Source organism: Somniosus microcephalus, chromosome 32, assembly GCF_052327205.1.
Source record: "Somniosus microcephalus isolate GS21.2 chromosome 32, FLI_Smic_1.0, whole genome shotgun sequence".
Lineage (NCBI taxonomy): Eukaryota > Metazoa > Chordata > Chondrichthyes > Squaliformes > Somniosidae > Somniosus > Somniosus microcephalus.
Window position 1 is genome coordinate 27836773 of NC_141018.1, and position 72089 is coordinate 27908861.

Consider the following 72089-nt stretch of genomic DNA (forward strand, 5'->3'; position numbering starts at 1 on the left):
GTCTACGATTTAACGGTGAAGGGATGGCCAGCACATGGCGAACCACTGTTGCCAGCATTTTCGCAAAGAAGAGAACAGCTGTCAGTGTGCCGAGGAACTTTGATGTGTGGATCCAGAGTGGTGATTCCACCCAAACTCCAGCATAAAGTGCTAAAGGAGCTTCACGAGGGGCATCTGGGTGGAGTGAAAATGAAGAACCTAGCCAGAGCGTTCGTGTGGTGGCCAGGTATCGATGGAGACATCGAAGAAATGACCAAGAGCTGTCTAGGATGCCAGAAGGTCCAAAACGCCCCACCACAAGCTCCTCTGCATCCATGGGAGTGGCCCTCATCTCCATGGCAAAGGGTACATATCGACTTTGCTGGTCCATTTATGGACTCAATGTTCTTAATCGCAGTTGATGCACACTCCAAGTGGCCGGAGGTAATAAAGATGTCCTCCACCACCACGGAAAAAACCATCACAGTATTAAGGACCATATTTGCCAGGAATGGGCTGCCGGAACAGATCTGTTCTGATAATGGACCGCAATTTGTATCCGAAGAATTCAGGAAGTTCTTAAAAAACAATGGGGTTAAGCACTACATGTCCGCCCCATACCATCCCGCCACCAATGGATTAGCTGAAAGGTTTGTCCAGACCTTCAAGAAGGCCATAAAGGCCATGGGTAATGAAGACATAAATCTACAACATAAGGTAGATAACTTCTTGTTGGCGTACAGGAATGCAACACATGCGGTCACAAACCAAACTCCCGCCATGATGTTTTTCAACAGAAGACTAAGATGCCGGCTGGATTTGATCAAGCCAAACATCAGAAGGGACGTAGAGAACCAGCAATTTCAAGGCATGAATGAAAGGCCAACTAGAACCTTCCAGATAGGTCAACAAGTTTTGGCCCGGGACTACCGTACCGAGAAATGGCAGCCTGGAACTATTTGCACACGACTAGGACCGCTGATGTATACCGTGGACATTGGTGAAAGCATAATAAGGCGCCATGCTGACCAGATCATAGCGTCATCCGAAAAGGGACAACCTACACCACAACTCTATACGCCTAATGATGAAGCAGAGATACCCATAGTATCTACCTCCGATCCGGTGATACTGGAACCAGATGAACCCGACACTGACATTCAAGCCAAATCGACCTTGCCAAAAGAACCTACTACACCACCGAAAACTACTACACCACCGAGGCGTTATCCGGACCGAGTCAGGAAGCCTCCAGAGAGACTGAATCTGTGAACTGTTTTTACATGAAGTTGTGTATATATGTTATGATGTTATGTTTAATGGGAATATATACTGTTAACCTAAAAAGGGAGGATTGTAGTGTATGTAACCGTTCCACCTTTAAGAGAACTATTTTAAGGGTTGCACTACTTTATCTTGGCTGCTGTATACTGTAATACCGGTGGTGACCACACCGGTATATAAGTGCTGTGTAATGAGTTATTGGGCAGTTCCGCCCTGACCTTCAACTAGTAAAGACCTGTTAAAGTTTACTCTTGTGGTCTGTGTAGTAATTCTCAATATAACACACAGACTTAACACAGATGAGAGAACTTTAAGAAGCAGTGATGAGGTCCTACCAAACTTGGGCTTTGAAAGCCAGCAGGAGAAAGGGAGGACCGAGGGGGGTGAGGATGCGTTTCCAAGGGAAAGTGGCAAGTTGTATCCAAAATTGGTTCAGTGGCAGGATGGTTTTGTGTCTGGAAAGCTGTTTCCAGTGGGTGTTCCGTAGGGCTCAGTACTCGGTCCCTTGCTTTTTGTGGTATATATCAATGATCTAGACTTCAATGTAAGGGGGCATGATTAAGAAGTTTGCAGATGATACAAAAATTGGCCGTGTGGTTGATGAAGATGGCTGTAGACGGCAGGAAGATATCAATGGACTGGTCAGGTAGGCAGAAAAGTGGCAAATGGAATTCAATCCAGAGAAGTGTGAAGTAATGCATTTGGGGAGGGCGAACAAGGCAAGGAAATTCACAATAAGTGGTAGGATACTGAGAAGCGTAGAGAGACCTTAGAGTGCAAGTCCACAGATCCCTGAAGGTAGCAGGACAGGTTGATAAGGTGGTTAAGAAGGCATACGGGTTACTTTCCTTTATTGGCTGAGGCATAGAATATAAGAGCAGGGAGGTTATGCTTGAACTGTATAAAACACTAGTTAGACCACAGCTAGAATACTGCGTGCGGTTCTGGTCACCACATTACAGGAAAGATGTGATTGCACTGGATTGGGTGCAGAGGAGATTTATGAGGATGTTACCAGGACTGGAGAATTTTAGCTATGAGGAAAGATTAGATAGCGAGGAGTTGTTTTCTTTGGAACAGAGGAGGCTGAGGGGAGACTTGATTGAAGTGTATAACATTATGAGGGACCTAGATAGCGTGGATAGGAAGGACCTATTTCCTTTAGCAGAGGGGTCGATAACCAGGGGGCATAGATTTAAAGTAATTGGTAGAAGGATTAGAGGGGAGTTGAGGAGAACTTTTTTCATCCGGAGGGTGGTGGGGGTCTGGAACTCACTGCCTGAAAGGGTGGGAGAGGCAGAAACCTTCATTACATTTAAAAAGTACTTGGATATGCGCTTGAAGTGCCGTAACCTGCAGGGCTACGGACCAAGAGCTGGAAAGTGGGATCAGGCTGGAGAGCTCTTTTTCAGCCGACACAGACACGATGGGCCGAATGGCCTCCTTCTGTGCCGTAAATTTCTAATGATTCTATGAGTTATGGAGAAGAATGCATCAGAGTAGAATCTAGAGGTCTGAATAGTGGGACTTATTGGGCTATTCCTCCTCCTTCTACCTACACATAGTGCGAGGTTAGCTGCAAGATACACCTGCAAAAAATAAGATAGTGTGTGTCTCAGAATTTTTAATGGTATTACCCTTAGGGCATATATTGTTATTAAAAATCCTTCAATAAATGGAAGGCTTGAAAAATATAAAAAGAAGCACACAGCTATCTTAAAAAAAAAACCTTTGACTTCAGGGAGCTTCAGCAATTATTTTAGCAGTTAAGATATTTTCGAATTGCTTTGTATTCCCACTGATAACTTATTATACATTGACTTACGGGATGGCTGGCTGCCAGAATTGTGCAGGCACTCCTGATCCTATTTTGCTGTCGTCCCGTGCGGCTAACATTTTGTGCTGAACTCCCCTCGCCAGCCCAACTTAGAAAAGCTAAGGGGGTGAATTTCTGTCGGGGTTCTCCTGCTCGTCCATTTAACATCGATGGAAGAGCCCCGGGAAACCCAGGAAGAACGACATCAACGCCATTGACGGCATTGTTTCTCCCCCCCCCACTGTGATGTCCATGGCTTTTCCACCGAAGTTACAGCGGACAAGCGGGAGAACCTTCTCTGAAGATTCGCTCTCAATAATCCTCATTTTGGGAAGGCATTGGCAGTTTGCCACTTGCTAACTTTGGGACTGCCCAGATGGACTGCAATGGGCTCTTCCAGTCCTGTACATCCCCGTTTACCAACTTTTGTTAAATGAATAAACGTAGGACGCCCACTTGCTGTCTTTTTCCCCAAAGAAGAAAACGTATTTTGCTTGTTCAAGTAGCCAATTGTCCCTCTTTAGTTTGCACCTTAGCTGCCACATCTCTTTTGTACAGAATATTCTTCAACAACAAAGCATCTCTTTACTCGTATAGTCAACGTCTTCTGATACATTGTTGGCCTTTTCCCTTCTGCCTTTAATGGAAGTAGGCAACTCAGGACTGTACTGGGGTGAAATTGGACAAGGACAGGGCTGTTCGCCCATCCATCGCCCATTATATGCCCCGCCCAATACTTTTTTTATTCTTTCAAGGGATGTGGGCGTCACTGGCAAGGCCAGCATTTATTGCCCATCCTTAATTGCCCTTGAGAAGGTGGTGGTGAGCCGCCTTCTTGAACCGCTGCAGTGAGTGTGGTGAAGGTGCTCCCACAGTGCTGTTAGGAAGGGTGTGCCAGGATTTTGACCCAGTGACGATGAAGGGTCGATGATATATTTCCAAGTCAGGATGGTGTGTCACTTGGAGGGGAACTTGCAGGTGGTGGTGTTCCCATGAACTTGCTACCCTTGTCTTTCGAGGCGTAAGAGGTTGCGGGTTTGGGAAGCACTGCCGAAGAAGCCTTGGCGAGTTGCTGCAGTGCATCTTGTAGATGGTACACACTGCAGCCACGGTGCACCGGTAGTGGAGGGAGTGAATGTTTAAGGTGGTGGATGGGGTGCCAATCAAGCAGGCTGCTTTGTCCTGGATGGTGTTGAGCTTCTTGAGTGTTGTTGGAGCTGCACTCATCCAGGCAAGTGGAGAGTATTCCATCACACTCCTGACTTGTGCCTTGTAGATGGTGGAAAGGCTTTGGGGAGTCAGGAGGTGAGACACTCGCTGCAAAATACCCAGCCTCTGACCTGTTCTTGTTGCCACAGTATTTATGTGACTGGTCCAGTTAAGTTTCTGGTCAATGGTGACCCCCAGCATGTTGACGGTGGGGGATTCGGCGATGGTAATGCCATTGAATGTCAAGGGGCGGTGGTTAGAATTTCTCTAGTTGGAGATAGTCATTGCCTGGCACTTGTGTGGTGTGAACGTTACTTGCCACTTTTCAGCCCAAGCCTGAATGTCGTCCAGGCCTTGCTGCAGGTGGGCACGGACTGCTTCACTATCTGATTCCAATTGTCAGTTCAGCTGACTTCAATACAAATGAAAATCAGGTGTGACGTATCATGGACGGCAGATGCAATTCCACCTGCTTTGTGTCCCCGCCCCATGTCCAATTTCATCCTGAATATCTCTTTTTTCTAAAAAAAATCAGATAAAAATACGACGGGTGCTAAATAGGTTTCGAGGCCAATATATGCAGGGCCGTAAGGGAGCATTCAAGCAGAAGCCAAACACTGCGGTTGCTGGAAATCTGAAATAAAAACAGAAACTGCTGGAAACTCTCAGTAGGTCAGGCAGCGTCTGTGGAGAGAGAAACAGAGTTAACGTTTCAGGTCGATGACCCTTCGTCAGAACTGGAAAATTTGGAGATGGAACAGGTTTTTAAGCAAGTGTAGGGGCCAGGAGAGGCGGGAGGGAGGGGAGGAAAGAACAAAAGGGAAGGTCTGTGATAGGATGGAAGGCGGGAGAGATTAAGAGACAAAAGGGATGATGGTGCGAGGCATTCAAGCCCTGGCCAGAGTGTTAAATGTTTGTTCACTTATAGCTGCACCACTCATACTGACCAAATGCAGCGAAGGGCTGCAGCTAGCTTTGCATTTTAGCCAATGCCCCCTTTCTCATGTATTACCTTCCCTTGAACTAGTGCTCTGAATTTACCTCAACTACATCATGCAAGCTCTTCTTCCCCACATATACGCATTAAGTAGCAGGTACGTTACATCTGGCATATGTGCCATTCTTTTTCTCTGACCAGTCGAATCCAATCTGATAAAAATGACATCCTCCGCTCGCACTCATGTTAAAGTAGCCTAATGACTTGAGAAATTGTGGGTAGTTTCCTTGAAGCAATAATTTGAGTGCTGCAGTGTAATATTAAGCTGCTTCAGACGGATTTAGTTCTGCATTACTGCACCATCATCTTTGATTTAGTTCACACTATCATGGCACTATAGAATAATTGCTTTCCAAAGTTCTACGCTGTGAAGATCTTTTCCATGCTTGCATACTTTGTTCGCTGAAGCGTGTTCCTCACAATTGTTGTGTATGTAACCGGTTCCACCTTAAGAGAGCTTAAGCCTGTTCCACCTTAAGAGATGTACTACTTTCTCAGGCTGCTGTAGACGTAATACCGGGGGTGAACACACCGGTATATAAGCACTGTGCAGTAATCTTGTATTCAGTATAGTCCCTACCTCCAACCAGTAAAGACCTGTTTTTATTGTTACTCATTAGTCTGTGTCTTAATTAACTAAATAATTCACAGACTTAACACTGGCGACGAGTCAGGTTCTTACCCTGCGGCAGTTATTCCACGGCGGTTGAAGAGAGGTTTCAAACCACACCACCCCACTGGAAGCGACAGGCATTAGGACCCTGAAGCCTCCATCAGCTTGTGAACCGGAGTAGAAGACAGGGCTGGGGAAGACAGAGGTACAGGGCGATAGCGATCGGCAGATAAGGGCCGGGCCGCTTTGAAGTGAGGGGCGCAGCCGGGCCATCGATCGCAACCACCGATAAGGGCCGCACTCGGGCTGAAAGGGCAGCGGCTGCAGAAATTGAAGGCGCGAGAGCCGCGGTGCACAGCGCGGGCCATCGATCGCGATCGGGAGATAAGGGCTTTGGAGTGCGAGGCGCAGCCGGGCCATCGATCGCAAGCACTGATAAGGGCCGGGCCGCTTTCAAGTGCGAGGCGCAGCCGGGCCATCGATCGCATCCGCTGATAAGGGCCGCACTCGGGCGATCACGGCGAAGATAAGGGCCGCACTCGGGGGCTGAAGGGAGACGGCGTCGGGGGACGGGTGAAGACCGCCAAGCGCGGGAAAACCGCCATTTTGTGGGCGGAGGACGACAGCAAGAGCGGGAAGCCGCCATCTTTGATAACAAGTAAAGAAAATAAAATCTGAGAAATTGCAAATCTACAATGCCTAAACACGGGAATATTAGCACCTTTGATAGTGACCTCGAAGATTGGGCCACATATGTTGAAAGAGTAAAAAATTATTGTAAGGCCAATAAAATTCGTGACCAAGATAAAGCTCTAACATTATTAAATTTAATGGGTGCGAAGACATACGGGCAATTGAAACACCTGTTATCACCAGATGAACCGGCGGATAAGACGTTCGATGAGATTGTTACTGTCCTGAAAGATCATCTAAACCCCACGCCGCTGATGCTAGCGGAACGATTTAAATTTTACGACAGAAGGCAGCTACAGCATGAAAGCAATGCTGAATATTTGCTGGAATTGCGTAAATTAGCGAAATATTGCCAGTTTGGAACGGGACTGACAGATGCACTACGAGACAAATTTGTGTGTGGTTTATTTAAACAGGATACACAAAAGCGACTGCTCGAGGAGAATGAGCTGACGCTTGAGAAGGCGGTCACTATGGCAGCAGCACACGAAGCCGCAGCGAGAGGCACGGCAGTAATGCAGCTACGGTCACCGGAGCTCAGTGCACACAAATTGGGTGTGAGTTCTGGCAAATGTTATCGTTGTGGAAAGACAACGCATGATCAGAACCAGTGTTGGTTTAAAAACCAAGAATGTAGAACTTGTGGTAGGCTTGGACACATAGCTAGAGTATGCAGGTCAGGGAAGAAGACCAGCAACAAGAAGTCACCGCAAGGAAAATACGCAAAAGTACACAAGGTGGCCGAACAGGAGTCCAATTCAGACGCTAGCAGTAATGAACTGGCTGGCTTAAGCAGTATTGAACTGGCTAGCTTAAGGGTACTCAACGTTGGTAAGGGTGCAGACCTCCAGACAATTTGGGTTACTCTTCAGATAGAAGGAGTCCAAGTAAAAATGGAATTGGACACTGGATCGGCATTGTCGGTCATGAATAAGAAAGATTACAGAAGGTTATTCCAACATATTCCCCTACAGGATACGGAGATTATATTGACAACCTACACGGGGCAGAGAGTGTACCCCATCGGGACAATAAAGGTTGCAGTGGCCAACAAGGGCGAAGGAAGTCAAATAATGGACTTATATGTGCTGCCGGAGGGAGGTCCACCACTACTAGGCCGGGAGTGGTTTAGAAACATAAATATGGACTGGCATTCGCTAAAAGCCATAAAGAGTGAGAACTCGGTGCAGATAATCAGCCCAGACTCTAGAACTGATGATGGTAAGACCAACCCATGTGCAAAAGACAAAGTTTCAGCACAGAATTCCACTGAGCAACAACAACATAGTTTAACAGAGAATTCTGAGTCTGTCAAGTCTACTGATATGCACATTTTTGAGGGACACTGGGCTCGAACTCAACTCCATTTCAAACTACAACAGCAATTAGAACAAATGATTCGCCGTTTTGAGCAAGAGATGAATGAAATAAAAAAGTTCTTTGTTACAGAGTGGGAGAATCTGGAAAGTCAACAGAAGCAACTGATGGAGAAAATGGAGCAGGAGCACACCAACCATCTGCGCGAGGAGGCCGAACGAATCAAAGCTGATTCAGGTTCTGAAGGTGCGTGCCATAATCTGGTGTCAGAAGAGTTAACGGTCAGCCAACTCCTTCATATGCTGAGGGACAAGACTCTGAAATGGGAAAAACTTGAACACGAGCTGCGATCTTCAAAGGAAAAGGGTTCGGAGCTCTCAAAAGTCATTGAGATGGCTGATGTGACGACACAGACTGAAACGACTGCAACAGAGCAGCCATTGGATGCCAAAAGTACGCTGACTCACGTCAATGTAGAACAACAGACCGCTGAAACAGCTGCTCCGGTAGAGGGATTGCATAGTCCGATCAATCAATCTCCAAAGGAAGTTGAAGTATTAAAATCACAAATGAGGTCACTAGTAAACGACTTGCTGAAAGCCCAGAAAAAGCTGGATGCAGAGGTACACATGAAGAAGTCTCTTCAGGAAAGATGTCTGGATTTGGAACAAGAGCTGGCTAACGTCCAGCTGGGTATGGAGGAAATAGACAACCCTCTCACTGGTCTAGCTCAGGACGACACCGAATATTACCATGACCTGGTGGACGACACCGAATATTACGATGTCCTGTCCTGCCCAGCTTGTAACTTCGACTCCCAAAGTGCAGAAATCATGGAGGAGCACCAAAAGTCTACGGAACATCGGGAGAAGCTGGCTCTACGACGGAAACAGGAGGAAGAGAAGGAGGAACTGCGCATGCAGCTGGCAGCTGTGGCAGCTGACAATGGAGCCCAGAGAGTCTCCAAGAAGCAGAAAAGGAAAAGTAAAAACAGAAGATGACCCATCTGAACCATTATCACCTCTACCAGATCACACACATGGTCCCTCCGAACGGAGCCAAATCAGTTCGGAAGTTCAAGCTGTTAAATCCATGAAAGGACTATTGAATGAGTAACGTGAACCGACTACACCACAGAGATTGAATCTGTGAACTGTTTTCCGCAGAGACTGAATCTGTGATATGTTACGTTAAACATGAAGTTATATATGTATATATGTTATTACGTTATGTTAAATGGGGGGATGACTATAAAGCTAAGAAGGGAGGAGTGTTGTGTATGTAACCTGTTCCACCTTAAGAGAGCTTAAGCCTGTTCCACCTTAAGAGATGTACTACTTTCTCAGGCTGCTGTAGACGTAATACCGGGGGTGAACACACCGGTATATAAGCACTGTGCAGTAATCTTGTATTCAGTATAGTCCCTACCTCCAACCAGTAAAGACCTGTTTTTATTGTTACTCATTAGTCTGTGTCTTAATTAACTAAATAATTCACAAACTTAACAACAATGGTGGATCCTAGCAGTATGGCTAAAATGGTGGCTCAGTGAACAATAACTAAAGAATGACAGAACATCAAGGCTGAGAAGGAAGGATGTCTTTAATATGGACATGTTGGAGCACTGGTGTCAAATGCTAGAGGTCAGAGGTTGCCGCAGCTATCACTGTCCCAGGGAAAGGAGGACTTGCAAGTGCCATCCCTTTGCTGACATCGATGGAATGCAGAATCACCCCTAAAGAGAAAGAAAATCAGACTTTTTACCTTGAGTCAGAAACCTAGAACAACCTGGCAATCTGCAAAACGTTATAAAGCAGGCAGCAATTAGAGAAAGAAAGAACTTCCATTTATATAGCGCCTTTTATGACCTCAGGATGCCCAAAGTGCTCTACAGCCAATGAAGTACTTTTAGAAGTGTAGTCCCTGTTGTAATGTGGGAAACGCAGCAGCTAATTTCTGCACAGCAAGCTCCCATAAACAGCAATGAGATAATGACCAGATCATCTGTTTTAGTGATGGAGGTTGAGGGCGGACGGGCCGTCATCCAAAAGACGGCACCTGCGACAGTGCAGCACTCCCTCGGTACTGCACTGGAGCGCCAGCCTAGCTTTTGTGCTCAGTGTCTAGAGTGGAACTTGAACCCACAACCTTCTGACTCATAGGCTTAGTGGAACACGATAAACTGACCCGGCTCTCCCCTCACCTCCCCTTTCAGCATTCCGTAGGGACCGCTCCCTCTGCGACACCCTAGTCCACTCCTCTACCACCCCCAGCACCCCTTTCCCTTTGCCCGGCACCTTCCCATGCAAGCGCAGGAGATGCAACACATGCCCTTATACCTCCCCGATTCCCACTGTCCAGGGCCCCAAACACCCCTTCCAGGTGAAACAGCGATTTACTTGTACTTCTTGCAATTTAGTATACTATATTCGCTGCTCACGATGCGGTCTCCTCTACATTGGGGAGACCAAACACAGATTGGGTGACCGCTTTGTGGAACACCTCCGTTCAGTCCGTAAGGGGGACCCCGAGCTTCCGGTCGCCTGTCACTTTAATTCTCCGCTCCATTCCCACTCAGACCTCACCGTCCTCGGCCTCGTGCATTGTTCCACGGAAGCTCAGCGTAAGCTCGAGGAACAGCACCTCATCTTTCGATTAGGCACTTTACAGCCTTCTGGACTCAGCATAGAGTTCAACAATTTCAGATCATAACCTCGGCCCCTATCACATATATATATATATATATATTTTTTTTATCCACACTTTTTGTTTGGCCTTTTTTTCTTCCCTCCCATGTGGCAGCTGTCCTTCATTCTGCCAGCGCAATTCACACCCCATTTAGAGCCATCCTTTGTTCCTTAACCTGTCCCATTACCACCTCCTCTCGCCTTGAATATCTCTTAATGTCTCTCAATGCCTCTTAATCTCTCCTGCTTTCTATCCTATCACTGACCTTCCCTTTTGTTCTTTCATCCCCTCCCCCTTTTCCCAGCCCCTAAACTTGCTTTAAAATCTGTTCCATTTGCTGCTTTTTTCCAGTTCTGACGAAAGGTCTTCGACCTGAAACGTTGGCTCTGTTTCTCTCTCCACCGATGTTGCCTGGCCTGCTGAGTTTTTCCAGCGTTTTCTGTTGTTAAACTGACCTGATCTGCTTGCCAGAGACTTCCAGCTGGATGCACTGGGTATGGTTGCTGAGACCTCGCAAAGCACTGTTGGAGATGCCCCAGCTGCGATCAGGGATTGATTCTGAAACTTGGAGACAGTAACATACCACGTAGTGCCTTTACTCAATGGGGGGACCATTTATCACCACGGGCGTGGGCTGGAAACTGGCAGCACCTTTGGAGAGGACAATCTGGCAGGGTCTATAAACATAGAAACATAGAAACATAGAAGATAGGAGCAGGAGTAGGCCATTCGGCCCCTCGAGCCTGCTCCGCCATTCAATGCGATCATGGCTGATCATCCAAATTCAGTACCCTGTCCCTGCTTTCTCCCCATACCCCTTGATCCCTTTAGCCTTAAGAAATATATCCAACTCCTTCTTAAATATATTTAATGTATTGGCCTCTACTGCCTTCTGTGGTAGAGAATTCCACAGGTTCACCACTTTCTGGGTGAAGAAATTTCTCCTCATTTCTGTCCTAAATGGCCTACCCCTTATCCTTAGACTGTGACCCCTGGTTCTGGACTCCCCGACCATCGGGAACATCCTTCCTGCATCTAGTCTGTCCAGTCCTGTCAGAATTTTATAAGTTTCAATGAGGTCCCCTCTCATTCTTCTAAACTCCAGCGAGTACAAGCCCAATCGACCCAATCTCTCCTCATACGTCATTCCTGCCATCCCAGGTATCAGCCTGGTGAATCTTCGCTGAACTCCTTCCATGGCAAGAACATCCTTCCTCAGGTAAGGCGACCAAAACTGCACACAGTACTCAAGATGTGGTCTCACCAAGGCCCTGTACAACTGCAGCAAGACATCCTCGTTCCTGTACTCAAACCCTCTCGCTACGAAGGCCAACATGGCATTTGCCTTCCGCAACCGCCAGTTTGCTGCCCGCACCTAAAGTGAAAATGACCCCTCACCCCACCCCGCCGTCATCAGAGTGGGCTGGCTAATGCGTTTTTAATGAGCCAGAGTGTCTGTGTGACATTGCGGATGTAAGTTCTTAAGAAGAAGGACTCCATGAATAGGCTAAGCGCCAAAGGAGGGACGTTTGAAGTCTTCCTACCTCCTTAAGGAAAAGGTCTGAGATATGGATGTGACAGAGCCAAGCCTAAGGAACAGTTTGAGGCCTGTGCACCGATGGAAATCTTTCTATCAAAGGGTGGGGGGTCTTGCTACAGTTTAATTTATGTCTTCACTTTTCACGAAGTTGATTCCTTAATTAAAACATCTATCTTCCTGTTATAAAAATATAAAGAGGCACTAATATAAGCACCTGGGATTTAATTGAACAGCAACAATTGTACAAGGCTGCTTGATTCAAGTATCTGGTGGTGCACATTAGGGTGATTGACTGGTGGATCCAGATAGTTATCAGATGTGGACCATCTTATCTAAATGTGGAGGGATTAGGCGAGGAGATGGAGGCTCGAGGTGGGAAACCTGGTTGGGCAGATAAGTTGAGCGTCAACTTCAAATTGCTTCTTCTTAAATTGGTGCCTTCCATAACTTTACACTGAGCAATTATTTTGAGGTTTTAAATAAATACATAAGATTGTGTCACGGTGCCAAATTTGAGCACAAAATATAGCTACTGGGATCAGTAAAACCTTCTTAATTATGAATAAGCCTCTCAATGTTCTCCCTGTGTTGAGAAAGTTGCGTGGTAAGATTAATAAATCACGAGCACTGGGGCTGAAAACTGCAAGATATGCAAACATCGCAGTGTCTTATGTTGACTTGTTTAGGGATTAGTGATGTCATCTTTTTGAAATTATACAACCCAAAGCTTTCTTAAGTTTTGTTTCTGTAGCTGATTGACTAATTGATGGTATATTGCAGAATGCCCAGGGGAAGTGAAAGACCCCTATATTTCTTTCACACTGGGGTATATGGTTTAACTTTGCAATCTGTGGTGTGGTGTTCATTAATTGCCGTTGGCTTCATGAGGTTTGACAATTGCCGGGTTGTTGTAAGTTCCTGGTTCGAGGTAAAAGAAAAGCCTAGCGTGACTTTCTCTCTCTTCAGTGGTGACTGTGCAATCAGTCCATCATGGCCAGCAGCGAGGTGGCACTTGTAGGCACTGCGTCTCGGGAAATTGTGGGCACTCAGCCCTTGGCTCAGTTGGCAGCACCCTCGCCTGGGAGTCAGATGGGTTCACTCCCCACTCAAGTGACTTGAGCGCATCATCCAGTGCGGGCACTCCTGTGCTGTGCAGAGAGTGTGCTGCGCGGTCGGAGGTGTTGCCTTTTGGATGCGACGTTAAACTGGGGCCCCTTCTGCCCTCTCAGCTGGAGGGAAAGGATTCTGTTGTGCTATCTGAATAAGAGCGGCGGTGTTCTCGGAAATGTTTATCTGCCAGTAAAACAGGCTTATGTGGGCATAGAAACAGAGAAGATAGGAGCAGGAGTAGGCCATTCGGCCCCTCGAGCCTGCTCCGCCATTCAATGAGATCATGGCTGATCATCCAAATTCAGTACCCTGTCCCTGCCTTCTCCCCATGTCCCTTGATCCCTTTAGCCTTAAGAAATCTATCTAACTCCTTCTTGAATATATTTAATGAATTGGCCTCAACGGCCTTCTGTGGTAGGAAATTCCACAGGTTCACCACTCTCTGGGTGAAGAAATTCCTCCTCATCTCTGTCCTAAATGGCTTACCCCTTATCTTTAGACTGTGACCCCTGGTTCTGGACTCCCCCGCCGTCAGGAACATCCTTCCTGCATCTAGTCTGTCTAGTCCTGTTAGAATTTTATAAGTTTCAATGAGATCCCCTCTCATTCTTCTAAACTCCAGCGAATATAAGCCCAATCGACCCAATCTCTCCTCATACGTCATTCCTGCCATCCCAGGTATCAGTCTGGTGAATCTTCGCTGCACTCCCTCCATGGCAAGAACATCCTTCCTCAGATAAGGCGACCAAAACTGCACACAATACTCAAGGTGTGGTCTCACCAAGGCCCTGTACAACTGCAGCTTATCGCATTGTTGTTTGTGGGAGCTTGCTGTGCGCAAAATGGCTGCCACGTTTTCCTACATTACGACAGCGACTACACTTCCCAAATACTCCATTAGCTGTAAAGCGAAAGGGTTGTGAATCTTTGGAATTCTCCACCCCCAGACAGCTGCGGATGCTCAGTTGTTGAGTAAAAAAAGAGAAGACCTGCATTTATATAGCGCCTTTCACAACCACCTCAAAGCACGTTACAGGCAATGAAATGCTTTTTGGAGTGTAGTCACTGTTGTAATGTGGGAAACACGGCAGCCAATTAGCGCACAGCAAGCTCCCACAAACAGCAATGTGATAACGACCAGATAATCTGTTTTAGTGATGTTGGTTGAGGGATAAATATTGGCCCAGGACACGGGGGAGAACTCCCCCTGCTCTTCTTCAAAATAGTGCCGTGGGCTCTTTTACGTCCACCTGAGAGAGCAAACGGGGCCTCAGTTTAACGTCTCATCTGAAAGGCGGCACCTCCGACAGTGCAGCACTCCCTCGGTACTGCACTGTGAGTGTCAGCCTAACTTTAATGTGCTCAAGTCCCTGGAGTGGGACTTGAGCCCACAACCTTCTGACTGAGAGGCGAGTGTGCTACCCACTGAGCCACAGCTGACACTTTATTCAAGACAGAAATCGATAGATTTTTGTACACTAAGGGAACCAAGGGACAGTGCAGGAAAGTGGAGTTGAGGTAGAAGATTAGCCATGATCTTATTGAATGGCGGAGTAGGCTCGAGGGGCCGAATGTCCTACACCTGCTCCTATCTCTTATGTTCTTAAGTTCTTAAAACACATTGGGAAGTTGTGAGGACGTGCAAGGCGCTATATAAATGTAAGTTCTTTCTTTCTGTCCGTGCAACAATGCTGGAAACTGAGAACTGAAAAACCACCCCTTTTGCTTTATGCTTTGCCATGTTGGAGTGTGAAGCCTTGAATGTGATGAGTGCTCCTGAAACATTTATTCAAATAGCTAATTCTGTGCCAACATGAGTGACATAAATCAGTCATTCATGAAAGAAAGACTTATGAAATAATACTGAGCGGCCTGCAGGTGGCGCTGTCCAGGGAGAGTATAAATACTCGGGCACGGGCCCAGCTTGCGCAGGACATTCTTAACAGGAACTAGTGAAGGACACAACTAGACCTCCATGTTGTAAAACAGTTGATTAAAGCTTTGTTTAATGCTTACACCAAGTGCCTAGTAGTTTTCTTACGTCAATGAATATTTTTAATAATATTTGTCTGGGTTTTTAAACTCCAGCTGCATTCACCATTATCAGTGATGTCAAAAGACTTGTCTGAAATTTATGCGGCGCAGACATAAAATAACCACTCAAATCGCAAATGTTAGCTTGGTTCGGTTGGTAACCCTCTGACCTCCAACTCAGAGGGTTGTGGGTTCAAAGTCCCACTCCAGGGGCCCGAGTACATAATCAGGGTGCTGAGGGAGCATGCGCTGCATTTCAGAGGTGCCACCTCCTGCAGGGCATGTTAAACTAAAGGTCCTGTCCACCTGCTCCCGTGATTCATGGGAATCAAGGGATATGGGGAAAGTGCGGGAAGGTGGAGTTGAGGTAGAAGATCAGCCATGGTCCTCTTGAATGGTGCAGCAGGCTCGAAGGGCTGAATGGGCTGCTCCTGTTTTTTATGTTCTTACGAAAGGCCCTGTTGCAGCACTTGAAGAAGAGCAGGGAGTTCCTCCAGAGTCCTGGGCAGCGTTCCTCCCTCAACCAAAAACACATTAACCGGTCATTTATCTAATAAGCCTTGGCCCAGAAATTCGGGTCGGGGGCTTCCCGCGGGTGCAAGCCTCCGACCTGCACTTACCTAGCGCGCCGGCCGTTGTGCTGTGGGCCCCTTTGGAATTCCGATCCTGGGCCTCCTCCAACTGCCGGCGCGCAGTGCTTGCGTATCCCAGGGGCGCAGTTAGTTCGAAGCGTCCCCTGGGATCATGTGGGCCATGGAGAGCCAATCGGAGCAGGGAATCTCCATCCATAAATTTGACAGGAAGAGCTGTCAAAACTATAAATACAAATCAGCCCCAAAACATAACTAAAACTTCAAATAATTTTTTTTTTAAATCACATTTTTTTAAAAACTATAAATTACATAAAATAACTATTTTAAACAATAATTTAAATTTTTGAAAAAATGAATTACAGTTTCTAACGGGGCTAAAAATAAACTTACCTTTCTTTAAAGTATTTAAAAATAATAAACCTGTGAAAAAAATGTTTTAATTTTACTTAATTCACCACTTACCTTGTTAAAAACAGGCCTTGCGACTGCTTTTTAAAAGTGTAACTGCTGGAGACTTACCCTCCTGGAGAAAACTGCAAAAAAAATGTAAGTTCCAGGCGTACGCGCTGCCTCTCCGGCGCACGCGTTCGACCTCTGAACCCCTTCCTTTAAGGGAACAGAAGTTCCGGTTTCCCGCGCATGCGCAGTGCATGCACGAAACCGGCACTTTCGTTGGGCCTACGGGTGAGTACCCTGCGTGTACTCACCCATGGAGACCCGAATTTCCGTTTGTGGAATATGGCAGTGCATAAATTGGCTGCCAGTTTTGCCTCATAACAACAATGATTGCATCGAGACATTTCTGAGATGTGATACAGTCCTATATCAATGCAAGTTCCGCCTTCTGCAGCTCTCTGGTAACAAAGCTTACATGGTCAAAATTGTGTTTTATCAAATCCTTGAGGGTTACAGTTGCTAACGCTCATGATTTTGTTAATTATTTATTTGTTATTGTTTTAATGAGTGCAAGTTTCCGAATATTTGTTCTCCCTTTTTCCCTTCTATCCCATTAAATCTCATAAAAATAGTGCAAAATTGCCAAAAAGCATAATTAAATGGGAGGATTGTGGTGATTCTCAAAGATGTGAGATGTGAAACTTGATTAACAAAAAAAGACACATAATCATTCCAAACGAGCAAGATTCACTATTTATGCCCACTTAGGGTTATAACTTGAAGAATGATGGGGAAAGTGGAATACTTTTATTAGAACATGGAATGTTTTACCACAATTGGCTGTTGAGGGAGAGACTGTAACATAAAGAAAAACTCGCATTTATATAGCGCCTTTCACAACCAGCGGACGTCCCAAAGCGCTTTACAACAACAACAACAACTTGTATTTATATAGCGCCTTTAATGTAGTAAAACGTCCCAAGGCGCTGCACAGGAGCGTCTTAAAGGAGGAAAGAGAGGTAGCGATTTACAGCCAATGAAGTACTCTTTGGAGTGTAGTCACTGTTGTAATGTAGGAAATGCTGCAGCCAATTTGCGCACAGCAAGCTCCTACAAACAGCAATGTGATAATGACCAGATGATCTGTTTTTTAGTGATGCTGATTGAGGGATAATTATTGGCCCAGGACACCAGGGTTAACTCCCCTGATCTTCTTCGATATAGTGCCACAGGATCTTTTATGTCCAGCTGAGAGATCAGACGGGGCCTCGGTTTAACGTCTCATCTGAATGACGGCACCACCGACAGTGCGGCACTCCCTCAGCACTGCACTGGGAGTGTCAGCCTAGATTTTTGTGCTCAAGTCTCTGGAGTGGGACTTGAACCCACAACCTTCTGACTCAGAGGTGAGGGTGCTGCCAACTGAGCTGACACGTTTACCAGGGAATGGGATTAGTATTTGGGGAAAAAATGAATATAAAAGATTGGAGAAAAGTGCAGGGGAATGAGATTGGAGAAGGGTAGCTCAATTTGAAGAGTTGTCACTGGGGCAGACTTGATAAGCCAAATGCCCCTTTTCCCACACTATAATTTCTGTGACACCTTCAACAGGAAATCTGTCTGTTTGGTTTTGCTTATAGCTTTGCCAACAGCCAGAGCAAGAATGCTTAAAAGGTGTCATCACCGATTGGGAGAGTTTTCAGAAAGAATCGTCTCACATGCCACTGCGGCTTTGAAGTTACTTACGAACTCTTAGCTCGTCGGTCCAACATTTCACTCTCCGCCATTTTACTGGAGGCAGTAACCCACTTATTTTAAACCGTGTGTACTTGGAGCTCAGGAAGGGCAAGAGAGGATAGGCCAGAAGAGCAATCACCATATTAGTATCGAGAGTAAACGAGGTTGTGACGAAAAGAGATCACTGGGCAAGGAACTTTTTCTCCTATCTTGTCCTCTCCGCCTGCTCTCAAAGGTTAGTTTTAATGGCTGTAATATCTCAGTGGTGCTTACATGAGCAACTAAAGATACAGTCACAAAGGCCACAGCTCTGAGCAATAGCAACACATTATTGTTTCCCCAACACTTCAATGGCACTTCATTGGCTGTAAAGACGTTTGGGACTTAAGTTCATGTAAGGTGCTATATAATAAGTGCAAGTTAGTTCTTTCTTTCCTTCCTTTCGTCTTTTTTCCTTCTTTCCTTCCTTCTTTCTTTCTTTCTTTCTTTCCTTCCTTCCTTCCTTCCTTCATTCCTTCTTTCCTTCCTTCTGTCTTTTTTTCCTTCTTTCTTTCCTTCTGTCTTTCCTTCCTTCATTCCTTCTTTCCTTCCTTCTGTCTTTTTTCCTTCTTTCCTTCCTTCCTTCTTTCTTTCTTTCTTTCTTTCTTTGTTTCTTTCTTTCCTTCTTTCCTTCATTCCTTCCTTCTTTCTTTCCTTCCTTCTGTCTTTTTTCCTTCTTTCTTTTCTTCTGTCTTTCCTTCCTTCTTTTTTTGTTTTTTTCTTCTTTCCTTCTTTCTTTCTTACAAGTTTTTTCTACCATACCCGCCACAGAAAATTTTCTCATATGGCTGCACCCTTTTGCTCACACGCCCATTTATTTTATTTTGAGTTGGCTGGGAGCCTGCCAAGCATATAGTCCAATAGGGAACACAGGAGTGGTGAGAATGTGGAACTCGCTACCACATAGAGTGGTTGAGGCGAAGAGCATAGATGCATTTAAGGGGCAGCTAGATAAACACATGAGAGAGAAAGGAATAGAAGGATATGCTGATAGGGTGAGATGGAGAGGGGTGGGAGGAGGCTCGTGCGGAGCATGGACCAGTTGGGCCAAGTGGCCTGTTTCTGTACTGTACATTCTATGTAGTTCTGTGAAATGTGGTCCTCGTGATTTTTCCATAAAATGCCCTTTGTGTGCTAACAGGACAGATACAGAGACAAAAGCAAATGAAAACATGGCCTGGAGCAGAGATGGTTGACATTAATATTAGGTGGCATGCGAGCATCTTAACTATTATAAAGTAGGACAACAAGCTTCAATAATTTGATGAGAATATATTGCACGAAAATGAGCCAGCAAAGAGTAAGGAACATAACTTGAGCCCAGCAGTCATAACAGGCCAATTATGTATCTTTGATTACTGTAAAACCTCTGGATGAAAATGTGTCACATTAGTGAAAGATTCATTTCTTGGAGGGGATCACTGGATGGCAGACAAAATGCCTTTCAGGCAGACGTGTTTCAGTCATAGATGCATTTAATTCACGAATTGACAAACTGTGATTAGCCTGAACCTTTGAATTAAATCCAGGCTTCAGACTTCCACTGAATGATCTCCAACTTTTATCAGAAGGCTTTAAGAACATAGGAACATAGGAACAGGAATTGGCCATTCAGCCCCTCGAGTCTGTTCCACCATTCAATGAGATCATGAGATCATCTGTGACCTAACTCCATATACCTGCCTTTGGCCCATATCCCTTAATACCTTTGGTTAACAGAAATCTATCAATCTCTGATTTAAAATTAACAATTGATCTAGCATCAATTGCCGTTTGTGGAAGAGAGTTCCAAACTTCTACCACCCTTTGGGGGAAAAATTGGGTGAATAGCGCCACCTGTTAGCGCCTAAAGAGGCAGTCAGTGGCTGTAGCGCCACTGGCTGCGCCTCCCGCGATATTCAGCAGGGGCGCTAATGGTGGTATTAGCCATTTGCGCTGCGCTGCCAGCGATGACGTCATCGGTGTGTGCAGCGCCCCATTCACGCCCCGAACGCAATATTTGGTAGCGAACGGCGCTGTAGCGCCGTTCGCTACCCGCGCCCGGTTCACGGGGCCTTGCTGCGCCGGCAGAGGCGCAAGTTAAGGTGGAGGTGCGGGGCGGCCGCTTTTTCGTCGGCCGCCTGCCAGCACCTCCGTCTCCGGCCTCCTGGTCCCCCCCCCGTGGCATTGCCAGCTGTTTCCCGAGAGCCCGGCACTTCTCCTTGGTGCCGGGCTCTTTTGCCGGCACTCGCGATCGGGGTTCACGCTGTTGCAGGCCCCTCCCCCTTAACAGTTGGAGGAAGGCCTGCAGTACCGCAGCGTGCCGTGCCGCAGCGTGTGGCGCTGCGGCACGTTGCGCTGCGATATTCAGTTTCAGCGCCCTAAGAAGGACGCGGAGCGCCTCGAGCCTCGCCCCGTCTCCCTCTAGGGGCACTTCAACTGAATTTCTGACGATCGCTACAGTTTCGAACGCTGCGCAAAAACCAGCGCCCAGGCGAACTTGGCGCCAGTTTGCCGCCTCAACCCAATTTTTAGGCCTTTGTGTTTTGAAGTATTTCCTAATTTCATTCCTGAAAGGTCTGGCTCTAATTTTTAGACTATGCCCCCTAGACTCCCCAACCAGCAGAAATAGATTCTCTCTATCTACTGTATCTGTTCCCCTTAATATCGTGAAAACTTCGATCAGATCACCCCTTAATCTCCTAAATTCTAGGGAATACAACCCTAATTTGTGTACTCTCTCCACGTAACTTAATCCTTGAAGTCTGAGCATCATTTACAAATGTATATTTGGCAGGATTCCATTTATTGCAGTTTCACTTCCAATGGTAAAGACAAAAAAGCAACTATATTTAATAGAGAATATCTAATAATAGAATCTAACTTTAAAAAATAATAATTGCCTCACATCAAACTACACAAGACCTCTTGTCCATCACATAACTTGAGTGCAACTTGAACATAAATCTTTCGGCCAGTTGTACAACCGTTTAAGAATCAATCCAAAGTGATTTTGGACGCGCATGGAAGCATTGCTGTTGGTCTAACTGAGAAGTGAAGTTGGCGATCTGACCTTGCTGAAGGCAAGAGGTGTAAGACCACCTGGGAAGAAGACTCAGCAGGTCAGGCAGCATCTGTGGGGAGAGAGAAACCGAGTTAACATATTCAGGTCGATAGCCTTGCATCAGAATTGAGAGAAGTTAGAGATTAACCATTTTTAAGCGAGTACAGAACCAGGGAAAAGGGGATGGGGATGTGGGGGGGGGGGGAGGGGGAAAGAACAAAGAGAAATTGGGTGGAGGGAAGGAGTGATTAAATGACAAAAGGGATGATGCAGCAAGGCAAAAGCGGGGTGGTATTGGGACGAGTAAAGAAACGTTCACCTTGGGATGGCAGGAATGACGTATGAGGAGAGATTGGGTCGATTGGGCTTATACTCGCTGGAGTTTAGAAGAATGAGAGGGGATCTCATTGAAACTTATAAAATTCTGACAGAACTGGACAGACTAGATGCAGGAAGGATGTTCCCGATGGTCGGGGAGTCCAGAACCAGGGGTCACAGTCTAAGGATAAGGGGTAGGCCATTTAGGACAGAAATGAGGAGGAATTTCTTCACCCAGAGAGTGGTGAACCTGTGGAATTCTCTACCACAAAAGGCAGTTGAGGCCAATTCATTAAATATATTCAAGAAGGAGTTAGATATATTTCTTGAGGCTAAAGGGATCAAGGGATATGGGGAAAAAGCAGGGACAGGGTACGCAATTTGGATGATCAGCCATGATCTCATTAAATGACGGAGCGGGCTCGAGGGGCTGAATGGCCTACTCCTGCTCCTATCTTCTATGTTTCTATGTTTCTATGTTTATAGACCCTGCCAGATTGTCCTCTCCAAAGGTGCTGCCAGTTTCCAGCCCACGCCCGTGGTGATAAATTAAATCAGAATTACTTCTTGTTTGACACACCAGTTGACATGAATCAGTCATTCATGGAAGAAAGACTTATGAAATAATACTGAGCGGCCTGCGTGTGGCGCTGTCCAGGGAGAGTATAAATACTCGGGCACGGGCCCAGCTTGCGCAGGACATTCTTAACAGGAACTAGTGAAGGACACAACTAGACCTCCATGTTGTAAAACAGTTGATTAAAGCTTTGTTTAACGCTTAGACCTAGGGCCTAGTAGTTTTCTTATGTCACCAGGTATAGTATAGCTGCTGCCCAATGCAAAGCAGAGTGTAACAAATATTGCAGTAAAGTCCACAGGATTGCCTTGGGATTTTTTAAACTTAATTTTGAGTATTTTTTGATTTTCACTACAACAACAACAACAACTTACATTTACATAGCACCTTTAACATAGTAAAACACCCAGAGGCACTGCACAGGAGCGTTATCAAACAAAATTTGACACTGAGCCACATAAGGAGAAATTAGGGCAGATGACCAAAAGCTTGGTCAAAGAAGTTGGTTTTAAGGAGCGTCTTAAAGGATGAGAGAGAGGTCGCGAGGCGGAGAGGTTTAGGCAGGGAATTCCAGATCTTAGGGCCTAGGTAGCTAAAAGCGCAACAGCCAATGGTGGAGCGATTAAAATCGGAGATGCTCAAGATGCCAGAATTGGCGGAGTGCTGAGATCCCGGGGGTTTGCTGGGCTTGAGGAGATTTCAGTGATAGGGAGGGGCGAGGCCATGGAGGGATTTGTAAACAAGGATGAGAATTTAAAAATTGAGGCGTTGCTTAACCAGGAGCCAATGTAGGTCAGCGAGCACAGGGGTGATGGGTGAACGGGACTTGGTGCGAGTTAGGACATGGGCAGCCGAGTTTCGGATGACCTCAAGTTTACGGAGGGTAGAACGTGGGAGGCCGGCCAGGAGTGCGTTGGAATAGTCAAGTCTAGAGGTAACAAAGGCATGGATGAGGGTTTCAGCAGCGGATGAGCTGAGGCAGGGGCGGAGTCGGGTGATGTTACTGAAGCGGAAATAGGCGGTCTTAGTGATGGCGCGGATATGTGGTTGGAAGCTCATATCTGAGGGTGCTGGGGAGAAAGCTGGAGACTATTAGAGTTCTTGACACCAAGACTTACCACATGGTATCACAGCATCCTCTGGCTGTTTGGCCGTGAATGAGAGATCAGCGCCACATTCCTATTGGAGACCAACCTCTACAAGGATTTTTCTCCCATTAATCACCCAACAAAGTATCGGTAATTGGAAACAATATTGTTCTGTTAGAGGGGGAATAGGATGCAAGTGAATCGCCACATAATGCTAAGTGTTAAAAAGGAGGTAACTGTACACGGACCAGTGGAATCCTCCGTTATTTTATATTCTCAAACTGCTGGTCCTTGACATATCTTCTCTGATCTTTGTTAACTTTAATATCTCTTCAATAAAAGGAGAAACATTTCATCAAACTCAAATTAAAAATGGTTGTGCAATAGCCAGTAAATTTTAAATATGATCGAACACCCAAAAGCATGATTTCAACGGTCAAAGGCAAATTTAATTAAATGTGTAATATTTAAGTTGAATAATAAAGTGCAGAGATTTTAATTATAACTTGAATTTCTTATGACCTAGATTCTGCAATGAATCCAGGAATCATATCCACCTCTTGTGTGGAGAACTCCAACAGTCAGACGTAGAGCCAATCAAAAGCCAGAGAGAGGGCAAAAATTACCTATCAAGGTCGGCCCCCTCTTGGTGTACAAATGCATATTGGGTGCGTCACTGTTCCCCGTTCCTCTTGCTGAACAGCCAGCTCTTATCGCAACAAGATGGCAGCCACTGCGCGGTCCTTGCAGCCTCCAACTTATGTCCCACATCTTGAAACATGATACCAATTTTACCCAGCTGAGCATTAACCCCGCCAAGATTATAGCTCAGGGCCCACTGCCCCCGACTGCTGTGCTCAAAGCCAACAGCCTGAACAGTGACGATAACAGATTCGGTGAACACATCTGTACCAACAGCAACATGCATTTATATAGCACCTTTAACGTAGTAAAACGTCCCAAGGCGCTTCACAGGAGCGATTATCAAATGAAATTTGACACCGAGCCACATAAGGATAAATTAGGACAGGTGACCAAAAGCTTGGTCAAAGAGGTAGGTTTTAAGGAGTGTCTTAAAGGAGGAGAGACAGAGAGGTTTAGGGAGGAATAATACCATGATAAAGGGTTAAATAAAAGCGAGGCTATAACAGTGCCACCATATGTAATCCTATTGCTCTTTTATTGGGAAAGGCTGAACAGGCTGGGATTCTTTTCTCTGGAAAAATGAAGGATGAGGGGTGACCTGATAGAGGTCTTTAAAATTCTGAAGGGGTTTGATAGGGTAGGCGTAGATAAAATGTAGCTGTTTGTGGGGGAATCCAAAACTAGGAGTTATCAATATAAGATAGTCACTAATAAATCCAATAAGGAGTTCAGGAGAAACTTCTCACTCAGAGAGTGGTTAGAACGTGGAACTCGCTACCACAGGGAGTGGTTGAAGCGAATAGTATAGATGCATTTAATGGGCAGCTAGATAAGCACGTGAGGGAGAAAGGAATAGAAAATTAGATAAAGAAGGGTGGGAGGAGGCTCGTGTGGAGCTTAAACATCAGCATGGGCCAGTTGGGCCGAATGGCCTGTTTGTGTGCTGTAAGTTCTATGTAGTCGCCTATTACATCTGATCAGGCAAAGCGTCAGAGTCCCAGCTATGGTGTGTGGTAGAGCGATACGATGCCCACTCACACTCTCCATCTCCCAGCTTCGTATCGCAGCTGTGCCGCCATGAAGAGATTCCGAGCAGCATTGACCACAACCACTAAAGGAAGGCAAATTCAGAGGGTCGTTCACCCAGGGCTGCTGTGGGTTAAACTACAATGGCCCGAACTGGCGGTCCCGATGACGGCAAACTGAGCAGCGTTGGGAACTGACCGCAAATTCAGGTCTGTGAGAATTCTGCGTCGTGATTGGCTGCTTAGACAGCCCCGTTGACGTCACAGCAGCTAGGGGATTCCCACTAAACTACGTTGATTTCAGCCGCACGTCGGAAAAGCCGAACATCTCGCCACAGAGATCGCGAGCTCTTTGTGGGAAGCTTTCTTCAAGGCCAAGGGCAAAAGTCTTTGCTTCGCCGCTGACCGCAAATTACGGGCCATTGACTGGCATTAGCAAAGGCTTTGGAGCTGGTCAGTGACGTAAGAAAACTACTAGGCACTTGGTCTAAGCGTTAAACAAGGCTTTAATCAACTGTTTTACAACATGGAGGTCTAGTTGTGTCCTTCACTAGTTCCTGTTAAAGAATGTCCTGAGCAAGCTGGGCCCATCTCCCTGGACAGCGCCACCAGCAGGCCGCCCAGTATTATTTCATAAGTCATTTCCACATGAATGACAAGATTCATGTCAGTCATCTTCCCAGCCTCTCCACCAAGACACAGTGTCTGGCACGTGGAGGATAATAAATGAAAATATCACTTTAATGGGAGGGAAGAGGAAAGAGGAAGAAAGTTGGATAAAAGTACTTTCCACTAAGAGCTCCGTGTGCTGTTTTCAAAGCCTTCCGTTCTATTGTATCAAATATATGACTTCAGACTGATTTCAAAGAGTGTGCAGTGGCCTCTACCAGTGCCCTATAATAGCCCACCCTCCACTCTCCCTGCTTTCAAAATTGCAACATCCCAGATTTGCAAATTTGAAATCTGTTCAACTTAGATAAGGGCGAGCTGTCTTGTTTAGATACCAGATTACGCTGCAGCTTTTGTCCCTCTCGACAGAGAAAGATTTATCTCAGTGCGATTACAGGTGAAGCAAACCCAGCTCCTGCCTCCGATCCCAAGGAAAGCGCCACGAAGATGCTTTGTGCAAAGGCGGCTGGAAGGTTTTTGCAATGAAATCGCATGAATTTTAGATACCAAAAGTACAGAACATGCTGACTTGAGACAGGAGTCTCCAGGTGAAAAAGTTCCATTTGCCGTGGATTTCTCTCTCTTAGGCAGTCCCTCGGAACCGAGGATGACTTGCTTCCACACTAAAATTGAGTTCACAGGTGACTGATGAGTCCAATGCGGGACCTACAGCCTCTATCACAGGTGGGGCAGACGGTGGTTGAGGGGGTGGGTGGGGTGCTTGGGTTAACGTGCACTCCTTGCGCTGCCTGCGTTTGGCTTCCGCTTGCTCCCGGCAAAGAGAGACTCGAGGTGTTCGGTGCCTTCCCGGATGCTTCTCCTCCACTTTGTGCGGTCTTGGGCCAGGGATTCCCAGGTGTCAGTGGGGGATGTTGCATTTTTTCAAGGAGGCTTTCATGGGTGTCCTTGAAGCGTTTCCTCTGCCCACCTGGGGCTCTCTTGCCGTGTCGGAGCTCTGAGTAGAGCGCTTGTTTTGGGAGTCTCGTATCGGGCATGCGGACAATGTGACCCGTCCATCGGAGCTGATCGAGCGTGGTCAGAGCTTCGATGCTGGGGATGTTGGCCTGAGCGAGAACACTGACGTTGGTGCGCCTATCCTGCCAATGGATTTGCAGGATCTTGCGGAGGCAGCGTTGGTGGTACCTCTCCAGTGCTTTGAGGTGCCTGCTGTACATGGTTCATGTTTCTGAGGCATACAGCAGGGTGGGCATCACTACTGCTCTGTAGACCATGAGCTTGGTGCTGGTGCCGTGGATTTAAAGGGGTCCTGTCACCTTGGTCAATTGTTGCAGGAAATTTTTGTGTCGACCAAAAAATAATGTCGTGGCGCGCTGGACGGTGTGATTGCATTGTGACTTGCCAAATTATAGAAAGTTTTAAAAACTTAACTGAAAGGAGAGATGTTGACTTTGTGCGACAGTGCCAAATGGGTGCTGGCGAGACGGCAACCCGTTTTACGTCTCTCCTGATTGGCTTCAATGGAAATAAAAATCATGAGCAATGTGAAACGGGCTGCCAACTTGCAATCACCCTTTTACATTACAAAGTATTACAAAGTTACAAAATATTTACAGCACAGAAACAGGCCATTTGGCACAACAGGTGTTTATGCTCCACACGAGCCTCCTCCAACTCTTCTTCATCTAACCCCATCAACATATCCTTCTATTCCTTTATCCCTCATGTGTTTTTCTAGCTTCCCCTTAAATGCATCTATGCTATTTGCCTCAACCACTCCTTGAGGTAGCGAGTTCCACATTCTCCCCACTCTCTGGGTAAAGAAGTTTCTCCTGAATTCCCGATTGGATTTATTAGTGACTATCTTATATTGATGGCTCCTAGTTCTGGTCTCGCCCCACAAGTGGAAACATCTTCTCTACGTCTACCCTGTCAAACCCTTTCTTCACCTTGAAGACGCCCTCAACCTTCTCTTTTCTCGAGAAAAGAGCCCCAGCTTGTTCAATCCATACCATCACCCAGAGTCAAGTTCTGCCCCAATGTAAATTAATTAATGTCGAGCACAAACCTTCAAGCACAAGTATCCCACTGAGCAATTTCAGGGACAAGATGTTCTGAAAAATTAATAAGTCTCTCCACTTTTCTACTTTGAATTACTCTTTACATAATTGGCATCGAGTGGAAATGCTTTGAGATAGACCAATATTGTCACAGCCCACTGAACACATTGGTCACATCAGACTCAACGGAGGCGGTGCAAAGAATGGACATGAGGCTGATTATCCAGTGTCAGAGTGCTGGGTTAATAAGATAGGCTAGAAAATCTTGGACTCTTCAGCCTTCAAAGAAGGCAAATCAGAAATGTCAAAAATTTGCATTTATATAGCGCCATTCACAACCTCAGGATGCCCAAAAGCATTTTACAGCCAATGAAGTACTTTTTTGAAGTGTAGTCACTGTTGTAATGTAGGAAATGTTGCATCCAATTTGCGCACAGCAAGCTCCCACAAACAGCAATGTGATAATGACCAGATAATCTGTTTTAGTGATGTTAGATGAGGAATAAAAATTGGCCAGCTGACCAGGGATAACTCCTCTGCTCGTCTTCGAAATAGGGCCGCGGGATCTTTTACGTCCATCTGACAGGACAGGCGGGTCCTCGGTTTAACATCTCATCTGAAAGATGGGACCTCCGACAATGCAGCACTCTTCCAGGACAGGGGCATGTCGGTACAAGCTGGTAAATGTCAAATCCAGGACTGATGCCAGGAAGCACTTCTTCACACAAAGAGTGAATAATATTTGAATGGGTTTCTGGGTAGAGAAGTGGAGGTAAAGCTCTGGACCCATTTAAGAAGCACTTAGCTGCTGTGATGGGGAAATCATAGCTTCCTATGGAAGGATGAGATAGATCGGCTGAACAGCTTCCCTCAGCTATACTTGTCTTTGTGACGAGTGGTGGCGCTGTAACTTTAACTAATGCTCCCTCTCCAGTTTCTGTTCCATACCCAATATATTCAAGCTCTTTGGAGCCATAGGCCCGATTTTCTCATTGGATGCGGCTTGGGAGCGGGTCAGCTGGTTTCCAGGTTCCAGTCCCGCCCCCACCTGCAGCCGGCCCACAGACGTGATTTTACGTCAGTTGGCCTTGTTGAGCCCACCCTGCGGGCTTGCCGGCCAATTAAGAGGAAGCCGGTCAGATGACGTCATTTGATGATGTGTCATCTGCCGGTTTTCTTAAAGGGACCACGCACAATTTTTTTTGACAGCTCATTTCTCAGTATTTGACAGCATTGAGGTGCTGCAAACAGTGACAATCACTGTACAAAGGTGAGCTCTTGCACCCAGGCTCTCCAGTGACTCCCTCCTTAGGCTAGAACAGATGGCAGCTGCAGGTGAGGTTACAGAAGTGTTCTGTCACTGGTGAGAGAGGTTCTCCCAATGAGGTGGGACTAGACATACAGTTCAAAACTTGTTACCTACAGAAAAGTGTAAATGCATTAAAAATGATTTTCCCAACATTTTCTTACCACTGAAACTCACCAGTGCACCATTGGATCCTTCACATCACTTTAGCAGCTGTCATCAATGCACAAACATTACAACAGACTCACAGCACGCCACACTTACCTGGTTAACAGGCAGGTAAGTGGCTTTAATCCTCTTCCCGCCGCTAGGTGTTGGGTCATAGGAACATAGAAACATAGAAGATAGGAGCAGGAATAGGCCATTCTGCCCCTCGAGCCCGCTCCGCCATTCAATGAGATCATGGCTGATCATCCAAACACAGTACCCTGTCCCTGCCTTCTCCCCATATCCCTTGATCCCTTTAGCCTTAAGAAATATATCTAACTCCTTCTTGAATATATTTAATGAATTGGCCTCAACTGTCTTCAGTGGTAGAGAATTCCACAGGTTCACCACTCTCTGGGTGAAGAAATTCCTCCTCATCTCAGTCCTAAATGGCTTACCCCTTATCCTTAGACTGTGACCCCTGGTTCTGGACTCCCCCGCCGTCAGGAACAGCCTTCCTGCATCTAGTCTGTTTAGTTCTGTTAGAATTTTATAAGTTTCAATGAGATCCCCTCTCATTCTTCTAAACTCCAGTGAGTATAAGCCCAATCGACCCAATGTCTCCTCATACGTCATTCCTGCCATCCCAGGTATCAGTCTGGTGAATCTTCGCTGCACTCCCTCCATGGCAAGAACATCCTTCCTCAGATAAGGCGACCAAAACTGCACACAATACTCAAGATGTGGTCTCACCAAGGCCCTGTACAACTGCAGCAAGACATCCTTGTTCTTGTACTCGACCCCTCTCGCAACGAAGGCCAACATACCATTTGCCTTCTTAACCGTCTGCTGCACCTGCATGCTTACCTTCAGCGACTGGTGCACAAGGACACCCAGGTCTCGTTGCACTTCCCCTTTTCCCAATCTATTGCCGTTCAGATAATAATCTGCCTTCCTGTTTTTGCCACCAAAGTGGATAACCTCGCATTTATCCACATTATACTGCATCTGCCATGCATCTGCCCAATCACCAGTCGGGTCCATGTGCAAATCGGGGACCTGACACTTGGGAAGATTGATTGGAGGTGGATTGACAGCGGGTTTCCTACCCACTGTCAATCTTTGCAATTTTGACAGCGGTCCCGCCTCCAAACCCGCCCCCTGAGCGCCGGCAAAATTCTGGCCCAAGTACCACATTTTAGAACTAACTAGGAAGAGTGGCTTTCTGTGTATTATTTTTCTCAAGATACTCAAATTTCCCAATGGTTAAGCAGAAGATTCAGGTCTATTTTAAGGTATAATTTGAGGGCTCCGAAGTATGGTTTTGCCATTTAGTACAGCACCAAGTGTGTGAGATCTACAGCCATTTTTCCGCCAGAATGACCTATAAGTGAAGATGGCAGTCATTTTGGCCCTAACCCATGGTCTGCAAAAAGTCCCACACTGTACGGTGGATTCTTAATATCCTCTTGGTAACCAGGGATGGGTAATAAATACTGCCTTGTCAACGTTGCCCGCATCACAATACTTTTTTCCATACTCTTCTCTCTGGCACTGAGGCCAACTGTAGGATCCATACAACCACTTCATCTGTCATTGGCTGAGTGAGACCTTCCCAGTCTCTTTTAGTCAGTTTCACACTGAGCATTGTATTCATCGGGCCAGCCTGAAGTCCTGTGCCTTGAATTCTTTTTGAACCAGTGGCAAACCCGCCCGATTATCTGAGCTCAGCGCCAGTCCGTTTAGTTGCCATGGTTTTTTGCGCTCCTCTAATTCTGCCCTCTGGAGTATCCCTGATTATAATCGCTCAACCATTGCCGGCCGTGCCTTCAGCTGCCTGGGCCCTAAGCTCTGGAATTCCCTGCCTAAACCTCTCCTCTTCTCTACCTCTCTCTCCCCCTTTAAGATGCTCCTTAAAACCTACCTCTTTGACCAAGCTTTTGGTCACCTGCCCTAATTTATCCTTATGTGGCTCAGTGTCAAATTTTTTGTCTTAAAATACTCCTGTGAAGCGCCTGGGAACGTTTTACTACGTTAAAGGTGCTATATAAATACAAGTTGTTGTTGTTGTTGTCATTTGCTGCCTATTTTTACACTGATACATTTGGTGGGAGAGGGGGGTCATTATCATAAGTGTACATCAGTGCTAGAAATGAAACACTCTCCTGATGTCAGTCTTGAGTATTCCCAGGCCAGATATAGCGTGGGAATTGGTCTCCAAGAAGTTGTTCCAAGACATGCGTGATTGCTTTCAAGTTGAAATCATGCTGTATGATGTTTGTAATAGGAGTGTTTATATGAGATTCCTTTGTCCCCCCATTTTAATGTAGATTTTGACGTAAGAAAACTACTAGGCACTTGGTCTAAGCGTTAAACAAAGCTTTAATCAACTGTTTTACAACATGGAGGTCTAGTTGTGTCCTTCACTAGTTCCTGTTAAAGAATGTCCTGCGCAAGCTGGGCCCGTGCCCGAGTACTTATACTCTCCCTGGACAGCGCCACCAGCAGGCCGCCCAGTATTATTTCATAAGTCATTTTCACATGAATGACTGATTCATGTCAGATTTTAACCCACTTAAAATAAAGGGCTTAATCTCTTTGCTAAAATAACAAAGGAATTTATACAAATGCAGAAGCACTAACATAGAATCATAAAGCACAGAGGGAGGCCATTCGGCCCATTGTGCCTGTGCCGGCTCTTTGAAAGAGTGATCCAATTAGTCCCACTCCCCTGCTCTTTCCCCACAGCCCTGCACATATTTCCTTTTCAAGTATTTATCCAATTCCCTTTTGAAAGTTATGATTGTATCTGCTTCCACCACCCTTTCAGGCAGTGCATTCCAGCTCACAACAACTCGCTACGTAAAATCATCTCTCCTCATCTCCCCCCGCCCCACCTCGGTAACTATTGCCAGTTACCTTAAATCTGTGTCCTCTGGTTACCAACTTTTCCACAAGTTGAAACAGTTTCGCCCCATCTTCACTATCAAAACCCTTCATGATTTTGAACACCACTATCAAATCTCCCGTTAACCTTCTCTGCACTAAGGAGAACAATCCCAGCTTCTCTCGTCTCCCCCATCCTGAAATGATGTCCCTCATCCCTGGTACCATTCCGGTAAATCTCCTCTGCACCATCTCCACACGACATGACTTGAACTCTCTTGCTTTTAGTTCCTTCATGTGGGAATGAGAGTTGTTACACAAGGACATGTTCACGAGATTGATTCCTGGGATGACGGGACTGTCGTATGAGCAGAGATTGAGTAGACTAGGCCTGTATTCTCTTGAATTCAGAGGAATGAGAGGGGATCTCATTGAAGCATACAAAATTATTACAGGGCTTGATAGGGCGGATGCTGGGAGAATATTTCCCTTGGCTGGGGAGTCTAGAACCAGGGGCCACAGCCTCAGGATAAAGGGTCGGCCATTCAGGACTGAGATGAGAAGAAATTTCTTCACACAGAGGGTGGTGAATCTTTGGAATTCTCTACCCCAGAGGGCTGTTGAGGCTCAGTCATTGGGTATATTCAAAACAGAACTCGATAGATTTCTGACTAGTAAGGGCATCAAGGGATATGTTGATAGGGCCAGTGAATGGAGTTGAGGCAGAAGATCAGCCAGGATCTCATTGAATGGCGGAGCAGGCTCGAAGGGCCGAATGGCCTACTCCTGCTCTTATTTCTTATGTTCTTATGTTCTTATATGGCAACTGCCCTTGTAAAATTCAATTAAATAATGGCCTAGAAATTGGCGGTCGGAGGTGTACCGCCGGAGTACGCCTCCGACCCATGAAACAACTCCTAAAGTACCTCCTGGTGCCCAGGCTACGAAGAGTTGTGGTCTTAAGCCTCGAGGCAGAGGACAGCTGGGGAGACTAGAACCAGGGGCCACAGCCTCACGATAAAGGGTTGGCCATTTAGGACTGAGATGAGGAGAAGTTTCTTCACACAGAAGGCGGTGAATCTTTGGAATTCTCTGCCCCAGAGGGCTGTGGAGGCTCAGTCATGAATAGTCAGGGATATGGCAATAGGCCCGGTGAATGGAATTGAGGCAGACGATCAGCCATGATCTCATTGAATGGCGGAGCAGGCTCGAAGGGCCGAATGGCCTACTCCTGTTCCTATTTCTTATGTTCTTATGACATAAGGGTGTGGGCTGTGCAGGAACATGTCGTCCTGATAGAAACATTGAAGAATCACTCAAATTTACCGGTGATAAATTTCTTGGTTTTATTCTACTCGGGATTTCAATCTGCAGTTGTACTGCTGTCCCTGGAAGGTGCAGTATCTCCTGACAAGTGATGCCTCTTATCTGAAATTACTCATTTGCGGTTTAGACGGCTGCTTGTAACAGGGCTGCACAAAGCTACTGCCTAATTCGAATGTGTTTTTTTTTTGGACTATGATTGCTGTCCCTCAGATTGTTCCTATTAGTCAGCGTGGGTGTAATGCAATTTGGAAAGTAATTTAATACAATGTGTTTGACTGTGAGCACAGAGCACAAAACTAGAGGACACTGCTTTAAAATGAACGAGCCTCAAGTGAGGACGGAGAGGTGGACATGTGGAATGGAGCCCCGTCAAAAGCGGTTAGGACCAAGATCAGAAGATTGGGTGATCTTTGTGAACCCATTGCGAAGCCATGGTTAAACAGTTTGTAGGTAGTCAGAACTTCAAAGGCTAAGTTTTAGAACTTTTTATGGGACAGCTAACTTTTCAGTTTAGCCGTCAATTGAATTCTGGTGGACGGACGTTTTAATGCCTGAACTAGGCAGTACGTATCTGTCACTTCTTCACTTATCCTGTCTGTTCTTCAGTCATTTTAACTTTTGATATATCATCATCAACAACTTATACCCCAGAACCAGGGGTCACAGTCTAAGGATAAGGGGTAAGCCATTTAGGACTGAGATGAGGAGGAATTTCTTCACCCAGAAAGTGGTGAACCTGTGGAATTCTTTACCACACAGGGCAGTTGCGGCCAATTCATTAAATATATTCAAGAAGGAGTTAGATATATTTCTTAAGGCTAAAGGGATCAAGGGATATGGGGAGAAAGCAGGGACAGGGTACTGAATTTGGATGATCAGCCAAACAGGAAGGCTGATTATTATCTGAATGGCAATAGATTGCGAGAAGGGGAAGTGCAATGAGACCTGGGTGTCCTTGTGCACCAGTAGCTGAAGGTAAGCATGCAGGTGCAGCAGGCGGTTAAGAAGGCAAATGGTATGTTGGCCTTCGTAGCGAGAGGATTCGAGTACAGGAACAAGGATGTCTTGCTACAGTTGTACAGGGCCTTGGTGAAACCACACCTTGAGTATTGTGTGCAGTTTTGGTCGCCTTATCTGAGGAAGGATGTTCTTGCCATGGAGGGAGTGCAGCGAAGATTCACCAGACTGATACCTGGGATGGCAGGAATGACGTATGAGGAGAGATTGGGTCGATTGAGCTTATACTCGCTGGAGTTTAGAAGAATGAGAGGGGATCTCATTGAAACTTATAAAATTCTAACAGGACTAGACAGACAGGATGCATTCCTCTGCAGGAAGGATGTTCCCGATGGCGGGGGAGTCCAGGACCAGGGGTCACAGTCTAAAGATAAGGGGTAAGCCATGTAGGACAGAGATGAGGAGGAATTTCTTCACCCAGAGAGTGGTGAACCTGTGGAATTCTCTGCCACACAAGGCAGTTGAGGCCAATTCATTAAATATATTCAAGAAGGAGTTAGATATATTTCTTGAGGCTAAAGGGATCAAGGGATATGGGGAGAAAGCAGGGACAGGGTACTGAATTTGGATGATCAGCCATGATCTCATTAAATGGCGGAACAGGCTCGAGGGGCCGAATGGCCTACTCCTGCTCCTATCTTCTATTTTTCTATGTTTCTATACTTATATAGTGCCTTTAACGTGATAAAACGTCCCAAAGTTGCTTCACAGGAGTGTTATGAAAAAAATTGACACTGAGTCACATAAGAAGATGTTAGGGCAGGTGACCAAAAGCTTGGTCGAAGAGGTAGGTTTTAAGGAGCGTCTTAAAGGAGGAAAGAGAACGGGAGAGGCAGACAGATTTAGGGAGGGAATTCCAGAGTTTAGGACCTAGGAAACTGAAGGCATGACTGCCAATTGTGGAGCATTTAAAATCGGGGATGTTCAAAAGGCCAGAATAGGCGGAATGCAGAGGTCTAGCGGGGTTATAGGGCTGGACGAGATCACATGAATAAGGAGGGGCGAGGCCATGGAGGGATTTGAAAACAAGGACGAGAATTTTAAGATCGAGGTGTTGCTTAACTGGGAGCCAGTGTAGGTCAGCGAGCACAGGCGAGATTTGGTGCGAGTTAGGACAAGGCCGGCAGGGTTTTGGATGACTTCAAGTTTAGAACTATAACCTGAATCTTAGGTCATTACCTAAGTTTCTCATTGGGTAGTGCATTGGTTTTACATATAGTCCATTTTTCTCTGGGACCTGGTTCTGAATCCAGCCCAGACTGATGAGATGTAAGTCTGTTGTTTCTTAGGGTCCGATATGATATAAGTTTAGGCATTCTGTGAATCTGTTCCCTTCATTTTAAGCACTTGAAATGAATTAAGATTAGTGTAGAAGCACCTTGCATTAATATCAAATATAAAATAAAAACAGAAAATGCTGGAAATACTCAGCTGGTCAGGCAGCATCTGTGGAGAGAGAAACAGAGTTAATGTTTCAGGTCGATGACTATTTTGCTTTTGCATTAATATCAATTTCTTAGTCTGCTATTTTAATGGAGGTTTTAAGTAGATGGAAGGATACCCATGTTAAAATATTAGACAAAAACATTGAATAGAATGCGTTAGAGGAGTTGTACACTGATATCTGGACAATGGGATTTCAAAACCTTTTTCACTGCATCTTTGTCCTTTTGGAGTTAAGGTGCCCATAACTGCACATGATGGGGGTCAATCTTTGGTTGCCGTGGCCAACGGTCGAACGATCTCGGGCCTTTTAACCATTCCATCGGCAGGCTGCCTGCACATTTCAAGCAGCCCGGCAATTGGAAGGGACTGAAAATCCGGGGGCTTCTCCACCAGATGGCCCAAGTGAGCTAAAGGGGAGGTGAGCCTGGGGGAGGGCTGTGGAGGGAGGGTCGGACATCACGGGAGCCAATTTTGGCGGGGCAAGGAGAAACATTAATGCCCTTTCTGACCGCCCCCAAAATCATTTACAAACCTTTTATTGAACATTTCTTGAGTAGCCTGCGGTAGTGCCTTTAAGGTACCTTTAAGTACCTGGTTAGTCCGTTCAACGTCAATTATCAATGGGCGGATCGTGTGCACCCTTTGCTTCACCCATCGGTATCTCAATACTGCACCAGGCTCCTATTGACATCATAGGACCCCATCCACCCCCACGCACCACCCGCCCCCCCCTCCAATTTGCGTAGGCTAATGAGATTCCCGTCTGTTTCCATCAGCTGCCTTGATGCCCATATCAAAGACTCCACCAAAGTGGCAGCAGCCCCAGGGTCATTGGGAAATGGGTTGGTAAGTGTAATGCCACCCGTTTCAGTGCCCTGTTCCCGCCTGGCAGTGGGGTTGAAAATAGGGCCCCGTTATGTCAAAGATGGTCTTACCGATGAGTTGCACACGGTTAAACTAATCTGCTCTGACTCGTAAACAAGTGCCTTCGAGATACATCCACATACTTGATGAGTCTTGTTTTTGTAGCTGCATTTTGAGTGGATTATTTTTGAGCCTATCTTTAGAAAGCCTTCCCATTTAAATTATATTAGAGATGTTCCCGTGGACCTGATAATGGAACATTACTGAGGGCTCCATGATTGGAGTAGACAAGCCAGTAACAGCACTTCCAGCCACCAGAACCAATCCATTTTACAGTTTAAAAAAAACCCATTTACAAATCTAATTGGATATGATTATCCGTGCAACGAAAGGTGATTTTTCTCGCTCTTGCACCTCCTCTCCATACAGTCCAGAAAGGTCCCGGTTTTAATACATTGTCTATGTTGGGTTAGTTAATCTTAGCTGTCATGGCGATACAGGCGTTGAAATTGCCCTCACCACCACCATGGGTGGCGGGGGTGGAAATCAGATAGAATTTCCAGTCCTGCTTGGAGATGGAGAGTGAAGCAAAATAATATTACTTCACAAGCTGGCTCATTGCTTATTTCTCAACATAGCTAATTGCCGAGTGTAATTTTCCACTCTTGACCCAGGCTAATGACAAATTTTAAAAATAACTCAAGCGTTTCCTACTGCTTAGGCAGTAGCATAGCTTACTTAATGAAAAATGTTTTGCAGAATTACATAATTCATTAAGTGTTTGTAGAAAGTTGTGTCCACCCACTATAAAAGATACTAATGCGTACGACGAGGTTTTTTTTCCCTTTGTTCGTTTACGGGATGTGGGCGTCGCTGGCAAAGCCAGCATTTATTGCCCATCCCTAATTGCCCCTTGAGAAGGTGGTGGTGAGCCACTTTCTTGAACCGCTGCAGTCCGTGTGGTGAAGCTACTCCCACAATGCTGACTTTGTCGCAGTGGCTTGCTAGGCCATTTCAGAGGGCAGTTAAGAGTCAACCCCTTTGCTGTGGGTCTGGAGTTACATATAGGCCAGACCGGGTAAGGGCAGCAGATTTCCTTTCCTGAAGGACAGTAGTGAACCAGATAGGTTTCTATGACGATCTGGTAGGTTTCATGGTCCCCATTACTGATTCTAACTTTTTAATTACAGATTTTTTTAAAAATTAACTGAATTTAAATTCCCCAGCTGCCATCATGGGGTTTGAACTCCCGTCTACTGGATTATTACTACTCCAGCCTGCATAGGATTACTAGTCCAGTAACATAACCACTATGTTACCATACCACATAGTAACATAAATGACAGCTCTGTGGTTATCCTTAGAAATATTTGTAAAAATTGAGTTAAAATTCAACAAAATGTGGAGTCAGTGCTGCAAGAGTGCCTTCGTAACATAGGAATTGCAAGATGAGAAAAGACCAAGGTCCATATAGCTCTACTTCTACCATCCTGGTAGTCACATAATACAACGATAATGGAGTTGTTGACCAATCACGGCAATCAATGAGTCTACAACACACCCAGACATGACACGAGGAAAACCCCCAGTGGCGGAGAGACTTGGGAACCCTCGGTCCAAAGACATCTGTTCCTCCCAAGCGTGCTGCATTCACCATAGGTCATGTCTCAATCACTCGTATACTGGATCCCAAAATGTTGTGTTGAGAGAGAAATCTATCTAATTTGAATTTGAATGAATCAACATTAACTGCTTCCACCATCTCCCTAGGGAGCCCTTTCCATAGTACTGTGTATCCTTTCCATCCTACTGAACTCCACAAATGAACTCTAAAGCCTGCACATCTGCCAATGCACTTTATTATGGTTATGTTTATGTTAATGTATTACAAGCCAAATGTATGTTGAATGTTTAAATGTCTTAATCTAAATGTACACTCTCGGGAGCCGCAAGCCTACATTTCGTTGTACTGCACTTGTGCACTAACAATGACAATAAAAGTTGATTTGATTTGATTTGATTTGAGTTTGGATCTCCTTGCCTAAGAAAGGATATACTTGCCATAGAGGGAGTGCAGCGAAGGTTCACCAGACTGATTCCTGGGATGGCAGGACTGTCGTATGAGGAGAGATTGGGTCGTCTAGGCCTGTATTCACTAGAGTTTAGAAGAATGAGAGGGGATCTCATTGAAATGTATAAAATTCTGACAGGGCTAGACAGACTGGATGCAGGGAGAATGTTTCCCCTGGCTGGGTGGGTCTAGAACGAGGGGTCACAGTCTCAGGATACGGGGTAGGACATTTAGGACTGAGATGAGGAGAAATTTCTTCACCCAGAGGGTGGTGAACCTATGGAATTCTCTTCCACCGAAGGCTGTGGAGGCCAAGTCACTGAATATATTTAAGAAGGAGATAGATAGATTTCTAGACACAAAAGGCATCAAGGGGTATGGAGAGAGAGCGGGAATATGGTATTGAGATAGAGGATCAGCCATGATCATATTGAATGGCGGGGCAGGCTTGAAGGGCCGAATGGCTTACTCCTGCTCCTATTTTTCTGTTTCTATGGATTGACCGCTCGCTCACTGAAACTTTCATTTTATACTTTCACTTTGCTATGCAGGCTCTCAAATATGCTGCGCATTTTAAGTTGTGGGTCTTCACTTCTCTACTGCATGGCTGCAGAAGGTGGAGCCTTGTGCCCGGTACATTTGTAAAACAGTCAGAAAGAACATTTATAAGAACATAGAATCATAGAATAGCAGAGCACAGAAGGAGGCCATTCGGCCCATCGAGTCTGCGCCGGCTCTTTCGAAGAGCAATCCAGTCAGTCCCACTCCCCCGCTCTTTCCCCATATCCCTGCAATTTTTTCACCTTCAAGTAATTTATCCAATTCCCTTTTGAAGGCTACTATTGAATCTGCTTCCACCACCCCATCAGGTGTATCACGCCTTTCACGAACTCAGGACGTCCCAAAAAGCGACTTACAGCCAATTAAGTACTTTTGAAGTGTAGTCCCTGTTGCAATGTAGGAAGAGTCATATTTCCACTTAAAAAATATTTGTTGCTGTTCCTTTGAAGTAAGTCTTGCAATTTAAACACAGTAACCAGTTTATGATTGTGTTTGATCAGGTATTTACCAAAACTCGCTTTCACAATCACATATCCTTCCTGAGCAACTGTCTCCGGCTCCAACTTACTCCACGTGGATTCCAATTGAAATTCCACCTTCATGTTTTGGATCCACCCAAGGTTACAGATATCTCCGAGATATTCAGCGTTCCTCAAACCACTGCCCTCGCCATATCCTGAGCTCTGCGCTGAGTGCCATGCGCCGTCGCATGAACACTCTCGACCTCTCTCTCTCTTCAGCAGCACCGACTCACGCTATCTCAAAACTGTCCTGGTCCGCAGTTCCATTTCATCCTTCACCTCATCCGGCGCTTTAACAAAAAACTTTGTTTCTTCCCAGTTCTGAAGAAGGGTCATCGACCTGAAATGTTGGGCTGGATTTTCATTGAGGAGTCGGGTAGGAGGCGGGACTACAACTTTCGGGGTTGTCGTCCTGCCTCCATCAAGTTCTAGCCAACCCACGTGATTTAGACTTGATTGACCTTGTTGAGCCCGCCCAGTGGGCTCAGCAGGCCAATTAGGGACCATCTGGCAACAGGTGACGTCACAGATTGATATTTCATCTGTCAAGACGTTTTGACAGATGAAATATCAGCGTTTCACAGCTGTTTGAAGCTGTCAAACACTGACAATCTGTACTCCAAGTTAATTCCTTCCTCTTAGGCTGATTTAGAGATCTCCCCGGAACAGAAAGCTGAATGCTGCAACTTTTGACAGCTCGCGGCCATTCTGCTTTCTGTGCCGGTGAGATGAGGGACTCCCGAGACCTGAAGGAAGGAAGGCTGTAAAGGTAAGTAAAGGTATGTAAAACTTATATAAACACTTTACACACACCAAACACACTTACCTCTGCACTCATGCACCCATCACTCACCTGAACACCGGACATCTTGACCCCTCCAAGCCCTTCATCCCGACGGTCCGCCTCCTCTAACTTGGCGTGGTTTGGAGCCATCGGGAATCCCACACTTCAACATTATAAATAGGGATTAGGCTAAAAACTGCCTGTTAACTACCTGTTAACAGGCAGTTAATTGGCACTAATCCCCTTCCCGCCTCGGGGAGGCGGGTCCCAGTGCAGGGTGGGTACCCGCCTCCTTTGAAACTGGCATGGAGGCGGGTTGGGGGCGGGATGGGTTCGGGACCCCCGATTTTGGGATTTTAACCCCCCACATGCCTCCAATCCCGCCTCCACGGCCCAATGAAAATCCTGCCCGTTAACTCTGTTTCTCTCTCCACAGATGCTGACTGACCTGCTGAGTATTTCCAGCATTTTCTGTTTTTATACCAGTTTATGAACATCATTATCAGCTCATTTTGTCATACACCATCATCACCTTTGTCACTTAATCGCTCCTGCCCTGCACCCGACCACAGACATCTCCCTGTGGGTTTTTTCCCTCCCTCCCGCCCCCACCTTTTCCCTGACTCGGTGCTGGCTTATAAACTGTTAAATCACAGATGCTGCCTGCCTGACCTGCTGAGTGTTTTTCCAGCATTTTCTGTTTTTATTTCAGATTTCCAGCATCCGCAGTATTTTGCTTTTATGCTTTATTATAACATTCTGAGATTGCTTAAAAAGTGATAAAAGTTTGCTTCAGTGCCATTATAATGAATGAGCATGATTACCAATAGTGCTATACATCACAATGATTTTATATGCTGTAAGGATTATTTATGACTTTCACAACACCCACATTAGTAAGTATTTGAGTGGGGTTTGTAGACCTGAATCCACTTCAACAGAAACACACGCACACATAGACTATCTCTCTCACAGAGATCTTTTATTTAATCACGAGCACACGGATTAAATAAGAAACACAACTAGAGCTGTCCTTGGGGTCTTCAAGTGCCCGCTTGGTCAAACCAGCGATCACTCGAAACCTGTTGAAATCTTTAGACGTCTTTTCTTTGTTAGACCAGGGTGCATTTGTTCTCACTGCCTGCAATGAAAAACTAGGTATTGTGTTATTTCTTACATTCTTTGTGTTCAGACTCCTCTTGTGGCTCTCACATGCACACCTCAATGATTGACTCCTTCAAGCTTTTGCCCCCTTGTTGTCCATGGTTGGTTCAAAGTTTAGTGGGGTTACTTCATCAGGCATTGCAGTTTTTTAAAATTTGTTTATGGGATGTGTGCATCACTGGCAAGGCCAGGATTTATTGCCCATCCCTAATTGCCCTCGAGAAGGTGGTGGTGAGCCGCCTTCTTTGTAGTGTATGTACCCGTCTACCTTTAAGGGAACTATTGAATGTAACCGTTCACCTTTAAGAGGACTACTTTAGGTGTGGCACTATTTGTTTGGCTTCTGTATACTGTAATACCGATAGTGACCACACCAGTATATAAGTGTTGTGGCATGATTGCTGGGGCAGATTCGCCCGGACCTTCGAATAGTAAAGACCTGTTTGTTTGTTACTTCTGAGGTCTGTGTATTTATTAACTGCACAACTCACAGACTTTACAGTGGCGACGAGTCTGATCGTACCCTGCGGCAAGACTACCAAAAGCAACGAAGAGCGTCGAAGAGAGACAACCGCCCTCGTCGTGCTACCAAAAGAAAACACGAGGCTGCAACAACAGAAAGCAGGAAGACTAACAACAAAAGCTGTATCAGCAACAGGCACTGACTACCCTTCTGCCACGGTGCGGAGTGAGCCGACCAGCAAGAAACAAGGTGGCCGAAGAGACTGTGAGTAGGGGAAGGTGTAGAAGTATCCGAAGGATAAGGGCAGAGCACTCGACCTCGGTCGAGGGGGAGCTGTGCTGGCCAAAAGTCGGGTCCAACGGCGTCGGGTGACAGCCGGACCGCGATCGGCGGGAAAAATCCGGGCAGCGACCGCAGCCACGAAGCGCTGAGCCTGCGAGTAGGCGCGGGAAGAGAAACCCAGCCGCAGCCGGGGAGGGAAACACCGGTCTGCGAGAGGGCTGGGGAGGCGAACGGGAACCGTGCGGGTGAGAGCCGGGTGCGGAGAGAGAGACTGCGAGGAGCCAGTCCAGCGGCTGAGCTGTTCTCCACCAACGGGGTACTCAGAGCTGGCAAAACCGAACATGCGGGAGTGGGAGAGAGACACAGCCGAAAACGGGGTGAGAGACTGCGCGAGAGCCAGTCCAGCGGCTGAACTGTCCTCCGTTAACGGGGTGTACCCAGCGCCGGTAGAGCCGTGCGGGCGGGAGGAAAAGACAGAGCCGAGTAAGGGGAGCTGTGCGGAAGCCAGCCCAGCGGCTGAACCTGTCCGCTGTGGGGAAAGCGTACCCCTTCCACCAGGGAAGAAACGCGGGAAGCCGCCATTAGGCGGGGAAGACGATTGAAGTGGGCGGGGCGAGAAGGAAAGAGCGGGAAACCACCATTTTCGCGGGAAAACCGCCATCTTAGAAATAAACAAATAAATAAGAATACTTGAAGAAATACTTGTGTTGTACCCAAGGAAAGAAAGATGCCTAAGCGGGCGGACATCAACGAGTTCAATTCGGAGATAGAAGACTGGGCCACGTACGTAGAACATATTGAGATACATTGTAAGGCTAACAAAATAGCTAAGGAGGAAAAAGCTTTAACCTTACTTAACATGATGGGTGCGAAAACATTCGGGGTGTTGAAGAATCTTCTCTCACCAGCTAAACCGGCAGATCAGACTTTCGATGATATTGTAGCAGTGCTGAAGGATCACTTGAACCCCACACCGTTGATGCTGGCTGAACGATTCAAATTCTACGCAAGAACGCAGAGGAAAGACGAAAGCAATGCGGAATACTTGGTCGAACTGCGTAGGCTAGCGAAATACTGCCAGTTTGGAGGGAATCTGACAGAGGCACTGCGTGACAAGTTCGTATGCGGATTGTCCAAAGAAGGAACGCAGAAGCGACTACTGGAAGAAAATTACCTCACACTGGACAGGGCTGTCCTCATAGCTGCATCGCACGAAGCCGCAGCGAAAGGAACGGCGGAAATGCAGCTAAAGGCGGCGGCACTAGGGGTGGACCAAATTACTTCGAGCACAACAAAATGCTACCGTTGTGGGAAGACAACACACGACCAGAATCAATGCTGGGGTAAAAACCAAGAATGCAGGAAATGTGGCAAGATCGGGCACATAGCTAAGGTATGCCGGTCAGGAGCAACGTACAACAATAAGAAGTCACCACAAAAATGGTACGGAAAGGTACAAGAGGTGACTAAGAAGAGTCTGAGGGAACAGAAGTCGGTCTCACACTCCAAATGCAAAGGACTGGACAGTCTGAGAATTCACAACGTGAGCAATGAAGCTGACCGACAAACTATCTGGATAACGCTACAGATTGCAAAGGTCCAAGTAAAAATGGAAGTGGACACCGGATCGGCGTTGACGGTCATGAATAAGCATGACTATAAGAAATTTTTCAAGCATATTCCACTACGGGATACGGAACTAGTACTACAGACATACACGGGGCACAAAGTATTCCCCATCGGAATGATAGAAGTCAAGGTGAGATACAAGGATAAAGATCATCACCGGTTGGACCTGTATGTATTGCCTGAGGGAGGACCACCACTTCTGGGACGGGAGTGGATCCGAAAAATAAAATTGGACTGGCAGTCACTAAACACCATGACGGTGGATTCCGATAAAGAGGATGTCAAACCTGAACGGTTGTCCAGAATATTGGACGAAGCTAAGGAGGTATTCCAGCAAGGTCTGGGAACACTGCGAGGTATTAAAGCAAAGGTTAAGATTGCAGAAAATGCAAGCCCAAAGTTTTTTAAGGCCAGATCAGTACCTTACGCAATACGACCAGCTGTGGAGGCAGAACTGGAAGAACTTGAACGATCAGGGGTTCTGTCAAAAGTGGACTGGAGTGAGTGGGCCACGCCCATTGTTCCCGTCATGAAGTCCTCACCGAGTAATAAGCCAGGGGGACCGGGGAAGGTCCGTATCTGCGGAGATTTCAAGATTACTGTGAATCCGGTGCTTCACACGGTACAATACCCGCTTCCGCGGATTGAAGATATCTTTGCTTCGTTGGCTGGAGGGAAACATTTCACGAAAATAGATCTGGCTCAAGCATATCTACAGATGGAGGTCGAGGAAGAGTCACGCCAGTACCTCACCATCAACACTCACAGAGGCTTGTATCGCTACAATAGACTGGTCTTTGGGGTAGCTTCGGCGCCAGCAATTTGGCAGAGGGCCATGGAACAGGTGTTACAAGGAATTCCAAGCACGCAGTGCTACTTAGATGACATTTTAATCACGGGAAAAGATGAGGAAGAACACCTCACGAATTTGAAACTGGTACTCACCAGGTTGAAGGAGTATGGCCTTCGGGTTAATCGCAAGAAGTGTGAGTTCTTCCAAAAACGGATCTCATACTGCGGTCATGTCATTGACCGAGAGGGACTGCATAAGTCACCCGAAAAGATAGAAGCGGTTGTGAAGGCCCCCGCTCCAGGAAACGTATCACAGTTAAGATCATTCTTGGGGTTGATTAATTACTATCACAAGTTTCTGCCAAATTTATCCACGGTACTGCATCCGCTGAATGACCTGTTGCGGAAAGAAACACCATGGAAGTGGAGTGAAGAATGCAAAAAGGCTTTTCGCAGAAGCAAGGAGTTGATTACCTCTGAAGAAGTGTTGGCTCATTTCAACCCAGCATTACCCCTTCGTCTAGCTTGCGATGCTTCCCCGTACGGAATTGGGGCAGTACTCTCGCACAGGCTACCAAATGGCTCGGAAAGGCCAGTGGCTTTCGCGTCCCGATCATTGACACCCGCGGAGCGAAATTACGCCCAAATAGATAGGGAGGCCCTCAGTCTTGTGTGGGGCGTGAAGAAATTCAACCATTACCTACAATGTAAAAAGTTCACATTGCTGACAGACCACCAGCCGTTGGTGTCCATATTCAACCCAAATAAGGCCGTTTCCACCATGACAGCACAAAGGTTACAAAGGTGGTCCGTGTTACTTGGGGCACACCAATACGAAATTGAGTACAAAAGGTCTAAACAGCATGGAAATGCTGATGGGTTGTCACGCTTGCCATTGCCGATGGTAGAAGAAGCGAGTATAGTGGACCCAGTAGAGTTGTTCCACTCATCCATAGTGGAGTGTCTACCGATAACAAACTCAATGATTGAGAATGAGACAAGGAATGACCCGGCTCTTTCACGAGTCTATGATGTAACGGTGGAGGGATGGCCAGCACAGAGCAAACCAACACTGCAAGCATTTGCACAGAGGAAAGAACAACTGTCAGTGTGTCGAGGAACCCTGATGTGTGGATCTAGAGTGATGATTCCACCCAAACTCCAAAAGAAGGTGCTAAAGGAGCTGCACGAAGGACATCTGGGGGGAGTAAAGATGAAAAATCTAGCAAGAGCGTTTGTGTGGTGGCCAGGCATTGATGGAGACATAGAGGAGATCACGAAGAACTGCCTAGGATGTCAGAGGGTTCAGAACGCGCCACCCCAGGCTCCTCTGCATCCATGGGAGTGGCCCTCATCGCCTTGGCAAAGAGTACACATCGACTTTGCTGGTCCATTTATGGACTCGATGTTTCTAATAGCGGTGGATGCCCACTCCAAGTGGCCGGAAGTAATTAAGATGACCACCACCACGACGGAAAAAAACCATCGCAGTGTTAAGGACTATGTTTGCTAGGAATGGCCTGCCGGAACAGATCTGTTCTGATAATGGACCACAATTTGTGTCCGAAGAATTCAAGAAATTCTTAAAGAGCAATGGGGTTAAACATTACACGTCAGCCCCATACCATCCCGCCTCCAATGGATTGGCTGAAAGGTTTGTCCAGACCTTCAAGAAGGCCGTAAAGGCCATGAGTAATGAAAATATAAGTCTGCAACATAAGGTGGATAGCTTTTTGTTGGCATACCGAAATGCGACACATGCGGTCACAAATCAAACTCCCGCAATGATGTTCTGTAATAGATGCCTAAGATGCCGGCTGGATTTACTAAAACCAAACGTCAGAAGAGACGTAGAGAACCGGCAATTCCAGGGCATGAACGACAGGGTCACTAGGTCTTTCCAGATCGGTCAACGAGTTTTGGCCCGGGACTACCGTACTGAGAAATGGCAGCCTGGAACTATTGGGAAAAGGCTGGGGCCATTGATGTACACCGTGGACATTGGAGACAATATAATAAGGCGCCATGTTGACCAAATCATAGGGTCCGCCACAAATGGGCCACCGACTTCACCACCTTATCCGGGTAATGTTGAAACTGAGATACCCAGAACACCTACTTCCGATCTAGTGATACTGGAGTCAGCTGAACCTGACACGGCTTTTCAAGCCGAATCGACCTTGCCAGAAGCACCTCCTAGCCCGCCTGAAATGACGACACCACTGCGGCGTTATCCTGACAGAATCCGGAAACCCCCGGAAAGACTGAATCTATGAACTGTCTTACATAAACCTGTATATATGTTAGAATGTATGTTCACTATGGACTTAGTAAGTAATAAGCTAAAAAAGGAGGATTGTAGTGTATGTACCCGTCTACCTTTAAGGGAACTATTGAATGTAACCGTTCACCTTTAAGAGGACTACTTTCGGGTGGCACTATTTGTTTGGCTTCTGTATACTGTAATACCGATAGTGACCACACCAGTATATAAGTGTTGTGGCATGATTGCTGGGGCAGATTCGCCCGGACCTTCGAATAGTAAAGACCTGTTTGTTTGTTACTTCTGAGGTCTGTGTATTTATTAACTGCACAACTCACAGACTTTACATTCTTGAACTGCTGCAGTCCGTGTGGTGAAGATACTCCCACAGTGCTGTTAGGGAGGGAGTTCCAGGATTTTGACCCAGCGATGAAGGATCGGCCGATATGCTTCTAAGTCAGGATAGTTTGTGACTTGGAGGGGAACTTGGAGGTGGTGGTGTTCCCATGCGCCTGCTACCCTTGTCCTTCTAGGTGGAAGAGGTCGTGGGTTTGGGAGGTGCTGCCAAAGAAGCCTTGGCGAGTTGCTGCAGTGCATCTTGTAGATGGTACGCGCTGCAGCCACGGTACGCCGGTGATAGAGGGAGTGAATGTTTAAGGTGGTGGATGGGGTGTCAATCAAGCGGGCTGCTTTGTCCTGGATGGTGTCGAGCTTCTTGAGTGTTGTTGGAGCTGCACTCATCCAGGCAAGTGGAGAGTATTCCATCACACTCCTGACTTGTGCCTTGTAAATGCTGGAAAGGCTTTGGGGAGTCAGGAGGTGAGACACTTGCTGCAGAATACCTAGCCTCGCCTAAGACCTAGTTTAATGAGGGCCTTAGCTTAAGACAGTGCTTGTTGGTTCTGCTGGTTCCATAGCAACCCCAGATTGGTCCTTGGTTACAACTGCCTTTTGTCTGTGTAATGCCTGTTGTAAATGTTCCGCCAGAGCAATGTTCCTTCTAATTGTCTTTTGGCGCCACGCGGCCCCTTCAAAGTCCCGTGCGCGCGCGGTTTTTGTATTGAAAAGCGGGCAATCCAACTGCGCGAGTTCCCTGGAGCGCTGCAGGGCCACGCAGCTGAGGGAGAACATTGCTCCATATTTCTATTTCAATGTGGTCTCGCCATCATTAAATGTTCTCTTTTTTTGTATTAAAGTTCTTCTTGCTGTCAGGGATGCTTGAAATAGATTTTCCTTAAATGCAGGGAAAAAATTCCTCACAGGTTTGTGACAAGGCAATCAAGAGTGGGTACTGAATTGTTCTTTAAATGTGCCTTATTGAGAACGCCTACCGTTAGAGCACAGAAATGTTGCAGAACATTGGAGGTTGAATTATTTTACGTCAAGTTCAGGTTTTAGTAATTGGTTTAATTGATTTAGTAATTACGTAGTAATGCAATAGTGCTTTGTTTAATTTACGGCAAACATTGCAAGTTTGCAACAATTACAGTAAAATAAGGTCTGCTGGCAAAACAACAATTCTGGACACAGAAAGAATTTACCCCCTCCCTATCTCTGAAATCTCCTTCAGCCCCACAAACAGCCCCCCCCACTGAGATCTCTGCGCTCCTCTAATTCTGCCCTCTTGAGCATCCCTGATTACAATCGCTCAACCATTGGTGGCCGTGCCTTCTGTTGTCTCAGCCCTAAGCTCTGGAATTCCCTCCCTAAACCTCTTCGCCTCGCTACCTCTCTCTCCTCCTTTAAGACGCTCCGTAAAACCGACCTCTTTGACCAAGCTTTTGGTCACCTGCCCTAATTTATCCTTATGTGGCTCGGTGTAAAATCTTTTCGTCTTAAAATACTCCTGTGAAGCACCTTGGGATGTTTTACTACATTAAAGGCGCTATATAAATACAAGTTGTTGCTGCTGAATTATTTTCAGTAATTTTTTAAAATATTTATCCCAAACTCGAATGCTGAAACATGTTTAACTGAAGTGCACCAGTTAATATTGTGCTTTTTTCCTATTCTACGTGGTGAATCTTTCATGAGAAAAGTTGTTGTTTTAAATTATTAACAAGCGGAATATAATTGCTCCTTTGATGTCTTGGTGGCTAAGTGCAATGGCTGGTGTGATACTGAGCCATACAGGATCAGTAAAGCCCCTGGTATAACTACTAAACTGTGCTGAGTTAGCTGATACGAAAGATGAGAGAAGCAATTGGGGCAATTATAGTTAGCTTTAATGCCTCTTGGTAGGGATCGGAATCATTGTGCAGGGTTCCAGCTCCTTATTGCTATCCAATGACACCTCCTTGGAAATGCACATACGTGCACATGAGTGAGGACAGGATTGGGATCAGCTGTGATGTGCCCCGTGGGTGAATAGCCCGTTCACACTCGTTAACTGCAAGTTGGTGTTGTTGTGTCGGCGCACGCATGAAGCATGAGCAGTTGGATAAGATACTGGAAGGTGTCTGGTTCCCAGTGGACCGCCGTCAGGAGAGGAGGGGCAAATAAAACATCTGGAAGGAAAACCAAAAGCTAAACTAAAATGAACATTTGTACTAACGTAAGAAAACTACTAGGCCCTTGGTCTAAGTGTTAAACAAAGCTTTAATCAACTGTTTTACAACATGGAGATCTAGTTGTGTCCTTCACTAGTTCCTGTTAAAGAATGTCCTGAGCAAGCTGGGCCCATGCCCGAGTATTTATACTCTCCCTGGACAGCGCCACCAGCAGGCCACCCAGTATTTTTACATAAGTCATTTTCACATGAATGACAAGATTCATGTTATGTACCATCTACAAGATGCACTGTAGCAACTCGCCATGGCTTCTTCGGCAGACCTTGAATTTGGATGATCAGCCATGATCTCATTGGATGGCGGAGCAGGCTCGAGGGGCCGAGTGGCCTACTCCTGCTCCTATCTTCTATGTTTCTATGTTTCTATGACCTCCCAAACCCGCGATCTCTACCACCTAGAAGGACAAGGGCAGCAGGCACGTGGGAACACCACCACCTCCCAAGTTCCTCTCCAAGTCACATGCCATCCTGACTTGGAGATATATCGGCCGATCCTTCATGGTCTCTGGGTCAAAATCCTGGCACTCCCTCCCTAACCGCACTGTGGGAGCACCTTCACCACACGGAGAGCAGCGGTTCAAGAATGCGGCTCACCACCACCTTCTCAAGGGGCAACTAGGGATAGGCAATAAATGCCAGCCTTGCCACATTCTGTAGCAGAGTTCGTTTCTCTAGGAAGCCCCCTCCACAACAGAATGATCACACAGGGCTTCCTCTAAGCTGCACTCCGCAGTTGGAGAACATGCAACAAAGGCTATAAAGTTAGAGGGGGAAAAATTCAGTTGTTTGCGCCTCCCGTTAGCACCTTAAGAGGGCGCTAATGGGGCGCAAAGCAACTCGTGCCCGGGCACGGCAATGTTTGCGCTGCTCGCGAAATTAACTAGACATTTTGCGGCGGCGCTAAACACTACCGCCACGATCTCCTGCGCTGGCAGATCGTGACGTCAGTCGAGTGCGCAACGCCCCGGTAGCGCCCCGGACCGGATATTGAGTGGCGCCCCCTGCCTTACCGCCTGCCGCTAGCAACGACAGGTTGAGGGGAGCGTTTTGCAGTCAGAAAGGGACTGGGGGAGCGCTATTTAAAGGCGGCCGCTTCCTGCCTTTTTTTGTTGGTGACATTTTTGCACCACGCATTCTGAGAGAGAGAGAGAAAGAGAGTGACTTCTGGAGAGATTCAACGCTGTGTGAAGGAGTTTTGGGTACTGAGCAGCACTTTGCAGGTTCATTTTGATTTGCCCTTCCTTGTATCGATTTAGAAGAGACTGTGAGGGCTGCACTCTGAGCTCTTTCCCTGGGCCTCTCCATTGTTCTTTCCAACAGATTTGATGTACAGGTCTCTCCAGGCCGAGATTCAAGGCTGCAATGAGCAGGGTGTGGATGGAGAGCAAGATCGACCCTCCCCTTTATGAACTGGCCGGCGCCAGTGTGTCTGTGTTCCATTGCTGACTGACATCACATGAGCGTCGCTAGCGCCTCGCTCCTCGGCCTTTGTACCTTAAGACAGGTGTGAAGCGCCTGATTTAGCGCTCCAATCACCTCCAGGGGCGATAAAATCCAAGTTTGCCGTCGGATGCGATAGTTAGCGCCAGGCGCTAAACTTTGCGCACGGCCGATAATGGCGCCCCAAACGGGGCGATACTGAATTTTTCCCCCAGAATGTTCTGAGCTGATGTGTGCCGACAATGAGAGTCACATATTCCAAATTGTCAAGTCGTTCCATAGCTGCATAAGCTTAACATCCTGACACCACGGAAGTGCAAGAGTTGACCTTAAGCTCACTGCATCTGTACCTTAGCATGCGCCTTTGAACTTTAGTTATATTCGTGCTCTGCAGCAGGAAGATTGATGCAATTTATTTTCTCCGAAAGAAACGCGATTCAGCAATGACATCAATTAATCACTGGGGCTCTAATTACAATCCAATTAGCCCTTTCCCACACAACCGGTAATGTGCACACACCACGAACACCTTCCACTTCTCAACTTTCTTTTAATCTTAGATTAGTTTATTTGATTGCCCAAGGGTCACCTCCAGAACACCAGTTGTAGGTCAATAGGTGAAAGGTCAGCTGGTAAATTGCAGTCCGAGGGCGCGACATTGACGATGCTTAATATTGTGTAATGACCATTGGCTGTGAAAGGGTCTCTCAAGTCGTTTTCTCCAAACCTGCCGCTTTTTTGTAAAAACACATTCGTCTTAACAAAAAGTATCGCCCTTACAGCGCCAGTATTTCATTTCTGACCCGCACAGTGATTCCAACCCCTTGTAAATCAATAAAGACAAATGATTGCTTAGTTATCTCAAGGAAGTACTGCCTGCTGGAGATAAGCAGTGTTCTGGAAATATGTTAAACTGTGGCTCCCTGCACACCTTGATCAGATGGGGCTGGACTGAAGTAATATAGTTTATTGACATGCATGATGAGTTTGCGAGCAAGGTCATGTTGCACATACTGTATGAAATAAGGAAGATTTGGACTCTGAATTGTCAGTCTCAGCTATTTTTCCTTGGATGCGCGCAGACACTGAAAAGATCCAGCTTTATAGTATGTTGTCATTTCTTATGATACTAAATTCTTTATAAATGAGTTTGCATATTCAGAGTATGGATTGGCCCTGTAGGAGGATAGAGTGCATTTCTGCATTTTTGCCTGCAATTAAAAGCGTTAAATATCCTCGGCCTGGTATCATGTGAATCAGCGTGATAAAAATTGCAAGAAATCAGACAGAAGGGCTAGATCCACAAAGAGATATGGCTGAACTCTTCACTCGTTCTCATTGCATGCAGGCATTTTACACGGCTAAGTTTGAAGTTGGTTTTTCGGGGTAGTGAAGTGGTTTGGACGCTCGGAACACAGAGTTCTCCTAAATGAGAAGAAAGACCCCTTGCCTTGCACACAATGAGCTTGAGCAGTCTCAGTCCAGTACTTAGTGGGCATAGCCCCAAAGAGCAAGCCCCCCCTAAACTAACACTAAGGGGGTGATTGTCATTCTGAAGTTGGGAAGGAGGCGGGACTACAACTTTCGGGGTTGTAGTCTCGCCTCCATCGAGATGCGGCCAATTCACGTGATTTTAACTTGATTGACCTTGTTGAGCCCGCCCAGCGGCCAATTAAGGGCCACCCGGCAACAGGTGACGTCACAGACTGAAATTTCATCTGTCAAGACATTTTGACAGATGAAATATCAGTGTTTCACAGTTGTTTGAAGCTGTCAAACACTGACAGTCTTACTTCTAACCTGAGTCCTTCTACACAGACTCAGTTAGAAATCTCACTGGCACAGAAAGCTGCAGGCTGTCACTTTTGACAGTTCGCAGCCATTCTGCTTTCTGTGCCGGTGAGATGATGGACTCCCAAAACCTAGAGGAAGGAAGGCTTAAAAATTAAGTACAGGTAATGTAAACTTCTTTACACACTTTAGACACACCAAACACACTTACCTTTGCACTCATGCACCCATCACTCACCTGAACACCGACATCTCGACCCCTCCAAGTCCTTCAACTTGGAGGAGCCCAACTCCTCTAACTTGACGTGGTTTGGAGCCGTCGGGAATCCCACACTTCAAGCTTTAAAATAGGGATTAGGCTAAAAACTGCCTGTTAACTACCTGTTAACAGGCAGTTAATTGGCACTAATCCCTTCCCGCCTCGGGTCGGCGGGTCCCAGTGCGGGGCGGGTACCGACCTCCTTTGAAACTTACATGGAGGCGGGTTGCGGGCAGGATGGTGTCGAGACCCCCGAATTCGGAACTTTAACCCCTTGCACGACTCCAATCCCGACTCCACGGGTCAATGAAAATCGACCCCTAAGAGGCAATCTCACTCTTAGCTGCCAAAGCGCAACTTGTGCTGGAGATCACAAAATGCCACAAAGGTGCAATGAGGGCGTACTTCTAAGATTGATTTGGACAGGTTGGGTGATTGGGCAGAAGCATGGCTGATGCAGTATAATGTGGATAAATGATAGGTTATCCACTTTGGTGGCAAAAACAGGAAGGCAGATTATTATCTGAACGGCAATAGATTGAGAGAAGGGGAAGTGCAACGAGACCTGGGTGTCCTTGTGCACCAGTCGCTGAAGGTAAGCATGCAGGTGCAGCAGGCGGTTAAGAAAGCAAATGGTATGTTGGCCTTCATAGCGAGAGGATTCGAATACAGGAGCAAGGATGTCTTGCTGCAGTTGTACAGGGCCTTGGTGAGACCACACCTTGAGTATTGTGTGCAGTTTTGGTCGCCTTATCTGAGGAAGGATGTTCTTGCCATGGAGGGAGTGCAGTGAAGATTCACCAGACTGATACCTGGGATGGCAGGAATGACGTATGAGGAGAGATTGGGTCAATTGGGCTTATACTCGCTGGAGTTTAGAAGAATGAGAGGGGATCTCATTGAAACGTATAAAATTCTAACAGGACTGGACAGACTGGATGCAGGAAGGATGTTCCCGATGGCAGGGGAGTCCAGAACAAGGGTCACAGTCTAAGGATAAGGGGTAAGCCATTTAGGACAGAGATGAGGAGGAATTTCTTCACCCAGAGAGTGGTGAACCTGTGGAATTCTCTACCACAGAAGGCAGTGGAGGCCAATTCATTAAATATATTCAAGAAGGAGTTGGATATATTTCTTAAGGCTAAAGGGATCAAGGGATATGGGGAGAAGGCAGGGACAGGGTACTGAATTTGGATGATCAGCCATGATCTCATTGAATGGCGGAGCAGGCTCGAGGGGCTGAATGGCCTACACCTGCTCCTACTATCTATGTTTCTATGTAAGAGTTCGTCTGAGGCACATTGTTGGTAAGGTACGGGAACCTCAACTCTTGAATTCTAACTGTGCTACACCTGACCTGGGAGTGCTTAAAACTGACACTGTCAGAAAAATACCCGGGCGAAAAGGGTTAAATTATGAGGAGAGGTTGCATAGACTGGGCTTGTATTCCCTCGAGTATAGAAGATTAAGGACGTGTTTTAAGATGATTAAAGGAATTGATAGGGTAAAAAGAGAGAAACTATGTCCTCTGGTGGGGGGAGTCCAGAACAAGGGGAAATAACCTTAAAGTTAGAGCCAGGCCGTTCAGGGGTGATGTCAGGAAGCACTTCTTCACACAAAGGGTGGTGGAAATCTGGAACTCTCCCCCCAAAAAGCTGGGGGGTCAATTGAAAATTTCAAAACTGAGATTAATAGATTTTTGTTAGGCAAGGTTATTAAGAATTACGGAACGAAGGCGGGTAGATGGAATTAAGATACAGATCAATCCTGATCTAATTGAATGGCGGAACAGGCTCGAGGGGCTGAATGGCCTCCTCCTGTTCCTATGACACTGATGGGTCAAATAAACATCTAAAATCACCGACAATATACCTGCGATTTTCTGGTATGGGCTGACATCGGGTGAAGTACCTCACCCTCAGCATAGACTCAAAAAACGCCGGCTTGAATGCCTGACATGGAAAGTATTTCATTGCTCCGCCCCCAGAATTTAACGAGCGCAAGAAAGGGAGGAACCAAAACGGACAATTGTCAGTAAAATGTTAGAATGAATTATCCCGATCTCTTTCTGCCGTTCTGTTGGAAATACCAGACCCGTTGGTTTCAAGGTTATTCTGTTATTTCGAATTGCTGAATGTTTGCTGAAAGTTAACTCGGTTTTGAAAGTTTAAAAAAGGAATCTAGAAATAAAAGTCCTCAGGGGGCCTAGACAAGCTTGCAGCAATAATTTAAGAATTGAGCTATGCTGTAAACAACCCTTACTGTGGCTCTGCATTACCCGCTGCCTTATTGCCTGAGGAAGTGGAGACTACTTCTGTACAAGGAACCCTTAGAGGCCCAGCAGATGACTGAATCCTGTGTCTGGTTTATTTGTCAAAGGCACATTAGTTCCCCAACTCCCACTTTATTCCAGTAGAAGAGACAAACTGTAACTTAATCAGAAACAAATCTTGACATTGCCTTTCCCCCCCCCTGCTGTTGTCTTGGGACTATTTCCTCATCAATGTCAGCTCTATTTTGCTATTGTATTAGTGTTTGGTTCACTGCCACCTCTCTTCTAGGAATGCCCACCTTGAAGAAGTTCTGCTCTTCTCTTCGACGGGATCTCCGTTTGTCTCTTCAACCTTGTTCATCTTCATCCCCCTCCCCCTTTTCCCAGCCCCCACTTGCTTTAAAATCTATCCCTTTTCTGCTTTTTTCCCATTCTGACGAAGGGGTATTCGACCTGAAACGTTGGGCTGGATTTTCATTAAGCTGTCGAGAAGGAGGCGGGACAACAACTTTCGGGTTTTAGTCCCGCCTCCATCGATGTCCGGCCAATCGACGCGATTTTCCCTTGAGTGACCTTGTTGAGCCCGCCCAGCGGGCTCAGCAGGCCAATTAAGGGCCACCTGGCAACAGGTGACGTCACAGACTGAAATTTCATCTGTCAAGAGTTCTTGACAGATGAAATATCAGTCTTTCACAGCTGTTTGAAGCTGTCAAACACTGACAGTCTGAGTTCTAACCTGAGTCCTTCTACACAGACTCAGTTAGAAATCTCATCGGCACTCAAAGCTGAAAGCTGTCACTTTTGACAGATCGCGGCCATTCAGCTTTCAGTTCCGGCTGAATGATGGACTCCCGAAGCCTAGAGGAAGAAAGGCTGTAAAGGTAAGAACAGGTAATTTAAACTTCTTTACACACTTTAGACACACCAAACACACTTACCTTTGCACTCATGCACCCATCACTCACCTGAACACCGACATCACGACCCCTCCAAGTCCTTCAACCCGACGGCCCACCTGCTCTAACCTGGCGTGGTTTGGAGCCGTCGGGAATCCCACACGACCTCCCTCAAAATAGGGATTCGGCTAAAAACTGCCTGTTAACTAGCTGTTAACAGGCAGTTAATTGGCACTAATCCCTTCCCGCCTCGGGTCGGCGGGTCCCAGTGTGGGGCGGGTACCTGCCTCCTTTGAAACTTACGTGGAGGCGGGTTTTGGGCGGGATGGTGTCGGGACCCCCGAATTCGGGATTTTTGCCCCCCGCACGCCTGGCCCATTAACTCCGTTTCTCTCTCCACGGATGCTGCCCTGGCCTGCTGAGTTTTTCCAGCATTTTCTGTTGTTATTTCAGCTTTACTGCTTCTCAATAAGAAGGGCCCATCTGTGGTTATGTGCTGTCAGGTGCGTTCGCAGTTGTTGGTTTTCTCTCGTACAACGTTGTTGACTCGAAACTGTTGTTATTGGTAAACGGAATCTCCCCATTTCAGACCATACCAATGAGATGTTAAAAAGCAAGTATGTTGTACTCAACCATTCAGATCGGAAGATGCCGGTTTGATCGCCGGTGAGTTAGCTGATCTAGGCCCTGATGACATTCTAGAATGCTGGGGGATGTCAGAGAGGAAATAGCAGAGGCCGTGACCACTAACTTTCACAGTATCCTTAAGTAACCGGTGTCTGTTAAAGTGAATAATAATTTTATCCCACATTTTATGGCCTCCAGAATTTGAGAAATGTAGAGGAACTTATAAAATTCTAACAGGACTAGACAGACTAGATGCAGGAAGGATATTCCCGATGGTCAGGGAGTCCAGAACCAGGGGTCACAGTCTAAGCATAAGGGGTAAGCCATTTAGGACAGAGATGAGGAGGAATTTCTTCACCCAGAGAGTGGTGAACCTGTGGAATTCTCTACCACAGAAGGCAGTAGAGGCCAATTCATTAAATATATTCAAGAAGGAGTTGGATATATTTCTTAAGGCTAAAGGGATCAAGGGATATGGGGAGAAGGCAGGGACAGGGTACTGAGTTTGGATGATCAGCCATGATCTCACTGAATGGCGGAGCAGGCTCGAGGGGCCGAATGGCCTACTCCTGCTCCTATCTTCTATGTTTCTATGTTTCTATGGACCTTGGAGTGCATGGCCACAGATTCCTGAAGGTAGCAGGACAGGTAGATAAGGTGGTTAAGAAGGCAAATGGAATACTTTCCTTTATTAGCCGAGGCATAGAATACAAGAGCAGGGAGGTTATGCGAGAACTGTATAACCTGTATAACTCAAACATCAGCCTAATTGATGTTAGGCTGACTGGTCTATAGTTTATGCCTCTCTTTGTGCAGAGGTGTTACACTAGCAATGTTCCAGTCTTCTACCATAACTGGCATCACTCTCACTCTCTCTCTCTCTCTCTGTGTCCCTGTCTCTGTCCTGGCCAACATTTAACATCCAACCAATACCACCAGAAAGAGATTATCTGGCCATTTATTGTGTTGCAGTTTGTGGGATCTTGTGTGAAAATTGGCTGCCATGTTTGCCTATAGAACAGTGACTACACTTGAAAAGTAATTCTTTGGCTGTAGTGTGCTTTGGGACATCCTATGGTCATGAAATGGACTATATAGATGCAAGCTCTTTCTTTCTAACTGAGTAGAATTTTGAAGTGGATAAATAATTGAAAAATGCAAAAATGTTAAAGGATAGGAGAACGAGCAGGGGCTAGCTCTTTTAGAGAGCCCGAAGAGGTATGATTGACTGAATTCCCTCCTTCTGTACTGAAAAATGCTGTGATTCTTAAGCAGTAGGGAAATTCTAATTCACAAGGGAAAAAATTGCCCAGGGTTTCTTTTCCTGATGGTCAACTAATGACTTCTGAGGGAAATTGAATGTGTGCGGATGCTGGCAGTGAAGAGGTTTCAGTGATGATGACTGACATAATCGCAAAACCTGCTGACACTCTGTGCCTATTAAAAAAAAATTGTTCTTGGGATGTGGGCGAAACAGGCAAGGCCGCGTTTATTGCCCATTCCTAGTTGCCCTAAGAAGGTGATGGCGGGCTTTCTCCTGGAACCGCTGCTGTCCTTGTGGTGATGGTGCTCCTACAATGGTGTTGGGTAGGGAATTGCAGCAACGTTGATGAAGGAACGTCAATATAGTCCGAGTTGACATGGTGTGTTACTTGGAGGGGAACTTGGAGATGGTGGTACTCCCATGACATTGCTACTCTTGTCCTTTTCAGTTGTAAAGGTCACAAGGGGTGGGGGGTGAATCACTGTAGAAGTGAACATTGTGACTTGCTGCAGTGCACCCATTCATAGAATCGTAGAAATTTACAGCACAGAAGGAGTTGTGTCTGCTCCGGTCGAAAAAGGTCTATCCAGCCTAATCCCACTTTCCAGCTCTTGGTCCGTAGCCCTGTAGGTTACAGCACTTCAAGTGCATATTGAAGTACTTTTTAAATGTAATGAGGGTTTCTGCCTCTACCACCCTTTCAGGCAGTGAGTTCCAGACCCCCACCACCCTCTGGGTGAAGAAAGTTCTCCTCAACTCCCCTCTAATCCTTCTACCAATTACTTTAAATCTCTGCCCCCTGGTTATTGACCTCTCTGCTAAGGGAAATAGGTCCTTCCTATCCACTCTATCTAGGCCCCTCATAAGTTACACACCTCAATTAAGTCTCCCCTCAGCCTCCTCTGTTCCAAAGAAAACAACCCCAGTCTATCCAATCTTTCCTCATAGCTAAAATTCTCCAGTCCTGGCAACATCCTCGTAAATCTCCTCTGTACCCTCTCTAGTGCAATCACATCCTTCCTGTAATGTGGTGACGAGAACTGCCCACAGTATTCTAGCTGAGGCCTAACTGGTGCTTTATACAGTTCTCACATAACCTCCCTGCTCTTATATTCTGTGCCTCAGCTAATAAAGGAAAGTATCCCGTACGCCTTCTTAACCACCTTATCTACCTGTCCTGCTACCTTCAGGGATCTGTGGACATGCACTCCAAGGTCCCTCTGTTCCTCTACATTTCTCAGTGTCCTACCATTTATTGTGTATGCAATACAGCCACAACGCTCCAGTGATGGAGAGGGTAGACATTGAATCAGTGGCAGGAGCACCAATCGAGCAAACGACTCTGTCCTGGATGGTGTTGAGCTTCCCGAGTGCGGTTTAAGCTGCACCCACCCGGGTGAGTGATCAGTACTCCGTCACACTCCTGACCTGAGCTTTTTAAATGGTGGAAAGGCTTTGGGGGCAGTCAGCAAGGAAGCGATTCATCGCAGAATACCAGCCCCTGCCCTGCTTTCCCAGTTACAGTCCTGATACATCTGGTCCAGTTCAGCTTCTGTCCATCGATGACCCCTTCAGATGTTGATAGCGGGGGGACTCAGTGATGCTGGTGCCATTGAAGGTCAAGGGGAGATGGTTGGGCTTTCTGAGATAGCCATTACCTGACAGGTATGTCGTCCGCACATTACCTGCCACATCTCAGCCTTAGTCTGGGTTATATCCAGCTTCTGATATAAGCTTCTATGGGTTGCTTCACTATCGTATTTCTCCTTGTGTCTTCGAAAGCAGCTGAATATCACAACCCCAGATCTCATTTTAGGCTTTAAGTACCAAATAGATTTAATGAACAATAGGTGAACAAGCAGATAAATACCAATAATTGAATGTATATATTTACAATAGATATTAAACTGTGCCAATTCCTCAGAATAAGAATAATGATAAATAGTTCTCTAAACTAAACGAATAATTTTGAATTGTGTGGTTTGGCACCTCCCTCAGGCTATCGGCTCAAAGACCAAAACAAACTGTCTTTGCAACGTTTGCATTGATTTAAGCCAGGGAAGTGATTGTGAATGCAGCTAGTTTTTAACCTAAAATAATAACAGAAAATGCTGGAAAAACTCAGCAGGCCAGGGCAGCATCCGTGGAGAGAGAAACAGGGTCAACGTTTCAGGTCGAAGACCCTTCGTCAGAACTGGAAAAAAGCAGGAAAAGGGATAGATTTTAAAGCAAGTTTAGGGGCTGGGAAAAGGGGGAGGGGATGAAAGAACAAAAGGGAAGGTCAGTGATAGGATAGAAAGCAGGAGAGATTAAGAGACATTGAGAGACAGTAAGAGATATTCAAGGCGAGGGGAGGTGGTAATGGGACAGGTTAAGGAACAAAGGATGGCTCTAGATGGAGTGTGAATTGCGCTGGCAGAATGAAGGACAGCTGCCCTGTGGGGGGAGAAAAAATATATATATATGTGATAGAGGCCGAGGTTATGATCTGAAATTGTTGAACTCTATGTTGAGTCCAGAGGGCTGTAGAGTGCCTAATCGAAAGATGAGGTGCTGTTCCTCGAGCTTACGCTGAGCTTCCGTGGAACAATGCACGAGGCCGAGGACGGTGAGGTCCGAGTGGGAGTGGAGCAGTGAATTAAAGTGACAGGCCACCGGGGGCTCGGGGACCCCCTTACGGACTGAATGGAGGTGTTCCGCAAAGCGGTCACCCAATCTGCGTTAAGTTTTTAACTATAGTTTTTAACCCACGTATTTGGATTGAATTAAAGGAGCCACGGACACGCTCGAAACTGGAACAGAAAAAAACGTTTCATGTTCATCATGCCTTTTATGTAGACTAGTAGATTCTATATCGGGTCCCCCCCACCGTCCCCACCCCCCTCGCTGGAACAGAGAAGGTTAAGGGGGAATTCAATTATGAAAGTTCTTGAGGGGGAGCAGTGATAGATTGTACCAGCAATGAGTTACAAGGAGGAATAGACTGAGGATTATGACTGGAATGAAGGGTGAAGCCAAGAGTGTTTTATTTTAACACAGAGGGGCAATTTCAACATGGAATTCTTTACCTCAAATGGCCACTGAGGCAGTGACTGCGGCATCATTTCAAAGGGAATTGGATAAGGTTTTTTCAAAAAATATAAATGGTTCGAGAGAATGAACAAGGAAATGAGATGAGAGTAGACCCCTCTAGTTGTGAAACTAGCACTGGCGCAGGCACAATAGTCTGAACGGCTTCCTCTGTGCCGTGGTTTCAATGCTTTCAACAGGTGCTGCAGTATATTAGAATAATTTGAAGTATGCACAAGCAAGAAGACTACACTGACCCAAATTGATCCAGAATATAAATAACAGCTTCGGTAACAATCTCTGAAATCCATTCTCATTCTCAATATAAGTGAACAGATTTATGCATGTAATGATCTGCACCGCACGCCTTTGCAGAATGTTAATTTCACAGTACCAGCTGGGAAATGGATCTTTTTTTTAAAGAAATTAGGTGCCCATAACACAATGGGCCATTGTTCTGGGTTTGCCTCTTCATGCACTCAACTTGTGATTTACAAATAGTCTCTCCAACTGTTCCTAACTACTGTATCAAAGCTGTAATCAAAAGCAATAATCTCTATATCTTACTCACACAGATTTATCACAAAAAGGTGCAGTGGCTGATTAACTCCAATCACCTTCACTCACACTGCACAAGGCATCAAAAGATATTAATGCATGGAATAATTAAGGTGATTGTTTTTTTTAAAGAAAGGCTTTGTGCTTTTCCGTGTTCGCTCTGTGTTTTTTCTTTGAAATTTCACATCACAATAAAATCCGAGGAATAAAACACTCTACCCTATTAGGTTTTGCATTATTATTGACCTCAAAGCTCAAATTTACTACCTATCTCTGGGTTCAAGGCCCACTCCAGAGACTTGAGCTCAAAATCTAGACTGACACTCCCAGTGCAGTGCTGAGGGAGCGCTGCACTGTCGGAGGTGCCGTCTTTTGGATGAGATGTTAAACCGAGGCCCCAACTGCTCTCTCGGGTGGATGTGAAAGATCCCACGGCACTATTTCGAAGAAGAGCAGGGGAGCTCTCTCCGGTGTCCTGGGGCCAATATTTATCCCTCAATCAACATCACTAAAACAGATTATCTGGTCATTATCACATTGCTGTCTGTGGGAGCTTGCTGTGTGCAAATTGGCTGCCGCGTTTCCTACATTACAACAGTGACTACACTTCAAAAAGTACTTCATTGGCTGTAAAGTGCTTTGGGACGTCCTGAGGTCGTGAAAGGCGCTGGAGAAATGCCTTTCATTCTGCAGAAGAGTATTTCGGGCGGATTTTTCAGTTTGTCACAGTTCTCTGTCACTCTTCAAGTGTCACATGTTTAGAAAAATAAATCAACAAATCACAGACCACAATGTACAAACAGTAAAAGAAAGCCAGTTACTTCCTGCTGCTTCTCTTGACCTTCAGTAACCAAGCATTTTCTCGACGATGGGAGGTAAGCAGCTGTCAATTGAATGAAACATCAACAATAATTCACTTATATTTGACCATGGGAATATATTTATTTACATCATTACCCACAGGGAGTTCCTGAACAGTGGCCTTAAAGGGACAGGCCAGGTTGCCAACCAAACATCACAATTGTGCTCGAGACCCCAGGCTACCTGTGAGCAATAATATGGGAGACCAGTTTATAATTAGTTGTCATTTGGGTTTAGTTTTTCTTTAAAGCTTGTACATTTAATAATACATTGCGTAGATTGATATTAATTAAAGACTATTATGTAAAACAATGAAACCTTGTGGCTTCCAACTGACATCCTGTGACAACATTAACTATGTCCCCTTTTCCCCAGACTCGCTATGCAAAGGCAAGGCATCGTTGCTATGTCGGCAGGATAATCCACAAGACTGGTCATAAGCACAACAACGGATCACAGTCCAGTACAGTTTGGAAGTGCTGGAAATTGCTTAGGATGATCAGGAGTTACTGTCGAGAAAGAGGAAATATTGGAAAACTGTCAAGAAAGCTGCTGGAACACAACAGGGACATTGCTTGTTTGAGTGTGAGAATCACCTTCAGGGCCCATTTTCAACATTTTACAAAGAATTATGATGTCCCTTAATGTTCTTAAATATGTTCTTTCTGATCTTCATTGGCTCCTCATCCCCCAACACAACGACATTAAAATCCTCATCTTCAATTTCAAATTTCTCCATGGCTTCTGTACTCCCAAGGTTTGCAATTGTCACCAGTCAATGCTGTAACATGTAGCCTTGGCTCTTCCATCTCTGGTCTACTGTGCATCTTCTCCCCCTTCACTTCCACATTCACTGCAGAACCTTCAGCCCCTATACTACAGCACTCTTCCCCAAAAAACCCTCCCCTTTCCTATCTCGCACCTCACCTCCAAAAACTCTGTCAAAAATCCCCTCAAACATCTCCCTCTTTGTCCATGCCTTTGGTCATCTTTCTTTAACCTCTTTCTGCTTGCGTTCCCTGAATCTCCAGTCAAGCACCTTTGGGCTGTTTCATGCTGTGAAAGGCACTAAAAAAGAAACAATGCAAGGTTTGTTTTTTACTGCTTTTTAGTTCTGTTAATATTTATTTCAATGTGCAGCGGAGCGGTTTCACTAGCAGATGTTAAACCAGTCAAGGCCAAGAGGACTGAATTGGCGGGGACAAGCCCACTGAAGCACAACAAGGTCATATTTTCCATTGGTTAATTCATCCCCCTCAAGCTGTCAGACTCAGTAATTCTTCCCAAACTGCTGAACAATGTCATCAACTAAGGAAAGTTTTTTTTTAACTTGTCTTCAATGGCCTTTACTTGGTGAAGCCACTATTGGGGAAAAACTGAGGAAAAAAATAGAAAGAAAAAATTTCCAAGATGGAGCATATTTTTCTCCATTTAGTGAAAAGTGGATATGAATATAAAGTTTACCAATTTATACTTGCATTTAATTATTTTTACTAAAACTAACAATGGAGAATACAGCCCAAGGATTTCTTGCTGAGTGTTCCTCTTTGTAATAGTGTGGTTATTTTTTAAATCATAAAATTAATTCTCTAACATAATGTCGCTCCAATGAGATTTTAGAAAGGCCCAGCTCTTGAGGTACAGTATATTTTGATAAACCAGTTCCAATACAACCATACTGACTATTTGGAATAGTTTGGTCAGCTGGGGCTCAGTGGGTAGCACACTCACCCTGAGTACAAGAAGGTTGTGGGTTCAAGTCTCGTTCCAAGGGACTGTAAGCACATAAAGCTAGGCTGGCACTCCCAGTGCAGTGCTGAGGGAGTGCTGCACTGTCAGAGGTGCTGTCTTTTGGATGAGATGTTAAACCGAGGACCCATCTGCTCTCTCAGGTGGATGTAAAAGATCCCGCGGCATTATTTCGAAGAAGAGCAGGGGGGAGTTATCCCCGGTGTCCTGGGCCAATATTTATCCCTCCACCAACATAACAAAAAACAGATCATCTGGTCATTATCACATTGCTGTTTGTGGGAGCTCGCTGTGCGCAAATTGGCTGCCGCATTTCCCACATTACAACAGTGACTACACTTCAAAAAGTACTTCATTGGCTGTAAAGCGCTTTGAGACGTCCAGTGGTCATGAAAGGCGCTATAGAAATGCAAGTCTTTCTTTCTTTCTTAGGCTTTCTCTGTCTGCAGTACTATGATGAGCCAGATGGCCGACCTTGGCTGTATGTCTACCTCACAGTCGTTGGGTATATTCAAGACAGAGATCGATAGATTTTTTGATATTAAGTGAATCAAGGGATATGGGGATAGTGCAGGAAAGTGGAGACAAGGTAGAAGATCAGCCATTGAATGGCGGAGCAGGCTCGAAGGGCCAAATGGCCTATTCCTGCTCTTATTTCTTATGTTCTTATAAAATATGGCCTTCTTTATCCAAAAGTACCTCAGTGATCAAATGACATAATTGTATTATCAATCACTATTAAGCATTTTTCTTTTCCGAGTCCTTAAAAGCCTTTTGCTAGATACCTTTCTGGACAAAACCTCCCCTTTCAAGAGAGAAATTTCCCAGATATTTTTTCCTCCAAACTAGCCCTGGGTTTTTTAATGTGGTTTTTCGCCTCCCCAGGAGATCACATGGTTTTCGGGTGGGGTGGGAAGTGTATGTATCGTGATGCACAGGGGATCACAAGTTGTATGGGACAGGCTGGATGGATCAGAGGCTCTTTTCCTGTCTGTCATTGTCAGTATGTAAGATCGTTGAAAAAGTGCAACATCCCCACCGACACCTGGGTATCCCTAGCCCAAGACCAGAGCACAAAGTGGAGGAGAAGCATCCGGGAAGGCGCCGAACACCTCAAGTCTCTTCGCCGGGAGCAAGCGGAAGCCAAGTGCAAACAGCGCAAGGAGTGCACGTCAACCCAAGCACCCCACCCACCCGCCCCTTCAACCACCGTCTGCCCCACCTGTGACAGAGACTGCAGGTCCCGCATTGGACTCGTCAGTCACCTGAGAACTCATTTTTAGTGTGGAAGCAAGTCATCCTCGGTTCCGACAGACTGCCTAAGAAGATGTAAGATCATTGCTACATTATAAAAGGAGGAACAGCATTGACCACAATCACAAATGTACAGTTAACAAAGACCTTAGTGACAGCACCATTACTGAGTAACTGTGTATTAATAAATAGAAGTACATATCCTGCGATCTCATACCTGAAATACATGTATAATCTTCCGGTTTTGGCACATATAATGCAACTTGTTTGTAAAAACAGTCTTGCGTAAGTTATTGTGAAAATGAAAGATTGGAAAAATGTAAATATTTTGTTAAGTACCGGCCAAGCACATTTAACATGTCACTCAGAAGAGATGGTATTCTGCTTAATGTGTCATCTCAATACAGAGGCTCATCATTTCCTAATGATGTACCGCACAGCACCAGCTGCAGGTACAGTGGCTGCAGGCTTCATTTCACCACTCCATAATACCCAGTGTTAGACTGCAACAGGGGTAATGTACTTCAGGTAGCCTAAAGAGAGGAGCCAAAGCTTGCGCAAACACTGAAAGCAATATCCGTTCATTTGCACAATTAGAATGCTTGTGCTCCTCTTCTTCCTCGCACGCGGGGAGCTAGAAACATAGGCCACTCGGCCCTTCGAGCCTGCTCCACCATTCAATACGATCATGGCCGATCCTACACCTCAATACCATATTCCCGCTCTCTCCCCATACCCCGCAACACCCTTTGCGTCCAGAAATCTATCCACCTCCCTCCCAAATATATTCAGTGACTTGGCCCCCACAGCCCTCCGTGGTAGAGAATTCCACAGGTCCGCCGCCCTCCGAGCGAAGAAACTTCTCCCCATCTCAGTCCTAAATGTCCCACCCCGCATCCTGAGACCGCAACCCCCCTGTTCCAGATCCCCCCAACCAGGGGAAACATCCTCCCTGCCTCCAGTCTGTCCAGCCCTGTCAGAATCTTACGTGTGGCAGAGCTGAAAGCGTCGAGATTCTGGCCGCAAACCTCTGCTCTTATCTGCGCTCGCGCGGTTCAGGAGCAAAGCTTCAAAAACTGAGCTTATTTCTGGAGGAGCTCAGCTAATCCTTTTCTCGTTGGTGAAACGGTCATCTGGGCCTGAGCCAGGTTTTCACTTTGTCATTGAAGTGGTGCATGGAATAGTGGATTATTCGAGGTCTGCTGCCCCTCCCCCTCCCCCACCTCTTCACCACAATATCCTCCTGACGCAAAGGATAGGAAGTTGCCTGGTTCCTGCCCTCTGGCAATGGTGCTCTTTAAGTTCCCACTGAAAATTGATTCATCTCTTCCGGAACTGCACGCAATGAAAATTGATTCATTGCGTGCAGTTCTGGTCACCACATTACAGGAAGGATGTGATTGCACTAGAGGAGGTGCAGAGGAGATTCACGAGGATGTTGCCTGGGCTGGAGAATTTTAGCTCTGAGGAAAGATTGGATAGGCTGGGGCTGTTTTCTTTGGAACAGAGGCTGAGGGGAGACTTAATTAAGGTGTATGAAATTATATGGGGCCTGGATAGAGTGGATAGAAAGGACCTGTTTCCCTTAGCAGAAGGGTCGATAACCAGGGGGCATAGATTTAAAGTAATTGGTCGGAGGTTTAGAGGGGATTTGAGGAGAAATTTTTTCACCCAGAGGGTGGTGGGGGTCTGGAACTCACTGTCTGAAAGGGTGGTAGAGGCAGAAACCCTCATCACATTTAAAAAGTACTTGGATATGCACTTGAAGTGCCGTAACCTACAGGGCTACGGACCAAGAGCTGGAAAGTGGGATTAGGGTGGAGAGCTCTTTGTCGGCCAGCACGGACAAGATGTGCCAAATGGCCTCCTTCTTTGCTGTAAATTTCTATGATTCTATGATTCCTCCTTCTGGGACAAAGAGTCGCCTTCTTTTATTGCCTACTTATAATGACCAAGCTCAGTTTGGGAGCTTCATAACAACAAGCCCAAACCCCTGTCACACTTGTGTCAGCCGTGGTTCAGTGGGTGGCACTCTCGCCTCCTGCGTCAGAAGGTTGTGGGTTCAAGTCCCACTCCAAGAGACTTGATCACTAAAATCTAGGCTGGCACTCCAGTGCAGTACTGAGGGAGTGCTGCGTTATCAGTAGGTGCCCAGCTTTCAGATGCAATGTTAAATTGTAGACCCTGTCCGCGCTCTCAGGTGGACATAAAAGATCCCATGGGACTATTTTGAAGAAGAGCAGGGGAGTTGTCCCCAGTGTCCTGGCCAATATTTATCCCTCAATCAAAATAACAACAACAGATTGTCTGGTCATTATCACATTGCTGATTGTGGGAGCTTGCTGTGTGAAAATTGACTGCCGCGTTTCCTACTTCTTCTTCTTCTTAGGCAGTCCCTCAGAACCGAGAATGACTTGCGTCCACGTTAAAAATGAGTTCGCAGGTGACTGACGAATCCAATGCGGGACCTACAGTCTCTGTCACAAGTGGGGCAGACGGTGGTTCAGGGGGCGGGTAGGTGGGGTGCTTGGGTTGACGTGTGCTGTTTGCCCTTGGCTTCCACTTGCTCCCGGCGAAGAGATTCGAGGTGTTCGGCACCTTCCCGGATGCTTCTCCTCCACTTTGTGCGGTCTTGGACCAGGGATTCCCAGGTGTCAGTGGGGATGTTGCACTTTTTCAAGGAGGCTTTGAGGGTGTCCTTGAAGCGTTTCCTCTGCCCACCTGGGGCTCTCTTGCCATGTCGGAGCTCTGAGTTTCCTACATTACAACAGTGACTAGACTTCATTGGCTGTAAAGTGCCTTGGGCCATCATGAAAGGTGCTGTATAAATGTAAGTCTTTCCTTTATTATTGATAACAGGGCTGGCCAACAACATTGCCCAGTTCTGAGAAAAGGCCATCGACCTGAAATGTTAACCCGGTTTCTCTCTCCACAGATCCTTCTTGACCTGCTGAGTATTTCCAGCATTTTCTGGTTTTATTTCAGATTTCCAGCATCTGCAGTATCTTGTTTTTGTATTTCTTTTCTTGACTCTGTTATGCCCCACTTTGAGGCCAGAAAAATTCATTCCCTCCTGCTCTGAATATTCCAAGTCTTCTTTCTTCACTGAAGAAACAATATGGCTTCAGCAATGGAAAAAGAGGTGGATAAATCCTATGAATGTCAAATTTCTCAATACTAGGACACTTTCCAAGGCATTGCTTGTATGCCAAAGACTGGAGAAGCAGAAAAAAACAGAAGGTTAGAAAGAAAGAAAGACTTGCATTTATATAGCACCTTTCACGACCTCAGGACGTCCCAAAGCACTTTACAGCCAATTAAATACTTTAATGGGTTCAAGAGGAACTAGTCAGAACCTTGTCAAATGTAATACAGGGCTTTTAGATATCTACCAAAGGAATACTGTGGTTAGGAGGGCTAGATGGACGGATGGTTTTCTCCTGTCTGAACTGTTACACTGTTACTCTGTTACTATGTAAGTTGATAAGTCGAGGCCCAGGAGTGGCGCAGCATGGACCAGCAGCGAGGTCGGGATGACCACACTGCATCCTATGAAGCCCAGGCAGAGAGGACCTGCGGGAAGGAGGGAGGAGGACAGTAGCAGTATGTTTGTGTGTGTGTGCTAGGCTGATGTAGCAGATCCTGGTCTCCAATTGTCTTGGATCCCCTTGCTGTCAGGGTTGCTGTCACGGGGCCATGTAGACACGGGGCCGTGCTGTCCAGGCGAGGCTGGTTCTGGACCCAAGTGCAGACAGACGAGGCGAGAAGCAGATATGCAGTCTTAAATAACAGTACTTTACTAGAATCACACAGGTAAACAGTTACAAAACATAGGAGCTCAAGACAAGCTACCACATAGGCAAACGGCTAGTCAAGATAGGAACTCAAGACAAGCTACCATGAGGCAACTGGCTTGTCAAGACTGAGCTCAAGACAAGCTACCACAGGGCAACCGGCTTGTCCAAACTGAGCACCTTGTTAAGACTAAGCAACTTGTCAGCACCTTGTCAAGACCGAGAACAAAGGGAAGAACCACCGAACTTAAATACAAGCAGAAACATAACACAGATAAACATTTATAGACATAGGAGCTCAAGACAAGCAACCACTAAGGCAAACGGCTTATCAAGACTTAGCCCAAGACAAGCTACCCCTAGGCAACCGGCTTGTCAAGGCAAGCTACCACAGGGCAACCGGCTTGTCCAGACTGAGCTCAAGACAAGCTACCACTGGCAACCGGCTTGTCAAGACAGAGCACCTAGTCAAGACAGAGCACCTAGTCAAGACAGAGCACCTAGTCAAGACTGACTCCCTTGTCAGGACTGAGCCCAGAGGGAAGAAAGCACAGAACTTAAATACAAGCAAAAACAGGTGAAACCAATAAACCAGATGAAAGGCAGATGAAAGGAGAAACAAGTAACAATTAACAAAGGGTAACAAACAAGTGAAGGTGCCATCTAGGGGTTACTGAAGGAACTGACCGGCACCCTCACACTTGCCATTGGGCCAAGACCTTGCTCTGTCAAGCCCGTGTGGTAGCTGGTGTGCAACGGCCACCCCACGTTAAAAGAATTCACGCACAGGCATCTTCCACCCTTTTAAAATGAAGGTCGGGACCTGGAACGTCAGGACCCTCATGGACAACCCCAACAGCGACAGAGACTGTAGGTCCCACACTGGACTCATCAGTCACCTGAGAACTCATTTTTAGTGTAAAAGCAAGTCATCCTCGGTTTCGAGGGACTGCCTAAGAAGAAGACTTTTGAAGTGCAGTCACTGTTGTAATGTAGGAAACGCAGCAGCCAATTTGGGCACAGCAAGATCCCACAAACAGCAATGTGATAATGACCAGATAATCTGTTTTTAGTGATGTTGCTTGAGGGATAGATATTGGCTAGGACACCCCTGCTCTTCTTCGAAATAGTGCCATGGGATCTTTTATATCCACCTTAGAGAGCACACGGGGCCTCGGTTTAATGTCTCATCCGAAAGATGACACCTCCGACAGTGCAGCGCTCCCTCAGCACTGCACCGGGAGTGTCAGCCTAGATTTTGTGCTCAAGTCCCTGGAGTGGGAGTTAAACCCACAACCTTCTGACTCAGAGGCGAGCGTGCTACCCAGTGAGCCACGGCGGACACAGGGTTGTTCTGAGATAGGACAGGGTGGAAGGAGGAGGCAAGAATTGAGGTCAGAAAGTGAGAAGCACAGGGAGCAAGCAGTAAGAGACCCATGGAGTGAGAGGCAGATTATGACTCGGGCAGTGTTGGTGGTGACAGGGTTGGGAAGGCAATAGGACTATTGGCTAATTAACTGGTTGGTCAGCTTTGGTCATGGAGACTTAAGTCTTGGTTTTTCTGTTTGCTGGATTACTTTGGGGCAGAGAACTGTCATGGCTGTTGAAAGAGACCTAATTAAAAAAAACTAATCCTAGTATATGATGGTAGAGGCACTGAACCACTTTGAAAGGGGAGCCAAAAAGTATTCTGTAGAACCTGGTTGGTTCGATGTTGACACTGTTAAAAATGAACCAATTGGAAAACTGGGACATGAGCCAACAATAAATCGATCAGAAAACTCACAGTTAGGTAGTCACTCCGGATTGTTTTTAACTGTAGATAGATATGATGTTAGACTCCGCATTACATAGAAACATAGAAGATAGGAGCAGGAGTAGGCCATTCGGCCCCTCGAGCCTGCTCCGCCATTCAATGAGATCATGGCTGATCATCCAAATTCAGTACCCTGTCCCTGCCTTCTCCCCATATCCCTTGATCCCTTTAGCCTTAAGAAATATATCTAACTCCTTCTTGAATATATTTAATGAATTGGCCTCAACTGCCTTCTGTGGTAGAGAATTCCATAGGTTCACCACTCTCTGGGTGAAGAAATTCCTCCTCATCTCAGTCCTAAATGGCTTACCCCTTATCCTTAGACTGTGACCCCTGGTTCTGGACTCCCTCGCCATTGGAAACATCCTTCCTGCATCTAGTCTGTCTAGTCCTGTTAGAATTTTATAAGTTTCAATGAGATCCCCTCTCATTCTTCTAAATTCCAACGAGTATAAGCCCAATCGACCCAATCTCTCCTCATACGTCATTCCTCATCTTCGCTGTCAACATTCTCTGGAATGCCAAAGCAAGTGAGCAATCAACATTATATATGTGTTGTCATCAGCTTTCTGAAATGATACAGGGAGCCATGTCATAGTAAGCCTACATTGCCCGCGACTGATGTTTTATACAGTTTTGTAATTACGTCAAGGTACTTACCCAAAATTTAAAAAAGAGCCAGCCGCTGTGGTCTCCGTCAGATGAGATTAAAAGGTAAGGTCATTTTCTGTTCTGCCACAGTCAGTCTTTTCTTTTGGTGATGTATCTCCAACCTTGGGCCTTGGGCAGGTAAAGTAATACTTTACATAGATGGTGAGCAACAGCTGGGACCAGTTGCCGTGGACTCTAGACTCATTTAAGAAATGAATAGATGCTGTAACGGAGAAACAGGCGGGTTGCCAATCTGCAGAGAATGGGTC